At 46.3% G+C, this 60948-nt stretch overlaps 1 protein-coding gene, 3 long non-coding RNA genes and 1 pseudogene across 6 annotated transcripts; 3 read left to right on the top strand and 2 right to left on the bottom strand.

Annotated features, from left to right (window-relative positions):
• Positions 1 to 7123: 7123 nt before the first annotated feature.
• LOC117184468 (E3 ubiquitin-protein ligase RNF185-like) lies at positions 7124 to 8356 on the bottom strand (annotated as a pseudogene).
• Positions 8357 to 16383: 8027 nt separating this feature from the next.
• Positions 16384 to 28267, bottom strand: LOC6903619 (E3 ubiquitin-protein ligase RNF185-like). 3 transcript variants are annotated; one of them, XM_033382205.1, is made up of 5 exons: positions 28156 to 28267; positions 21458 to 21612; positions 17167 to 17759; positions 16926 to 17092; positions 16384 to 16845 (listed from the first exon to the last, which is right to left on the bottom strand). In XM_033382205.1, the coding sequence occupies exons 3-5, from the start codon at positions 17739 to 17741 to the stop codon at positions 16745 to 16747; spliced, it is 843 nt and encodes a 280-aa protein (XP_033238096.1). In that variant the 5' UTR covers positions 17742 to 17759; positions 21458 to 21612; positions 28156 to 28267; the 3' UTR covers positions 16384 to 16744. The 3 variants fall into 3 exon arrangements, with proteins under 3 accessions (XP_033238096.1, XP_033238098.1, XP_033238097.1); XM_033382207.1 differs by having other exon boundaries at positions 21507 to 21612; XM_033382206.1 differs by lacking the exon at positions 21458 to 21612 and having other exon boundaries at positions 28156 to 28262.
• Positions 28268 to 28317: 50 nt separating this feature from the next.
• On the top strand, positions 28318 to 29465 carry LOC117184469 (uncharacterized). Its single transcript, XR_004469835.1, has 3 exons — positions 28318 to 28571; positions 28635 to 29003; positions 29082 to 29465. It is a non-coding gene; the product is annotated as an uncharacterized lncRNA (long non-coding RNA).
• A 9213-nt stretch (positions 29466 to 38678) lies between these two features.
• Positions 38679 to 40597, top strand: LOC117184638 (uncharacterized). Its single transcript, XR_004470048.1, has 3 exons — positions 38679 to 39858; positions 39913 to 40360; positions 40441 to 40597. It is a non-coding gene; the product is annotated as an uncharacterized lncRNA (long non-coding RNA).
• An 8219-nt stretch (positions 40598 to 48816) lies between these two features.
• LOC117184605 (uncharacterized) lies at positions 48817 to 52724 on the top strand. The gene is made up of 3 exons (XR_004470016.1): positions 48817 to 49276; positions 49348 to 49476; positions 52341 to 52724. It is a non-coding gene; the product is annotated as an uncharacterized lncRNA (long non-coding RNA).
• Positions 52725 to 60948: the final 8224 nt, after the last annotated feature.

Genomic DNA, 60948 nt, shown 5'->3' with positions numbered 1-60948 from the left:
CGACCGTGTGGGTGCTTCAAGATGAGCCAAATCCAACAGAAGTTGTTTGAGCACGAAGCACTTTGAAGCAAATGGTTGCCTGTTTCTTCGGGAGAATGGGTCATGTGGCCATTGTTCTGCTAGAGCAACGTAGGACTGTCAATTCTGAGTGGTAAACGACCATTTTTTTGCCGGAGGTCTTTGGAGAAATTTGCCAAGCCAACTGCCAAACACGAATCGTTCTCCATCAATATCAAGGCGAGCTCTCGACAAATCTCGACAAGCAGGTCAATTTTCCTACAGTCAAAACATCGAATTGATGACTCATCCGCCCTTCAGTCCTGACTTGGAACCCAATGACTTCTTTTTATTTCTTAAAAAACTGCGTGGTCAACGATTTACGAGCGCCGAAGAAGCAGATGAAGAGTTCAAAAACCATGTTTTGGAGGTGTCTCAAAAGGGATTGAAAAATTGATATGAGCATGGTTCTAACGAATGCAAAAGTGTATTGAGTGAGTGGATTGATAAGAGGGAATGTATTAAAAAACGAGGGGGAACGTTGTGAGTTGCTGCGGACACCGCAACTCTACATTTATACCCGATACTAAGTCAGTATGGCTCTCCTCCGGCAGACGCCGCTAATATTAAACGACACGACAAAGAGTGCGTGCGAGAGAGACAGAAAATCAGTCTGAGCGTGACGTCGGGCGCTGCGTAGCCACTGCAAATTGATTTGTTCCTTTTGGCTATAAAAAAGATCTGATCTGATCCAGATTCAGCAACCGGATAGATACGGTCATTCTCTATGATTGTGCGTTTTTAGTTTTCCCGAATCTGCAATATTGTGGATGCAACAGATTTTCGTCCTTTGTGGGGTCGGAAAGGGATGGGGCGAAGTTTTGAAATATTTTTGTAGCAGTGACGTATCACAGAAGTCTGGATCCAAAACATCGTTGCTCTAGCTCTTATAGTCTTTGAGCACTAGGCGCTGAAGGGGACGGACTGACGGACGAACAGACGGACAGACAGACAGGGCTCAATCGACTTGGATATTGATGCTGATCAAGAATATATATACTTTATGCGGTCGGAAACGATTCCTTCTGGACGTTACACACATCCACTTTTACCACAAATCTAATATACCCCAATACTCATTTTGAGTATCGGGTATAAAAATAAAATCATTTTCATTTAAAAGCTTTGGTTCATATTTGCTATTCCCGAAATATAAAAAGCAGCCCTCGTATAAATGTCGCTCGTTATGCAGCAGAGCCCTGCGGTCGGTTCTTCCTGGGATCCGAGCGTAACAAACTTTGTCTTGGTAGAGCTTAGTGCACGTGATGGAATTGGAATAACTTCAATTCAATTTCCTTGTTAGTAGTATTAAAGAAAATTCTATTTGTAAATTAAGAATGATGATCAAAAGTATAATTTGTTACTTAGTTCTGGAGATAAAAGAACATATTGAAATGAAACTATTGAACTAACGTCAGTTGAGAAATTTCGTCATTTGGTTATGTATGTATTTCCGTTTATAATTTACAACTAATTTATAATTATCAATATATAAAGGCGATCCAGAGCATACAGAAATAATTGGTGATTTTTTTTTTTTTTGTAAAAATTAATAATATTGTGGTCGTCGGGTGCTACAGGGGGATAAACGGATGTCGGGTCGGCTCGTCACAACTGTAGATTCGGAACGGGGCACAGACGCCTCGGGTTCATGGCTTGCCCTGGATCCAAGGTGACTGTGCTCCGCGTCATAGGATACAGGTGGGCACGAGCGAGCCGGCACCCGCCGTAACTGTACACACCGGCGGAAGTGCGACTATACTCTCCCCGTGAGGGCGGCTGGAAACAGGTCCTGGTACGGTCATGTCTCTGCCAGGATGCTGGCTAATTGTAGTCGGGCGGAGAGAAGAAAACTCTCAGTGAAATAACCCCAATCCAAGGTGACACTGTCATATGACGAGGGATGTAAATATGCCAAATTTAAATATTACAACAAAAAACACCGCAAAGGAGCACGGCACTCCTCCTAAAGTGCCGGAGGGAAAAGACCATCCCTCTACAAACGCATCTGGGAAACCAGTGCCCAAAAAGACGGGGAAGGAGACTAAGTCGGTCCACCGTCTCGAGGCAGCAGGCGCTGTGAGGAGAGGACCGAAAAGCCAATCGGGCCAATCCACGTCGGGGGGCCCCAAGGGCTACCCGGTTACCGGGGGGACGACCATGCAGAGCGATATCGCGGCTGGCGGAACCCTTGGGACCGGGAACCCCTTGACAACCCCGGCAGGCGGCGCCTCTGCCTCGAAAGATAGGCCCAAGTTCCAGGACAAAAGACGTGCGGCCTTCATCCTGGGCAACGACGACCCGGTGTTCCTGGCGTCTGCCCAGGGAATCGAATCGCGGCGATGGGCCAAGACAGTCCTGCCCGACTACCAGCCAGCCAAAGCTGGCAAGGCCACAGCCAAGGCCCCAAGCAAGCGGCAACGCTCGGCGGAGGACACCGCCACACAAGTCCAACAGGCCAAGAGGACGAAGACACTGAGCAACCGCTCGTTTGCCGAGGTGGCGAGGGGAAAAACCCTGATTGGAGTCCTAGACAGGGGCTCTAAAGACGGGCAGATCCCTAGGGACAAGTAGCACCTCGAGGAAAACGAGCTCCAAGACCGTTTCCTCCAGGAGTTGGAGGAGAATGGAGGACCACCGCCCAAGTGTGAGGACGCCGGGTGGCACCAAGGCAGGGTGAAAGCCATCGCCTGCCAAGATGCTCGCTCGGCGGCCCTCTACGCGAAGGCGGTAGCGTCGCTCAAGGAGGTCTACCCAGGAGCCCAGCTGGTGGTCGTGAAGTGGGAGGACATCCCCAGCAAGCCGAGGGCCAGAGCGTGGGTCTCGGCGAAGCCTGCAGAGCCGGATAAGATTCTCCGGATTCTGCAGCTCTGCAACCCCCCCTTCCCACAGCCGATTGGAAGGTGGCCAAGGTAGAGGAGAGCAACGGCCAGAGGCGCCAAGTCATCCTCGTCCTGAACGAGGAGTCGGTCAGACTTCTCCACGACACGGAGGGCGCTGTGGACTACGGCTACAAGAAGGTAGTCGTAGTACCGTACAAGTCCGACTCCAAAGGCATGGAACCGACGGTCGAGCCGGACCTGGAGCCCCCGGAGATCCCTAGTATGGAGATCAAGCCTGCGGTGTCAGCCGTGGCATCAGTGGTGTCGGATGACATCCTAGATGGTTACGTGTCAAACGTGAGCGATCTCACTAGGGATCTCAAGCACATCGGGGTCGCGGAGGAGTTGGACTCTTCGGACAGCGACCACGACAGGACAATGGTGGAGGTGAACCTCATGAATGTCACTGATACTCCTGCAGATAAACCTCCACCATTGTAAGGCAGCATGCGCTGCTCTCCTGCTCCACCTAGCCAAGGGTGGAGCCGACATAGTCCTCATTCAGGAGCCCTGGATCCTCGGAAACAGGGTCTCTGGTCTGAGGACTCCTGACTATAAGCTATACGTAGCTGACTCCGCTGGTAAAACTCGCACCTGCCTCCTTGCAAAAAGAGATTTGCACTTATTTTTGCTCCCAAATAGCAGCAATGAAGACCAAACAGCAGTGAGCCTCGAAGGCCAGGGGTGCTCACTGAGAATCTGCTCCACGTACATGGGTCACGACCAACCAGACCCCCCTCCACAGGCGCTCAGGGCGCTAATCACAGACTGCGAGGCCAAGGACATCGGCCTAATCGTAGGGTGCGACGCCAACGCACACCACTGCCAGTGGGGAAGCACTGACACCAACGAAAGGGGTGAGTACCTCTTCAACTATTTACTGACCACTCAGATGGTCCTTTTAAATAGGGGGAGTGATCCCACCTTCATTATTAAAAACCGCAAGGAGTTCCTGGACCTCACACTTGCCTCTCACGAGTTACACGGGAACATCGTATCCTGGAGGGTCCTGGAAGAGCACTCCTTCTCGGACCACAGGTACGTGGAAACCGTATTCTCTTTTTCACTACCGAGACCAGCTCAATTTCGTAACCTTAGGCGGACAAACTGGGCTCGGTACTCAGACCATCTCTGTCGTGTTCTCCCTGAGACTCCACCTGAGGAAGAGATCTCCAGGGAAGCCACGAGTCATCTTGTTAAACTATTTACCGACGCCTGCAATGAGGCGCTCGATAAATCCTGCCCCTCTAGCAAGAGCAGAGGCCGGAAGAAACCTGAATGGTGGAATCCGAAACTGAGGGAACTCCGGAAAGCCTCCCGAAGACTCTTCAATAAAGCTAAGGCCGAAAACGCTGAGCAGAACTGGGCCGATTACAAGGCCAGTCTGTCAGTTTACAATAAAGAACTGAGGAAAGCCAAACGCGCCTCATGGCGTAAGTTCTGTAGCGACATTGAGAATAACTCGGAAGCCTCGCGCTTGCGCAAAGTTCTCTCGAAGACTACACCCACTCTGGGCTACCTGAAGAACGCCGACCAATCATGGACAACGTCCAGTAATGAGTCGCTAAATCTTCTCCTTAGCACCCACTTTCCCGGCTGCGATGAAAACAGACCACACTACATCGCGGCTCCCTCCGTTGCCTCAAGTGGTATCATGAACCTGCTAAGCCAGGAGAACATTTCGTGGGCAATAAAAAGCTTCAAACCATACAAATCCGCGGGACCAGATGGCATCATCCCTGCCCAACTGATTCACGCTGGACAAAAAGGCACTAGTTGGCTCAAAAGGATATATGAGGGAATCTTCTCCCATGGATATATCCCGGAAACCTGGCTTCATACCAAAGTCGTCTTCATCCCCAAGGCAGGCAAGCCCTCGCACACTGCCCCCAAAGATTTCAGACCCATAAGTCTATCGTCCTTCCTTCTGAAGACGATGGAACGGCTTTTGGGGATGCATCTCACGGTAAATATTCCGCCTAGTCTATTCTCAGACTCCCAGCATGCCTATCGGAAAGGAAGATCCACCGAAACGGCCCTACACACGATCACATCAATCATAGAAGCGTCCATCAACTGTAAGGAATACACCCTGGTAGCCTTCCTGGACATAGAAGGCGCCTTTAATAACATCCTACCGACCGCCATCACGGGTGCACTGACGGAACTGGGGGTTGACTCCCGGACGGTGAGCCTGATCGATCAGATGCTACAATGCAGGACGGTTGAGGCATCACTGGGGACGTCAACGTCCACCAGATTTGTCAGTAGAGGCACCCCGCAGGGCGGAGTCCTCTCGCCCCTCCTATGGAACGTGGCAGTGAGCGAACTGCTGCGGGAGATAGAGGGGGGTGGCTGCCGCGTGGTGGCGTATGCGGACGATGTTGCTATAGCATTCTCGGGTAAATTCCCGCAGACGCTGTGTGAGTGCCTGACAAACACTCTCATGAAGATGTCAAAATGGGCAGACAACCCGTCTCAAACGGAACTGGTGCTCTTCACTAGGAAGTACAAAGTTCCGGCACTGATTCCCTCAAGACTATGTGGGGAAGCGCTAATCTTCAGCAACAACGCCAAGTATCTTAGTCTAATCTTCGATAGAAAGCTCGATTGGAAATTGAGCATAGAGGATAGAGTAAAGAAGGCCACAGTAGCCCTCTATACTTGCAGGAAAGCCATCGGACTAAGATGGGGAATGACCCCCCATATAGTTCGGTGGCTTTACACCACCATCATACGACCGATCATGCTCTATGGAGCGGTAGTATGGTGGCCAGCCTTAGACAAAAGGAAATGCCTCAATAAACTCAGCAGAGTTCAACGCATGGCAGAGCTATGCATAACTGGCGGGCTACGCACTACTCCAGGGGAAGCCCTGGATACTGTGCTGGGCCTCCTCCCCATAGATCTCATGGGAAAGAAAGTGGCAACACTTTCCGCACTCAGAATGAGAGAAGCCAGACTGTGGAAAGCGTCCGCGGTTGGGCACTCGGGAATCCTGACGAGACACCCGCAATTACCAGAGAGGACAGATTATTGTGTCCCTAGTGATCACCTCTCGACGCCTTTCCAGGTATCAATCCCACTTAGGGAGGACTGGGAGATGGGCGAACCAGGACCCGCAAATGCGGTTCACTTCTACACTGATGGCTCAAAGTTAGACGGCCGCGTGGGAGGCGGAGTCTACTGCAGCGAGCATTGCATCAGTCATTGCTTCAGGCTCCCGGACCACTGCAGTGTGTTCCAAGCGGAGGTTGTAGCCATCACGGAGGCCATTTCCATCGTCTCCAAACTACTTCTAGATACGCACTTAGTGTGCGTCTTCTCGGACAGCCAAGCAGCTATCAAAGCTCTAGGCTCAATATCGTCGAACTCAGCGACTGTCAATGACTGCCGCAGGTCTCTGCACGAGATCGCAGATCAGTTAGACCTCTTCCTTATATGGGTCCCAGGCCACAGGGACATCGAGGGGAACGACGCCGCCGACGAGCTAGCAAGGCAGGGTACTACAATTCCTCTCCTTATGGAGAGGGAGCAGGTAGCGATGCCTCTGGCTACGTGCAGGCTCCTCACGCACGAATTGTTCGAGCAAAATGCCAATAGGAGATGGCAGCAAACATGTTCCTGTGACATCTCAAGATTGATATGGCCATATCGATCGAAGAAGCGCTCAGCCGAGCTGTATAGGCTCAGCAGAGCACAGTGCTCTGCAGTTACTCGAGCCATTACGGGACACTGGCAGATTGGCACTCATGCCTCTAGACTGTCAATCCCTCATAACGACTTCTGCAGGAGTTTTCGCGACGAGGAAGAGGAGGAATCGGTCCCCCACTTCTTCTGCCACTGCCCGGCCCTTGGAAATCGTCGTCTTCGTTTTCTCGGGGCTGCTTTCCTCACAGACATTTCGGACCTAGCCGAAATCAAACCGGGGACCTTGTCCAGATTCATCCAAGCCTCCGGATGGGACTGCCCTTAATTTGCAACAGCCTGTTTCTCCACGGTTTTTGGGCACTGGGAAGGGGCAAACGCCCATGCGGCACCACAACGGACCTTCTACAGGTCCAAGTGAGCTTGGGAGGGTTTCATCACTCCCCCAGGCTACCGCCTGAACCTAACCTAACTAATAATATTGTGGGGCCACACCCACAACTAAACCCTTTTTGTGGTTTTTTCATTCAGGACGCTGAATATTTTTTGTGAATTGATCGCATTATAACCAGTAAACTCGGATTTCAATGCACTGGTGTGTGATAGTTTCGTAATTGCTGAAATTCCGCTGCTGGAACTGCTTTTTGATGTTTTGCGATTTTCCTTAACGGTTTAATGTCAATGGTGTTGTTATCATTTTCATATACGGCTGTGTGATTTTTATGCAAAGAGTAACCATCCGATGCACAGAAAAGCCAAATAAAGAAACAGCTTGGAAAGTGTCTGTTCGTCTTCGTGTTGCGTGGTGCCGCGATTGGCAGCTAAAAGTTAGAGAGAAGTAGGCAAATAAAGAGACTGGCCATACGACATAGGAAAAGAACAATAAAGCAAACGAACTCACCAGGCGGACGCGGTTCACCAAAATTAAGTGAAGATGTAATAAAAGAATTGGAAAAAGATTGGAAAAGCGCCAATGCCAAACGACATATGAAACCCATCACCAAATCCAAAGCCAGGGAAACCAGGCACCGGTTCTGGCTCGGTGCGGTGGCCAGCGGGTCGTGGGGGAACTTTATTGCTGTATAAATAAAGAAGCAAATATCATTGTTAAATTTTAAATTTTTGTTTGTTTATTTCTTAAGTTGTATTCACCGAGGATCCTCTTGCCGCGTGCTATTTCGACCATAAAGTGGTATGACTTTGTCTTTGTCAACTGCAGCCTTGCATACGGGGCAGAGTTTACGACTGGGACGCGTCAATAGCCACTGGTGTAAGCAGGGCCAGCAGAACAAATGTCCGCACATGCTAACCACGGCATCTTTTGCTGTGTCCAAGCATATGTTACACTCATAAAGTGATTCATCACTATGTTCCTTATCGTTAGAACTGTTGCCAGTTGTGTCCTTTTTATCAGCACTTAAGCCTGGCTCAGAGTCAGTCGGTACTGACTGTGCAGTCCCAGAATCGTCAGATTTATTTAAATCAGCAATGTTTCCACCAGCAAGAGAACTCCCCGTAAATGAGTACGATGTACTGGAAGCAGCCCCTTCTTCCTCCGAAACTGCCAACGTGGGCCTTCCAAACTGTCGCAATTGAGTTGTAATATGTTCATTATGTTTTTCATTGTTCAGGTGCTCTGTGACTGTGTCAGTACTGTTGACGTTGCTGCTTCCACTATATGTTGAGTTGGGCTGCTCCAGTATTGCAGCCAGTTGCGGCATTTCCATGGTTGATCCAGGCTTTCACTTTATAAGCAGGGACCATAATCATTATAAATTATATTTAAAAAATCACAAAATTAAAATGTAAATTAAGTTTAAAGAACATTCTTCGGTGACATTATTTTTATAAATTATACTAGGCAACAAAATTTAACATTTTACTTACTCTTCTAAGCAAACCAACGTTTTCTGATAGATTTGGCGCTAACATTTTATACCCGATACTCAAAATGAGTATTGGGGTATATTAGATTTGTGGTAAAAGTGGATGTGTGTAACGTCCAGAAGGAATCGTTTCCGACCCCATAAAGTATATATATTCTTGATCAGCATCAATAGCCGAGTCGATTGAGCCATGGCTATCTGTCCACAAACGACGAAAATCTGTGGCATCCACAATTTTAAAAATACGAAAAAGCCAAAAACGCAATCGTACAGAATGACCATATCTTCTAGACTGCAGAACCTGAATTGGATCGTATCATTCTTATTGGACGTTGACATGCAATGACTGCATCTATCAAGGGGCGATGCAATTACTGCACCGTCAAGTGGCCCGTGTGACACCAGCAGAAGGCTGTTACGCGCGGATCCCAGGCAAAACGCAGCCCTCCTCCCGCCCAACCGACCGAGGGGCGCTGCCGCATTACGCGCGGTGCGTAGCCGAACCAAACGCGAGCATGCAAGAAAGATAGATATTAGACTAACATTCGAGGAAAATTAGCACTAAACTTATTAAGAAATTAAGCATGCAATAAAATACAAGATACAAATACCACTACAATTACTAATTACTAGAAAGGTGTGTAAGGATTAGTAATTTAATAAGAGGAAGAGAATTAGTGGAGAATATAATATGGTAGAGGGAATTATAATCCGAGCATAAGACCCTAAACGGTTCATGCAAGGAATAATTCGATCTACAAAGTGTAAGGAACAACGGTATAAAGTTTCTAGTCAGTCTAATAGGAATCGTGAAGTTTATGCGGCTCAACAGATCAGGGCTGTCTATGTCACCCCTGATCAAGTTGTGCATAAATATCACACCAAGCATTTTTCTACGGTTAACTAAGGATGGGAGGTTTACTAATAATAGTCTACTAGAGTAAGATGGGAGTCTTACACCCGCATCCCAGTTAGGGCCCCGCAGAGCAAAGAGTAAAAAGTTTTTCTGTACTGATTCTATACGCCACCATACACAGGAGCCGTATTCTAAGATCGGACGAACAAGCGAGGTATAGAGAGTCTTTGTTATATAGGGGTCGTCAAATTCCTTTGACCACCTCTTTATAAACACAAGCACGCCCATGGCCTTATTTACCATGGTAGAAATGTGTTCGGAAAGCTTTAACTTGGAGTCTAACATAACACCCAGATCATCCACCAGGGTAATTCTCTCAAGAGAACCCCCAAATAGGGTGTAGGGAGCCAACAAAGGGCTAGAACGATGAAATGTCATAACTTTGCATTTCGAGGCATTAAGGTGTAACAACACCATGACTGAAAGCTATTGAGATCGGATTGCAAGCGAGAATGAAATGAAATGTCCTTGTACTGGACACAGAGTTTAACATCATCCGCATACATAAGTACTCGAGAGTATGTTAATACTGAAGGCAAGTCATTAATAAAGAGTGTGAAGAGTAAGGGGCCTAGATGGCTGCCCTGTGGTACTCCCGAAGAAACCTTTACTGGTAACGAGAGGGAGTTTTTGAAGAGGACTCTTTGAGACCTAGAACAAAGATAGCTAGAAATCCATCTCAGGATGTTGGCCGGAAACCCTAAAAGGTCAAGTTTATGTGCTAAAAGGGAATGGTTTACAGAGTCGAATACTTTACTAAAGTCGGTGTAAATAACATCCGTCTGTAAGTTACCTTGAAAGCCTTTAATAATGAAAGAGGTAAACTCTAACAAGTTCGTGGTGGTTGATCGCCGCCTTATAAATCCATGCTGAGTTGGAGATATAAGTGACTTGCAGAGATGTTGCAAGTGCGGAGTTAAAACCTTCTCAAACAATTTGGGAATAGCGGATGACTTTGCTATACCTCTATAATTTTTTGCATCAGACTTGCTACCTTTTTTATGGAGAGGAATTATAAACGATTCCTTCCAGATTGGGGGGAAGCAAGAGGAATCAATGGACAGGGTGAATAGTTTAAGCAATGGTCCACACAGAGCCTCGGCGCAGTACCTGAGTACACAACCTGGAACCCCGTCTGGACCCGGTGAAAACACCGGCTTAACTAGTCGAAGATCTTGAAGTAGGGAATATTCATTTAACAAGGGACTGAAAATGCCGTTCGACCTCGGTAAACCGTATGGGTACGGATGACTAGAGTAGCTTTCCTCAGAAGAGATGGTTTGGAAAAACTGGGAAAAAAGATCGGCAATTGCCTGATCATTATTTGCCGACGTATTACAAAATGAATGCGAGGATGGGTGTGCGGACGTTCTACGCTTACTGTTTACGAAGCAGTAAAACTGTTTAGGGTCCTGAGAAAAACGTATCCTGCATCGAGATAGGTAGTTCATATAGCATTGAGCATTAAGAACTGAAAAGTTTGACCGAGCTATTACATAACGAGAGTGAGAAGTAGGAGAACCCACTTCTTGAAATTTTTTATAAAGTCTTGATTTTAAGTTTTTTAGACTGGATAACTCTTTGGTAAACCAAGGGGGTTTTCCGGATCTAATCGGACAAGAAAGCGGGACACAAGAATCAAAAAATGTGCCAAGAGCATTGTAAAAAATGTTTGTGCCTTTTGTGACATCAGTGCACAAGTACAAAGCGGACCAATCAAAATCCCTAATTAGGTTATTAAGCTTCGCAAACTCGGCTTTACGAAAGCAGCGGACACGTTCAGGTAGTCTGCTCGACCGATCCAATACAGTTGGTCCTATGTCTAGCGACACCTCGAAAGTAGGGTGGTAGGCGTCTTCAGGTATAGTGAGCGGAAGGGCTCGGGTTAACAACACTATGATCAGATCCGATACAAAGCATAGATCAAGCAATCGACCCAAGGAATTTTTCACATGATTGACTTGAGACAGGGACAGGTCAAGCAAGCCGTCAACAAAGTCATGTCGTGACATGGGCACTAGGATACTAGACTCGTTTACCGAAGACCAAACAGTTCCTGGCAAGTTGAAGTCACCAAGAACTATCATACGATCTTTATCAGATAGCGAGGAAGCAACAGCGGTTAAAGCGGACAAGTGCTGCTCATAAATTGAAATATCCGAAGAAGGTGGGATATACGAGCAAGTAATGAATATAGCGAAAGCGGGAAGAATCAGTTTTACACACAGGAATTCCAGTTCCTGTTGAACTTGGACTGTGAAGTGTTCTGACGTGAAGTAAGAGTCCACTGCAATTAGAACCCCTCCTGTACGTCGAGACGAACGGTCCTTTCTAAAAGTTGTGTACCGACCTGACAAAACCTCGGAAATAAGAATGTCCGGCTTTAACCAGGTTTCAGTAAACACAATAACGTGGGAAGCAAATGCAACACTATCCCGGAAAAGAATGCTGAGCTTACTCCGCAAGCCTCTTACATTCTGATAGGTTACTAAAAAAGAAGTTAGTTTTTTGGAAAGGTTGGAGCAAGACGGGAAGTTGAGGAAGAGGAAGTTGAGGTTGAGGGTGGCACGCTGGAAAGATTTGGAAGCGATATGGGGGGCCTATTCTTCTTCTTAGCCTTAAACTCCTTCACCACCAAATGCTCCGGCCAAAATTTGGTGGAGCAAATGGTGTCAAATTGAGTTGGGGAGATGCTTATCTTAAACGACGCTATCTCCCTGGCATAAGAGAAGTTAAATTACGCCACCTTTAAACCCACGGCATTTATTTTGCTTTGAATAAAAGCAGTTACATCATTAGATGTGAGGTCAGGGGCCAGCCGTGAAACAAAAACTTGTCGTTTTGGTGGGACTCCCACCAGTGGTTTAGTCACCACAGGTCTAGTACCTGTGGTGGCAATATCCGGAGGTCCGGAACGTCTATTTACTGGTGGGATCGGGATAGACGGGACAACTAGTGAACTTGCGGACACCACGGACACGGACGCTGCAGACGTACTTGGCTGCACATTCTCCGAGGCGATGAATTCGGCTACCGAATCTGCATCGCCAGCAGCTGTCGTTGCCTTTGGAGTGGCAAACGAGATCAACTGCTGCACACTTGGAGTGGTCGGAGTCAGTTTTTCGGCGGCGCACGGCTGAGTGACGGTTGGCACTTGCAGGTCCCGCGGAGTGACCTTTTTGCGCCTCGGAGACTCATTCAGCAGTTTTAAACCGCTAAACTGAGCCTCCATGGCTAGGAGCCGATCGTATTGGTTTTTGAAACCAACGGTCAGCTCCTTAAAGCCACTCCGCGTCTGCCTCATGAAAGATACCATTTCCTTCTCCACCTGCTTCCTGCAGGTTTTTTTGGCGCAGACCACAGCGAATTCCATTTTTATTATTTAAATATTTTCTTAAGAAAATTTACGAAGAAAAATTAAAATTTCCAAAACAAATTGGTATCAGACAACGCTCAAAGCGGAATTGGTAAGAAAAAAATTATTTTTTCAATTTTTTGTTTTGAAGTAAAAAGACGGCAAAAAGTGCGCAAGTTAAGAAGATCAAGATATCTTAGATGCATGTCTTACAAACTGTAAGTAACAGCATGCATATTGAAAGTTAAATCAAAAAATGAATTTGTTGTACCTACATTTTGAATTCAATTTGGCGGGAAACCGCTCTTAGCTTACCCAGGTTTCTGGTACTTTCGTGTTACAAGCATAGTCTGTGATGTTACATGCAGTGTGTGCTGTTACATGCACATTTGTGCTGTTACAAGCACAAGAAGGAAGCGTTTCCGGCCCCATAAAGTATATATATTCTTGATTAGCATGAATAACCGAGTCAATATAGCGACGTCTGTCTATCCATCTGTTTGACGCCTAGTTCTTAAAGACTATAAGAGCAAGAGCAACCACATTTTTTATCCGGACTCCTGTAATGTCACACTGTCTCAAGAGTATTTCAAAATTTCTCTCCGCCTCCACAAAGGACGAAAATGTGTGGCATCCAAAACTTTAAAGATACGAGAAAACTATAAAGTAGATTCGGAGGCTGAATCCAAATCAGCAGCCCGTTTTTTTAAATTGGTTCTAGTTTTCGAAATAGGGTCCAACAGTAGTCGCTTATCATGCCTTCGTCCCAAATCCTTGGTATCGCCTTTCGATTTTCGCTATATCTTGATGTAGCCGCTCTCCTTACTCGTCGCTCGTACTGCCAAAGTTTTGTGGGAAAGATGTGAATGCAGAAAAAATTGTCGATTACTTGTTTGTAATCCGGTGATTTGTAGTTACCGATTTTCCCACGTTTTCGGAGCATATAACAGCCTCTGTACAACGTTTACAAGTTTAGCACAATTACAGTACAAAAACAAATTCCGAACGATGTTCGATGCAACGTAGTCAGTTGACAGCTGTTATAAGAGCGCAGTACCGCCACCATCCGCGAACTCGATAACTAAAACCATTCTTGACAAACGGTTTGAAGATCTGAGTTTAGGGAACCAAATAACGGTAAAAATCGTTATCTTCTGCTCGGGTCAAAAAATTGACCCTAATTTGTGAACTTGTGTTATTATAGCCAGAATGAACAAATCAATTTGCAGTGGCTAGTTCAATAGTTCAGTGTAAAGTTTAACACAACCAGATGTAAGATGCTAAAGTTAGAGGAAAAAAGAAGCACTAGCTCCAAAAAAAAACATTAATAAAATACCAGTTTTTTTCAATTTAAAAAAAACCATACAACAGAAAAATATGAGCGGGAACGCTGTGAGTTGCAGCTGCGACCGCAACACTACATTTATACCCGATACATAGTCAGTATGGCTACATTAAACGAGAGAGACAGAAAATCAGTCAGAACGTGTCGACGGACGCTGCGTAGCCACTGAAAATTGATTTGTTACTTTTGGCTATAATAATAATCCGATCTGATCCATATTCAGCAATCTCATAGATACGGTCATTCTCTTTGATTGTGCGTATCTTCGTATCGTCAATATTGTGGATGCCACAGATTTTCGTCCTTTGTGGAGGCGGAGAGAAATTTTGAAATACACTTGTGACAGTGTGACATTACAGGAGTCCGGATAAAAAATGTGGTTGCTCTTGCTCTTATAGTCTTTAAGAACTAGGCGTCAAACAGATGGATAGACAGACGTCGCTATATTGACTCGGTTATTCATGCTAATCAAGAATATATATACTTAATGGGGCCGGAAACGCTTCCTTCTTGTGCTTGTAACAGCACAAATGTGCATGTAACAGCACAAATGTGCATGTAACAGCACACACTGCATGTAACAGCACACACTGCATGTAACATCACAGACTATGCTTGTAACACGAAAGTACCAGAAACCTGGGTAAGCTAAGAGCGGTTTCCCGCCACATTCAATTCAAAATGTATGTACAACAAATTCATTTTTTGATTTAACTTTCAATATGCATGCTGTTACTTACAGTTTGTAAGACATGCATCTAAGATATCTTGATCTTCTTAACTTGCGCACTTTTTGCCGTCTTTATACTTCAAAACAAAAAATTGAAAAAATAAAAGCATATTTATCACGCTGTATACGTTCAAAGCAACCAGGTCAGCTGTTTTTGTTTGCCAGATCCGATGAGAAATTGAAATATATCGATACCAAAAATTTGTAAAACCGGGAGCCCCTAAACCGAAATCTAAACGTATTGGCTGAAAACATAAAGTACATCTAATTCTGTTTTTACACGGTAGATTGGTTCCTGATAAAACCATGTAAAAAAGATATTGATCGTATACAAAAATTGGTTATTGGTTCCTTATCTCTAAAACCTATTAAAATTAGGAAACATTGGAAAATTAAGTTTGCGTATAAAAAATGTCTACCAAACTCGTCTGATTGCATTGATAGTTCACAAACACATTTCAACACATTTCTATTGCAAAAATTGAATCCCCTTAAATTTCCACAAAATAGGAATTCCGCTAAATGTTTGATATCTACAATTGCTCGGACCAGTAAATTTGCTTGTATGTACATATGTATGTATATATGTATGTACATATACACAAAAAAAAAAAACGAGGGGGAACGTTGTGAGTTGCTGCGGACACCGCAACTCTACATTTATACCCGATACTAAGTCAGTATGGCTCTCCTCCGGCAGACGCCGCTAATATTAAACGACACGACAAAGAGTGCGTGCGAGAGAGACAGAAAATCAGTCTGAGCGTGACGTCGGGCGCTGCGTAGCCACTGCAAATTGATTTGTTCCTTTTGGCTATAAAAATGATCTGATCTGATCCAGATTCAGCAACCGGATAGATACGATCATTCTCTATGATTGTGCGTTTTTAGTTTTCCCGAATCTGCAATATTGTGGATGCAACAGATTTTCGTCCTTTGTGGGGTCGGAAAGGGATGGGGCGAAGTTTTGAAATATTTTTGTAGCAGTGACATATCACAGAAGTCTGGATCCAAAACATCGTTGCTCTAGCTCTTATAGTCTTTGAGCACTAGGCGCTGAAGGGGACGGACTGACGGACGGACAGACGGACAGACAGACAGGGCTCAATCGACTCGGATATTGATGCTGATCAAGAATATATATACTTTATGCGGTCGGAAACGATTCCTTCTGGACGTTACACACATCCACTTTTACCACAAATCTAATATACCCCAATACTCATTTTGAGTATCGGGTATAAAAATAAAATCATTTTCATTTAAAAGCTTTGGTTCATATTTGCTATTCCCGAAATATAAAAAGCAGCCCTCGGATAAATGTCGCTCGTTATGCAGCAGAGCATTGCGGTCGGTTCTTTCTGGGATCCGAGCGTAACAAACTTTGTCTTGGTAGAGCTTAGTGCACGTGATGGAATTGGAATAACACCAATTCAATTTCCTTGTTAGTAGTATTAAAGAAAATTCTATTTGTAAATTAAGAATGATGATCAAAAGTATAATTTGTTACTTAGTTCTGGAGATAAAAGAACATATTGAAATGAAACTATTGAACTAACGTCAGTTGAGAAATTTCGTCATTTGGTTATGTATGTATTTCCGTTTATAATTTACAACTAATTTATAATTATCAATATATAAAGGCGATCCAGAGCATACAGAAATAATTGGTTTTTTATTAATAATATTGTGGGACCACACCCACAACTAAACCCATTTTGTGGTTTTTCATTCAGGACGCTGAATATTTTTTGTGAATTGATCGCATTATAACCAGTAAACTCGGATTTCAATGCACTGGTGTGTGATAGTTTCGTAATTGCTGAAATTCCGCTGCTGGAACTGCTTTTTGATGTTTTGCGGTTTTCCTTAACGGTTTAATGTCAATGGTGTTGTTGTCATTTTCATATACGGCTGTGTGATTTTTATGCAAAGAGTAACCATCCGATGCACAGAAAAGCCAAATAAAGAAACAGCTTGGAAAGTGTCTGTTCGTCTTCGTATTGCGTGGTGCCGCGATTGGCAGCTAAAAGTTAGAGAGAAGTAGGCAAATAAAGAGACTGGCCATACGACATAGGAAAAGAACAATAAAGCAAACGAACTCACCAGGCGGACGCGGTTCACCAAAATTAAGTGAAGATGTAATAAAACCAAAAGGAAAAGCGCCAATGCCAAACGACATATGAAACCCATCACCAAATCCAAAGCCAGGGAAACCAGGCACCGGTTCTGGCTCGGTGCGGTGGCCAGCGGGTCGTGGGGGAACTTTATTGCTGTATAAATAAAGAAGCAAATATCATTGTTAAATTTTAAATTTTTGTTTGTTTATTTCTTAAGTTGTATTCACCGAGGATCCTCTTGCCGCGTGCTATTTCGACCATAAAGTGGTATGACTTTGTCTTTGTCAACTGCAGCCTTGCATACGGGGCAGAGTTTACGACTGGGACGCGTCAATAGCCACTGGTGTAAGCAGGGCCAGCAGAACAAATGTCCGCACATGCTAACCACGGCATCTTTTGCTGTGTCCAAGCATATGTTACACTCATAAAGTGATTCATCACTATGTTCCTTATCGTTAGAACTGTTGCCAGTTGTGTCCTTTTTATCAGCACTTAAGCCTGGCTCAGAGTCAGTCGGTACTGACTGTGCAGTCCCAGAATCGTCAGATTTATTTAAATCAGCAATGTTTCCACCAGCAAGAGAACTCCCCGTAAATGAGTACGATGTACTGGAAGCAGCCCCTTCTTCCTCCGAAACTGCCAACGTGGGCCTTCCAAACTGTCGCAATTGAGTTGTAATATGTTCATTATGTTTTTCATTGTTCAGGTGCTCTGTGACTGTGTCAGTACTGTTGACGTTGCTGCTTCCACTATATGTTGAGTTGGGCTGCTCCAGTATTGCAGCCAGTTGCGGCATTTCCATGGTTGATCCAGGCTTTCACTTTATAAGCAGGGACCATAATCATTATAAATTATATTTAAAAAATCACAAAATTAAAATGTAAATTAAGTTTAAAGAACATTCTTCGGTGACATTATTTTTATAAATTATACTAGGCAACAAAATTTAACATTTTACTTACTCTTCTAAGCAAACCAACGTTTTCTGATAGATTTGGCGCTAACATTTTATACCCGATACTCAAAATGAGTATTGGGGTATATTAGATTTGTGGTAAAAGTGGATGTGTGTAACGTCCAGAAGGAATCGTTTCCGACCGCATAAAGTATATATATTCTTGATCAGCATCAATAGCCGAGTCGATTGAGCCATGGCTATCTGTCCACAAACGACGAAAATCTGTGGCATCCAAAACTTTAAAGATACGAGAAAACTATAAGTAGATTCGGAGGCTGAATCCAAATCAGCAGCCCGTTTTTTTAAATTGGTTCTAGTTTTCGAAATAGGGTCCAACAGTAGTCGCTCATCATGCCTTCGTCCCAAATCCTTGGTATCGCCTTTCGATTTTCCGTCCTTTTTTGAAATACTCTTGTGACAGTGTGACATTACAGGAGTCCGGGTAAAAAATGTGGTTGCTCTTGCTCTTATAGTCTTTAAGAACTAGGCGTCAAACAGATGGATAGACAGACGTCGCTATATTGACTCGGTTATTCATGCTAATCAAGAATATATATACTTTATGGGGCCGGAAACGCTTCCTTCTTGTGCTTGTAACAGCACAAATGTGCATGTAACAGCATGGGTCCTGGGTAAGCTAAGAGCGGTTTCCCGCCACATTCAATTCAAAATGTAGATACAACAAATTCATTTTTTGATTTAACATTCAATATGCATGCTGTTACTTACAGTTTGTAAGACATGCATCTAAGATATCTTGATCTTCTTAACTTGCGCACTTTTTGCCGTCTTTTTACTTCAAAACAAAAAATTGAAAAAATAAAAGCATTTTTATCACGCTGTATACGTTCAAAGCAACCAGGTCAGCTGTTTTTGTTTGCCAGATCCGATGAGAAAATAAAACATATCGATACCAAAAATTTGTAAAACCGGGAGCCCCTAAACCGAAATCTAAACGTATTGGCTGAAAACATAAAGTACATCTAATTCTGTTTTTACACGGTAGATTGGTTCCTGATAAAACCATGTAAAAAAGATATTGATCGTATACAAAAATTGGTTATTGGTTCCTTATCTCTAAAACCTATTAAAATTAGGAAACATTGGAAAATTAAGTTTGCGTATAAAAAATGTCTACCAAACTCGTCTGATTGCATTGATAGTTCACAAACACATTTCAACACATTTCTATTGCAAAAATTGAATCCCCTTAAATTTCCACAAAATAGGAATTCCCCTAAATGTTTGATATCTACAATTGCTCTGACCAGTAAATATACACAAAAAAAAACGAAGGGGAACGTTGTGAGTTGCTGCGGACACCGCAACTCTACATTTATACCCGATACTAAGTCAGTATGGCTCTCCTCCGGCAGACGCCGCTAATATTAAACGACACGACAAAGAGTGCGTGCGAGAGAGACAGAAAATCAGTCTGAGCGTGACGTCGGGCGCTGCGTAGCCAGTGCAAATTGATTTGTTCCTTTTGGCTATAAAAAAGATCTGATCTGATCCAGATTCAGCAATCGGATAGATATGGTCGTTATCTATGATTCTGCGTTTTTAGTTTTCTCGAATCTGCAATATTGTGGGTGCAACAGATTTTCGTCTTTTGTGGAGGCGGATGGGGGTGGGGCGAAATTCTGAGATATACGTTTTATAGTGAGATCTAACAGAAGTGCGGATACCAAATTTGGTTACTCTAGCCTTAATAGTCTCTGAGATTTGTGGTTGCCTCAGATTTTCGTCCTTTGCGAGGGCGGAAGGGGGTGTGTCGAAATTTTGACACAAAACGGTCAAGGTCCGATATCACAGGAGTGTGGATACCAAATTTGGTTGTTCTAGCTCTTATGGGTTCTGAGATCCTTGAACTCATATTTTGCAATTGGCAAAACCGAGCATGAAACCTGTGTGTTAGAGAGAGACAGAGCGAGAAAGAATGAAATTGTTCTCTTGATTCTGGCTATAATAATTATACGATCTGGTTGAGATTTTACACTCTAGAACATATAGTCATCCTCTACGATTCTGCGTTATTGGTTTTAGCTAGAGCTCTTATAGTCTTTGAGCACTAGGCGGTGAAGGGGACGGACAGACGGACGGACGGACAGACGGACAGACAGACAGGGCTCAATCGACTCGGCTATTGATGCTGATCAAGAATATATATACTTTATGGGGTCGGAAACGATTCCTTCTGGACGTTACACACGTCCACTTTTACCACAAATCTAATATACCCCAATACTCATTTTAAGTATCGGGTATAAATATAAAATTGCCATCCTCGTCTACCCCAACAAATGCATTCGGAATGGGAATGAAATTGGGAGTAGTTGATCAAATTAAAAAGGCCTGTTTTGAGACAACTGTGTCCGGTTCTGGACAATTTAACGGCGCTACATTGCCCCTAAAGAAACTATTAGACAAAAGACTCTTATACCTTCCATGCAGACATCACACCAGTGAAATACATTTGCGTGCAGCATTTGAGTCATGTGCCGAAGCTACATCAGGTAAAAACGTTGCACTCTTTGCCAGATTTAAAGATTCCTGGAAGACTATTGAACAAATCAAGTTTAAGTTTGGTCTGAATCATGAGTACGTTGCAACGCATTTACATTAACTTCTGCTAAGTTGAATTGAGAAAACTCACACGCGTACTGATTACGTAGAATTGTTAGAGTTAACTCAAATTTTTTTTAGGATTGGTGTTACGAAAGGTCATTTTTCCGACTCCCTGAACCAATGCACCATCCTCGCTGAATGTATAAGGCGAGTTGACAACTCGAAAAGAAAAATATTTGCGCGACGTTTCTATTTTTATAGTGCGTTCTTACATAAATTATTGGTTTCGGTCAACATTAGCTGTTGAAGCTCCAAATCTGCACTTTCAATTTATATGCGAAATGTACAACTATAAAGAATTTGATCCGAAAATTGAAAACGTCGTTTTAAAAAGGACTTGCAGCCATTTGCGATATTTATCTGACGCAAAAAAGTATAGAGGTATATCAAAGTTATCCGCTCTTCCTAAAATTTTTGAGACGGTTTTAACTCCGCACTTGAAACATCACTGCAAGGCACTTATATCTCCAACTCAGCATGGATTTATAAGGCGGCGATCAACAACCACGAACTTCTTAGAATTTACCTCTTTCATTATTAAGTTTTCTATTTTTTTGATTAAGTTTTTTAAGTTTAAGTTGTCTGAACACATTTCTACCATGGTAAATAAAGCCATGGGTATGCTTGGGTTTATAAAGAGGTGATCAAAGGAATTTGAAGACCCTTTCACAAATCCGGCTCTTGACGGTGCAGTTATTGCATCGCCTCTTGTAAAATGCAGTCATTGCATGTCAACGTCCAATATAATACAGCCGAACGTGCTGTTAAACTTATGCGAGACTATAAGCAAACACTTACAAAAAAATTTATGACTTTCAAAAGTTGCTAATCGTCGTAAAAGAATATGCTAATATTCTAATAATATAATAACAAAGCTGACGGTTTATGTACATATGTACTTATATAGCTACTATAGTAACGAAATAATTTACCTTTTATTGTAAATATATGTATAAGCTTCAATACGCCGAAGATAGCTACCTTATTTGTTTCTACTTTAATATATTCCTAACAGTACACACGGCAACCGAGAGTTCCGAGAAGCGCGCCATAAATGTGCGACTTATCCGTGACATGCAGGTGAGTTCTAAGCAGGGATTACGAAAAAGAGCTGAGTTTTAAAAATCAAAGTCGAATAAAGTGTCTTAAGTGTATGAAAAAAAGGAAATAAAAATTATAAGTAAAAATCATTTTGCAAAAATTAAAAATTATTTTAAATTTGTATTATACAAATTTAAATTTAAAATTTAATTAAATTATATTCTGAACTGTTTCTACAAAAGCAGCTATACATGTATTTCGGAGTTTTTTTTAAGGATTCAATAAAAAAGGCAATTACATCTGATTCAGTTTTTACACGGTAGATTGGTTCCTGAAAAAACCCGTGTAAAAAAACTATGTTAACAAACTGTTTAAAAAAGACATTGATCGTATGAAAAAATAAGTGATTGGTTCTTGTCTCTGCAACCTATTAAAATTAGGGAAAAAATTATGAAACGTTGAAAAAACCAATTTGCGTATAAAAACATGTCTTTACCAAACACGTCTGATTGCATTGATAGTTCACAAAATACTAACAAATTTCTATTGCAAAAATGTAATCCCCTTAAATTCACAAATAGGGAATTCACCTAAATTTTCGCTATCTACAATTGCTCTGACCAGTAAATTTGCTCGCTTTTATATATACAGAGTTCTGAGTCTGTTGGTCTATTCTAATCCACAAAAAATACAAAGACAATTAATTACATTAACAAATAAAATAATAGAAAATTTGCACTGGGCGTTATCGTTGATAGGTTATTATTTTATAGTTATGGAAATTTTTACGGGCTGTACAATTTCTGCATGCAAGTTCAGAATAAATTTACCAACGAGGGGGAACGTTGTGAGTTGCTGCGGACACCGCAACTCTACATTTATACCCGATACTAAGTCAGTATGGCTCTCCTCCGGCAGACGCCGCTAATATTAAACGACACGACAAAGAGTGCGTGCGAGAGAGACAGAAAATCAGTCTGAGCGTGACGTCAGGCGCTGCGTAGCCAGTGCAAATTGATTTGTTCCTTTTGGCTATAAAAATGATCTGATCTGATTCAGATTCAACAATCTGATAGATATGGTCGTTATCTATGATTCTGCGTTTTTAGTTTTCTCAATTCTGCAAAATTGTGGATGCAACAGATTTTCGTCCTTTGTGTGGGCGGAAGGGGGTGGGGCGAAATTTTGAGATAAACGTTTTATAGTGCGATCTAACAGAAGTGCGGATACCAAATTTGGTTACTCTAGCTTTAATAGTCTCTGAGATTTGTGGATGCCCCAGATTTGCATCCTTTGCGGGGGCGGAAAGGGGTGTGGCAAAATTTTGACACAAAACAGTCAAGGTCTGATATCACAGGAGTGTGGATACCAAATTTGGTTGCTGTAGCGTTAATAGTCTCTGAGATTTGTGGATGCCATAATATTATCTGGCCATAATATTTAAACGATCTGGTTCAGATTTTGCACTCTCGAAGATATAGCCATCCTCCACGATTCGGCGTGTTCTGTTTTCTCGTATCTTTAAAATTGTGGATGCCACAGATCTTCGCTCTTTGTGGGGGCGGAAGTGGGCGGGGTAAAGTTTTGAAATATTTTTGTAGCAGTGACATATCACAGAAGTCTGGATCCAAAACACCGTTGCTCTACGGTCGGACGGACAGACAGACATGGCTCAATCGACTCGGCTATTGATGCTGATCAAGAATACATATATATACTTTATGCGGTCGGAAACGATTCCTTTTGGACGTTACACACATCCACCTTCACCACAAATCTAGCATTTTTGATCAAGAACCATCTTTCTTAAATGAGAAAATAATAAAGGGAAACATGACTATAAAATTACGAAAAAGTTAACTTTTGCTTATTTGAATAGGCTTTCAGATCAAAGGTTATGAATCGATATGTCAATTGGGTAAATTAGTTAACGTTCAATAAATTTAGAAAATAATATCGAGATAAAACTATATGGAAATCAGTTTTTTATTGGCTTGGTAGATATTTTGGCGGAAATTCCCATACATATGTATGTGTATAGCTACTAGAGCCCTGCACGAGTGCACACTAATTCGTGTTAACATTGTGCACAGTATCAAAACATGATTCATGTCTCTTTTCCACACTATCTTTCAATTCATTGTTTTGCTTCATATGCTGACTCACTGACTCAGGGCATAATTGTCGAGTGACTCCTGCCATTTCGCATGACTCGCACTCACACTGTTACGAAAAACGTTCTGACAGAGAGAAAATGTATGTGGTGTCCCTCTAGCTCAATTTGTTGTGTATTGTTTTGCTCACTGCAGTGTGGAATGTGTGAGTCAAACGAATCGAAAGAAAAGCTAACGAGATAGACATTTTCATTTAATTTTCAGTCGCTGCTTGTAATGTTTGCTAATTTTTGAAAATGGAACATTCGATTGTTGGTTGTATTGATTATATAAGTTTAGTAGAAATGTACATATGCGTGTGTTTCTATTCGAATATTATATGCACATTTGATTCACAGTCCTTGTCACCATCTGGTGTCGAATTACCACACATGAAAAGATATGAGAATATACGTCAGTTAAAGCTGATGCGCACTTTTCCAAAGATGGAGATGGTAATCAAGATATGTACAGTCAGCACAACATTTATTCGGACTCTCGTCTATTTCAACTTTTTTTTATAAATAGCTTGAAAAGCACTTAACATTAACAAAAAAATGTGTTTTTCATTATGAAGATCAAGTTTATTAATACTAATTTTAACCATAAAAACAACGAGGGGGAACGTTGTGAGTTGCTGCGGACACCGCAACTCTACAGTTATACCCGATACTAAGTCAGTATGGCTCTCCTCCGGCAGACGCCGCTAATATTAAACGACACGACAAAGAGTGCGTGCGAGAGAGACAGAAAATCAGTCTGAGCGTGACGTCGGGCGCTGCGTAGCCACTGCAAATTGATTTGTTCCTTTTGGCTATAAAAATGATCTGATCTGATCCAGATTCAGCAACCGGATAGATACGATCATTCTCTATGATTGTGCGTTTTTAGTTTTCCCGAATCTGCAATATTGTGGATGCAACAGATTTTCGTCCTTTGTGGGGTCGGAAAGGGATGGGGCGAAATTTTGAGATATACCTTTTATAGTGAGATCTAACAGAAGTACAGACACCAAATTTATTTACTCTAGCCTTAATAGTCTCTGAGATTTATGAATATCCCCAGATTTTCATCCTTTGCGGAGGCGGAAGGGGGTGTGGCGAAATTTTGAAACAAACTCGTCTCGGTCCGATATATTAGGAGTGTGGATACCAAATTTGGTTGCTCTAGCTTTTATAGTCTCTGAGATCTAGGCGCTAATGTTTTACTCTAAGCAAAGCCGCCTATGCTACGTGTGTGTTAGAGAGAGACGGCGAGAAAAAAATGAAATTGTTTTCTTGATGCTGGCTATAATAGTAATACGATCCAATTCAGATTCTGCAGTCTAAAAGATATGGTCATTCTCTACGATTCTGCGTTTTTGGTTTTCTTGTATCTTTAAAATTGTGGATGCCACAGATTTCCGCCCTTTGTGGGGGCGGAGGTGGGCGGGGCAAAGTTTTGAAATATTTTTGTAGCAGTGACATATCACAGAAGTCTGGATCCAAAACATCGTTGCTCTAGCTCTTATAGTCTTTGAGCATTAGGCGCTGAAGGGGACGGACAGACGGACAGACAGACATGGCTCAATCGACTCGGCTATTGATGCTGATCAAGAATATATATACTTTATGGGGTCGGAAACGATTCCTTCTGGACGTTACACACATCCACTTTTACCACAAATCTAATATACCCCAATACTCATTTTGAGTATCGGGTATAAAAAAAACTTTCTTTGGCATATGAAAAAAAACTTAAAAGTATAAAAAAGGCACTTTTTTAAGCACAATTATTCGGACACAATTTAGATTTTACGAAAAAAACTTATTTAACCTGAATTTTTCAGCTTTCAATATTTGGTGGGGCCGCCCTTAGCTCCAATAACAGCTAGACGTCTAGGCATACTTTTTACCAAATTATTGTTTTGATTGGGATTAATTTTCTCCCCTTCCTTCATCAGAGCCGTTTTTATGGTTTCCTTGGAGAAAATTTTATGTTTTCTAATTTTTTTTCCAGCAAATCCCCATAGAGTGGATCAGATCTGATGACTGCGGCGGCGTTTTTAACTGCTTGCAGTGATACAACAGCCATTTTTGAACCAAATACGAGGTCTGTTTGGGGTCGAGTATTGTTGAATTAAGAAATTCTTCGCATCAAGACCCAATTTTTTGACGCTCGGCATTTAATTTAATTGTCACTCAAAATATTCCTGTAGCTGTGTTTGCCCATCTTAGCCTCAATTAACACCATTTACCCAGGTCCAACTGCTGCTATACACCCCCAAACCATTACATTTCCACCGCCATGCTCTTTCATGGCTTCATTCTCCTTTCTCCATACTTTGGATGGTCCACCATGTCACAAAAAGAATCTGGCCTATTTAAATGAAGTTTGGCGAACTCCAAATTTTTTTTTTTTGTTCACATCTGAAATGAATGGTTTTCGGCGAGCAACTCTACCATGTAATGCAGCACCTTGTAGGCAGTTACGAACAATTTGGGCAGAAACACTTGCTTGGTTGCTTTCTTGAATGAATTGGCAAAGTGTTGTTGACGAAATTTTGGGGGGTTTTTTTTTAACGGTCGACAGTACTTTTCGCTCTTCCCGAGCAAAACTAACATCAAAGCAGAGAAAAAAGCAGATCACAAGGAAAGAGAAGCATTATGCAAGAGAAGTACGCAAAAAGAATCACCGATTACCGTTGCAATTTCTAAGAAAGAAGAATAACCGAAAATGTATCCGAATAATGTGTTCATAATGAAATAAAAATTTTTTGTTAAAGTTAAATACTTTTCAAGTTATTTATAAAGAAAATTGAAATGTACGGGTGTCCGAATAAATTTTGTGCTGACTGTATGTATATGACATATATGTGCCATGCAAGGTATATGTATATTCACCATGAATAAGTGAATTTCATAACATAAACGTTAATCTGCTAAGCCAAACCAAAATACCCACATATATATACAGTAAAGGAAAAAAGTCAACATACAGCACCAACTTTTCAATATTTCGGGCTTTCGCAATGATAATTAAAAAAGTTGGTAGGCCATTATTTAGGACACTTACAATTACATTATTTCAAAAAAAAAAAAATTATGTATACGGAAAGAAGTCTTCATACAATCTCTATGCTTTTGTATTATAGTTTCAAAGTTATCTTAATATTAATACTTATTATACTTGTGTTATTTGGTTGGTCCACGATTGGCATCTATTACAGCTTGTAGTCCTCGGGGCACCAATGGCAACAAATTTTTAGTTGTTGTCGGCGTAACTTCCGCCCAAGCTCGAATAAGGGCGGTTTTGAGGCTTTTCCGATTTCTGATATCATACTTCCGTACCAATCTTTCTAAAATGTCCCACAGATGTTCGATGGGGTTAAGGTCTGGCGATTGGGGTGGTGAATCAAGCTGTCTTGGGGCATATTACAGCAACCAATCTCGCACATGTATGATGTGCTTTGGATCATTGTCCTGTTGGTAGATCCAACTGTTTCCCATGCTTAATGTATCCGCCGATGCTTTTAAATTTTCTTCAAATTTATTCCAACTGGAAGCGATCTATATTCCCTTTCACAAACACCAAATCACCGACTCCAGACGACGCCGTAGCGCTCCAAACCGTTACACTACCGCTTCCAGCTTGACGGTGGGTATCATCTTTATAGGGTCAAAATCTTTGTCATTCTCCAAAATTTGGAGTTATCAGGTTTATCAGTAAATAAAACACTTTTCCAAAAGTCTTGATCCTTATTTAAGTGTACTTTTTCGAATTCCAGGCGAAACATCCGATTCTTTTCAGAAATCAAAGGTTTCTTTCGTGGAACTCGGGTCTGGAATCATCACCATCCATGTGCAAAAAATTGGCAATTGCTTTTGAGTGAATTTTTTACATCGTTTAAAAAAATTGTTTTTTCTCAAATATAAATAATACAAAGTGTCCTAAATAATGGCATACCAACTTTCTTAATTCTCATTGCGAAAACCAGAAATATTGAAAAATTGGTGCTGTATGTTGACTTCTTTCCTTTACTGTATACATATGTTTATGGGAGAGTGATTGGCACGCAAACATTCATATGTACATATGTTTTGCAGTGTGTTTGTGAGCGTAGACAGCAGGCAAAACGGAACATTAGTGATGCCAACCAATGTTATACACGTGTGAATGAGCTGCAGCACACTTTCCATTGCACATAAAATAGGACCTTGCCGAACAACTATAATATACATATATTGGCATATTTAAGTTATCTGTATGCTTCCACGATGCTACTAAAGCAAGGTCTATTTTGGCCTTTTTCACTTTTGGTTTATTTGCAAATTTATAGTAATTTGAAAATCTATATACATGTGTACATTTCTATGTACTCGAACGGTTAGCCCGAATAAACACATAAACCAAGGATATTTGCAGTATTTCAATATAACGTTACGTTGTTTACGTACACGGACTGGTTAAAAGAAACAGCGTTTTTTATTATTAAATTTTTCAATTGACGTATCAAAACTTGGTCTAGGTTACGCTAGAGGTGGAGAATTATCGATGGCACTATCGATGGTTTGGCACTATCGAGACACCATCGATAGTGGCTCGTCACTATCGATGGCACTCGAAATTTTTTAGTTAATGCTTTTAACTGTGAAAAAAGTGTGTGTGTAATGGCGACTGAAGCGACCTGAAACGCTAATTTTGCCTCATTCGGTGGTACGTTCTGTTGGGATCTGTTGGATTTTGTATTTTTTTCAAAGAAAAGGCAATGGAAAACAAAAATACCGCCCGTAATGGTGCCATTATAATAACAAGTCAGTATATGGAGAGCTCATTTGCCACGGAGGAAACTGATCCACTGCTTTGGAAAAAAGTATATATGAATTTATTTAAATAATATTTTACAAAAAAAACTTATTACCTTCCTATTTTTTAGGTCAACGAAAATTAATTCGATTTAGTCAAAAACTGTATGTTCAAATATTAATGCGTATCTGTTACACTTGGCTTGTTTCCCAGAGGGCAACGCCGGCTAGCTGTAGACCCCAAGGCTGGGTAGTTCCCCTCGCCCGCCAAATGTAGACAAAGATGGAGACATACTACTCCTCGGGACATCAAAACTAACAACAACCAAAATACAAAGAAAATCATAAACAGACGGTTATCAAGTTGGTGAAGCTTGGGTGTTATCACTTCGCGCGCCCGCCCTACCTGTGATCAACCACAACATTCATTTGGCCACCCTCTGCTGGAACGGCTGCGGCTGGTCCAATCCATGGCTTACGCCACGCGTCCTCCCTCTATTGTAATTTACTCCATCATGTTTCAATATATATCCAAGCTTTAATAATTTGACAATTTCATCATTCTCATAAATAAATAGAAACACCAAAACGTTCGACACAAAGGCAAACAAGGAAATAACAGCTGAAATTTCGTTCAACCATACGTAATGGAACATGTGTAGATGACTGGATCCAGTTTTACGGGAGTTAATTAAACTCGGGCCCATACGGAGACTAACCTACCAAAAGCTCTTGTTAAGGGTCCCCGGGACATAAACAATAAGGAGATTTCCACAAATCGCTCGACCATATACGGTGGACCGACGGGACCCCCGCGTCACCCACTAAGGGTTAATCTGCTGGAACTGAACAGCTGATTGCAGATTTCGGTTCGTGAAAGGTGTTGGTGTTTTTACATGTTTAGTTCAATGGCCAAGATTTTATGTTAAACTGTTTAAGCTAATAATAAATACTAAATACTATATAATGGACAACACAAGGAACAAAACAACATTTAATGTGGAAGGTGTTTGGCGTGTAGATGATGTATTTTTTAAGTTCAAATGACGTGGGCGATCGTGGCCGTGGCCGGTCAGCCATAAAGTTATGTAGGTTCATGTATACGTGTGCGCGCGTGTGTTTTTTTTGTATTCAATTACTTTTATTAGGCTTTAATACTAGTACTTATATAAGGTTAGCAACTAGTTGTGCGGGTCTGGGACTGTGGTTTGTTGGTGGGGTAATGGGGCGTAGCTATGCGGTACGACCGCAAAGCATTGCTTCGCAAAGCCGTACCTCCTTACTCCTCCGACACTATCCTTTCCCTCTCCGCTCTCCGTAGTTCCCGCATTATAGTGGCGGCGAACCTAGTGGTGGCATCCCACGCCTTGGGATTCGCTACCATGAGCGGCACGATCCCTCCGACGCTAATGCTGGTGGCTAGCTCATCCTCTAGCTGCTGCCTCTCGTACTCGAAACGGTGGCATTCAAAGAAGACGTGGTGAGCGTCCTCCACGATACCTCGACCACATGATGGGCATCAGTCCTCCGTTTCGTGTCCAAACCGCTTCAGGTACGATCTGAAGCATCCGTGACCGCTCAGCATCTGAGTGTGGTGGAAGTCCACCTGTCCGTGCTTCCTCTCCAACCACAGCTTGATATCCGGAATAAGCCGGTGGGTCCAGCGTCCTTTAGTCGAGGAATCCCACTTCAACTGCCACCTCCTGACGGTCTCGTGCCTGGGTGATTCTCTCTCGACTCCGGTGGGAGGATTGTGGGTGTCCCTGCGAGATAGCTCGTACACCTCGGCCCTTTCCCTCGCTTGCTCTGCTATTGGGACTAGTCCCGCGATGACCAGTGCTGCGTCGTCAGATATGGTTCTAAACGCGCAGGCGATCCTGATGGCATATAAGCGGTGCGTTGCTTCGACTCCTCGCATATAGCTCGGCACCTTCGTCGCTTTGGACCACACTGCGGCAGCATACAGGAGCTGAGAGGAGACGACGCTGGTGATCAGCTTCCTCATTGCTTGCTTTGGCCCCCTGGTGTTGAGCAGGATTCGCGAGAGTGCTCGGCAAGTCTGTGCGGCCTTTGTGTTGGCGTACTCCAAGTGCTCTCTAAATGAAAGCCTAGTGTCCAGCATTACTCCTAGGTATTTAAAAGCCCTTTGCGAAGTAATGTCGAGACTCGGGCCGTCTCCACCTTCTTCCTGCTGCTAATCAGAACAGCCTCGGTCTTGTGGGCCGCCAGCTGTAATCCCGCTATGGCGAGCCACGTCTCCACGGCATGGATTGCCCCGTTTGCAGCTGCTTCAACTGCTGCAAGGTCCTTGGCTACCACTACGATGGCGACGTCATCGGCAAACCCGACGACCGTCGTGCCCTCGGGAAGGTTCAGTCGCAGAACTCCATTATACATCGTATTCCACAGGAGCGGCCCCAGCACCGACCCCTGCGGGACTCCAGCAGTCACTCTATATAATCTTATCCCTTCGCTCGTCTCGTACAGCAGCACCCTCTCACTGAGGTAGCTGTCCACTATTCTCAGGAGGTATTCCGGGATCCGTAGCCTCCGTAGGGCTTCCATCGTTTTACCCCAGTCCGCAGAGTTGAAAGCGTTTTTTATATCCAGGGTAACCAGCAGGCAGTACTGCTTTTGGCCCGTACTTTTGGCTTTTGGCTTCCCACTTATTGCATTCTCCGCTTCTGTTGGTGACTAATGGCATCCAGGGTTGATCTGCCTTTCCGGAAGCCATACTGGTTGGGCGACAAGCCGCTGGCATCTTCAATGGCACGGCTGAGCCTACGTGCAATGAGCTTTTCGAATACCTTCCCCGCGTTGTCCAGGAGACAAATTGGTCTGTACGAGGAAGGCTCGCCGGGTGGTTTCCCTGGCTTGTTGAGCAGCAGTAGCTTTTAAATCTTCCACCTATCGGGGAAGGTACCTTCTAGCAGACACTTATTGAAGACCTCGGCAAAGGCGGATGTCTGTAGTGCCAATGCCAGTTTTAAAGCCCTATTTGGGATTGCATCCGGGCCTGGGCAGGCTCCTAGCGGCTTCCAGGATCTCCGCTTCCGTGATCATTTCGATGCCCGTGATCGGTGCGTCGCTTTCTAAGGGGCCTGGACGCCTGTTGCTCGCTGGGGAACAGGGTATGCACTATGTCCTCGAGGGTGCTGGGGTCCGTTGGCGCCTTGCTCCCGGCACGTAGGCGCTTCATAACGATGTTGTAAGCCCTGGCCCAGGGGTCTTGTTCCGTTCTGTCGCAGAGCTGGAGAAAGCATTCCCGCTTGCTGCTCCGAATTGCATGCTTCAGTGCCTTCCTGGCGGTCCTATATTCCTCATGCGCCATGTCGAATCGAGTCGTGCGTCTCGCTCTCTGCATAGCTCGTCTGGCCCTTAGGCACTCTGTCCGAAGTATATCGATCTCGGCGTTCCACCAGACGATTGGCTCGTGGTGCCGCATGAATGGCTTTCATTGTCTCATGCTCGTGGCACAGGCCTCCTCCATTCGCGAGGCGAGCTGGTTAGCAGACTCGTTGGCGCTTGTGTCGCCGAATTCCTCCCACGTCCCGAGGCTTCTGACGAGTGCACTGATGTTGAGCGTGTCCTCGATGTAGGCTTTGCCCCTCGTGTTTGCCCTGCTTGGTCTGGGGCGTTCGCCAATAGTGCACACTATGGCTTCGTGATCGCTTCCGGTGTACACGTCTCCTATTCGCCACCTTGTGTTGCGCAGTTGCGAAGGGCTGGCGAACGTAAGGTCAATGATCGACCCAGCGCCACCCCTGCAAAAAGTTTTCTGGGAGCCCTCGTTCAGCAGGGCTAGGTCCAGCGATGCAAATATTTAGAGAAAAATTCGGCCTCTTGCGTTGGTGACTTGGCAGCCCCACTCGTGTGCCCACGCGTTGAAGTCCCCGGCGATTAGGACTGTCCCGCGGTTCCTTGCGTCTTCTGCTATATCTTCTATGATCCTGGTGTAGGACTCGAGCGCTAGGTAGCAGCTGTATACCCATAGGTAACCAGCTCTCGCGCGCACAAATCCGCTACCTGCCAGCACGTTGCAGAGTTTGGAGGGATCGTCTCCACATGCCCACAGGGATGCCTTTCCCGTTTTGTCGGTCGCCCAGAACTCGTTATCGTCAGTTTTGTACTGCTCGCTGAGGATAGCCAGATCCGATTTGAGCTCTTTTACCGTCTGCAGGAGCAGGTCCTTTGCGGCCCGACAGTGATTAAGATTGAGCTGAATCACTTCCATCCTCTTTTACCAGCTACCTCTCCTAGCTTCAAGAAGGGGCACTGTCGGCTTCCCGATTGATGGCCTCTGTCCTCTCGGCCTTTCCCAGCGCAGACGAACAGTTCGAACAGTCTGCTATTTTGTGCCCATTGGCGCCACAGCGAATGCAGCACCCGGTTCGGTCCACAGTACTATGGCAGTTGGGCGCAATGTGCCCAATCTCCAGGCACTTTTAGCATCTGGGCTGCGAGTCCTTCTCCTTGATTTTGCACACTGTCCATCCCACCTTAATCTTGCCCTTGCCGAGGACCACGTCAGCATCCTTGCTCGGCAGTCCAATTATGGCAACCTTGGCAAGGTCCTCCGAGGTTATTAGCGGGTCCAGGTTGCTGATCGCTAGCACCCTCGTCTTGGAGTCTTCCGAGGGGCTCGAACCTCCGCTACTCCATCGAGTACTGGATGCTCTCCTTCATTTTTGCCGCGCTTTCTTTGTCGCCTCTGGTGAGCTCGAGAAGCAGATTACCGTTTGCAGTACGGCGAACCTTGTTAACACTTCTGCTCAGATCTTGCAGCTGGCCGTCATCTCTCCACGTAATCAGTGCGAGCACCTCGCTGTAGGTTTTTCTTTTCGCCTCGCTGCGCATTGCCAATTCATCATTCACCGCGACGGAGTTTTCTTTTGCGGCCTCCTGGTTGCGTTTGCGCTTTTCTCTCCAGGAAACCTTTTGGTCCGGTTCAGGTGGCTATATACCGTGCCGGCTATGAGTAAAATTTCCTGCATTAACATCTATTTGTTCACCCGCCTTTCTTCTGTACTCACTTCAAACTTTATATTTTACGCACAAAACTTCAACGGTGCTGAGTCAACGTTTCTCTTCCGTCCACACTCTACGAATTTCATAATCCACTCCACGTTTTCTACTTCTTTTCACTCCTATTTTTCCCCTTTCATCCTTAATCCTTTAAACCTATTTTCTTTCTTACATCCCTAGTACCGGCTTTAGCTCCCCCGATGTCCCCATACACCATCGAGCCTGCCTGGACTTCCGCTAGATGGCGCGTCGCCATGGACCATGGTGGACTGGAACACCACCACGAGTATTTCGTCAGTCCTTGGAGGGACAACATTCGCGTGGGCATGACCACCGGATTCAGGAACACTCTAGAGCACATGCCACGCCCAACGTAGGCCACACCCACACCTCACTACAGTTTCAGGTCTTTGGCGTGGTATACTCCTATGGGACGGCCGTTAAGGTCCTCCAGAGCATACGTGTGCTATCCTACTGGCTTCACTACCCGGCATCGGATAAACTTGCGCGCAAACATGGCATTAAAGCCTTTGCCAAAGTCAGTAAGGACAAAATTTCGGCGGAATACCTCTTGTCCCGGCCTTGCGTAGAACACCCGAGCTCGCTGGTTATACCGTACCCTACTACGCTCATATGCCTTATGTATGTATGTATGTATGTATCGCGAATCCTCTCTTGGATGAGTTGTCGCTTCTCCTGACTCTCCAGCAGCGATATGTCCTGCTCGCCGATTGACCGCAGTCGCTTTGCCAGCTTGTAGCATAACCCATGCAAGTACATTTACTGCCCGAAGACTGCGAAGAATGGCGTTACGACCGTCGCCTCGTGAACCGAGTTCCTGATGGCCAGCTCTATCTCCGGCATCCCAGTCCCGGTGGTCGTCATTCAGATACCTCATATGAGTGACCCCGAATGCTTCTATCATCTCCCTAAAACTTTTCGAGACGAACTGAGCCCCATTGTCCGAGTGAATAATTCCCGGCACTCCAAACTTGTAAAATACCTCGTGGACGAGGAATCTCACAACTTCCTTTCCTGACCAACATGGTTTTCAGGAACGTGAACTTCGATACTATAAAAATCCACGCCTGCCCGTTCTTTGATCTCGGATATTTGCCCAAGATATCAGTGTACAGTTCTTGGAACGGGCGCTCGGTGACCACCTCTTGCCCCATTCCGACCTGCATCCGCTAGTTCTGCGCCTTCGACTCCTTGTACACGGTGCACCGTCGGATATAATCCCGCACCTGTACGGGATGTATCTGCCACTACATTGTCAACTCCTTTCCGGTGTTCTATGCCGAAATCGAAGGCTTGCAGTCGAGTGGACCACCGAGCTAGGCGACCATCCCGGTTTTTCATGGTCATGAGCCATTTGAGACTGGCGGGGTCAGTAATGACTGTAAATGGCGTAAGATCCACGTACGGACGGAACTTTAGGATTGCCACTCCTTCTCTGTCACCCAGTAGTTCTTCTGATGGCAATTTAGTTTGGTGGAGAAAAACGCTATGGGCCTCTCGTTCTGCTCGTCATCCCGTTGGAAGAGTACGGCTCCTACCCCATAATGTGAGGCGTCGCACTGTATATAGAAGTGCCGCTTGAAATCTGCGTGTACCAGGACTGATGCCGAGGTGAGTGCAGTATTTACCTCCCCCATGGCTCGTTTTGCCTCTTCCGTTAATCTAAATTTCCCTTTTCCCGACTTTTTCAGGGCATCTGTAAGCCGAGCGGCCATCTTAGCATCATTTTCTTTCTTACATCGCCAGTACCGGCTTTAGCTCCCCCCGATGTCCCCATACACCATCGAGCCTGCCTGGACTTCCGCTAGATGGCACGTCGCCCTCGGCCCTGGTCACCTATCGTTCAGGTGGGACGTCGCTATAGGCGCTACATGTTCAGTTCTTAAATCAGAAACTTTGAAGTGAGTACAGGATAAAGGGGTCGAGCAAATATATTGTAATGCAGGAAATTTTACTCACAGCCGGCAAGGGATACTGGAGTTCGAGAAAGTCGACTGCGGAGAAGAAGACCATCCGACATGAACCTGAGTGAGTTCGTTGCAGTTGCGCGTGTGTGAGCCAAGAAGCGCGGGACGTGTGAAGGGGGAGATGAAAGAGGACGATTTAGCTGCCAGGGCGATCCTAGCCACAACGCACGTTCGTTGCATCGCCTTCCAGTGCGTGCCACACGTTTGGTCTCATGCACCACGTAAAGACCCCGTAACCCTATTCACACACATACACACACACACACACACACACACACACCCGTGTGGTGAGCGGGCAGTAGAATACCACCACAGCATGTCATAGCTTGTCGTATGAGGCGACTAAGAAGACACGGGGATGTTCTGCTCCCTCTAAAGAGCACTAAAGCAACTCGTAACTGCCGGCACATGCCAGGTATCCCCCGGATAGGTCTAACACACCTGTGAAACACCTAGCTAATACGAGAAGGCGACTAAGACGGAGACCAGTAAAGTCTTAGGATAGGAACTGGACCCCCCTTTTTTGGATTGATGACCCCAGGGCTGACGGAAGCCAGCATTCTAGCACTTTAGTACGCGGAATGAAACCCCGCCGAAATGGCTGCTAGGTTAATGCTGCTTCTGCCCCCGTCCCGTGAAAAATTGGCAAATCTCTAAGCACGCTCCTTGTTCCGTAGCCATTAAATTGGACGTACAGGCTCAGTTGAGTCACTCCCGACCCCATAAGGGCGGGAGTCAACCCTAGCATGGCCTCCCTGCTTGCATAGACAACCATGGGATCATAACGCGACTGTACAACAGACAAGGACAACGGCTTACGAGTTGGGACCCAACAAAATGAGCACAAATATCACACTCATAATGACGAACGACACAGAAGGCTTCAGTAAAAGCAAAAAAATGGCGAGAACGCCAACTGGCGAGCGGACCGACGCCCCGCTGCCGTGTTCTGCTCCTGCCCGGCTCTCAGCAGAAGAAGGCTACAGCACCTGTGCTCAGCCTTTCTACACGACATCTCAGAGATGTCCAAACTATGTCCCAGAAGGATAGCGAACTTTGTGAGAGCATCTGGATGGGATAATTGCTGACAGGAAGTCTCACAACGCAGGAAGGAAATGATCCTATGCGGTATCACAACGGGCCGAAACCGGCCTAAGTGTGACGGGCTCCGAGCGAGCCCGGCAGCCGCCTCAACCTAACCTAACCTAACCTATCGACGCATCGCTTGCTATGGGGACTGCACGTCTTTGTGGCCTGCTTGGGAACAGGGTGCTCACTATGTCCTCGAGCGTGCTGGGTTCCGTAGGCGCTTTGCTTCCGGCACTGAGCTGCTTCATGACAATTTTGTAGGCTCTGCCCCAGGGGTCTTGTTCCGCTGTCGCAGAGCTGGAGGAAACATTTCCGTTTGCTACTCAATGCTTCAATGCCTTCCTGGCGGTTCTATACTCCTCATGCGCCATGTCGAACCGAGTCGTGCGTCTCGCTCTCTGCATAGCTCGTCTGGCCCTTAGGCACTTTGTCCGAAGTATATCGATCTCGGCGTTCCACCAGACGATTGGCTCGTGGTGCCGCATGAATGGCTTTCATTGTCTCATGCTCGTGGCACAGGCCTCCTCCATTCGCGAGGCGAGCTGGTTAGCAGACTCGTTGGCGCTTGTGTCGCCGAATTCCTCCCACGTCCCGAGGCTTCTGACGAGTGCACTGATGTTGAGCGTGTCCTCGATGTAGGCTTTGCCAATAGTGCACACTATGGCTTCGTGATCGCTTCCGGTGTACACGTCTCCTATTCGCCACCTTGTGTTGCGCAGTTGCGAAGGGCTGGCGAACGTAAGGTCAATGATCGACCCAGCGCCACCCCTGCAAAAAGTTTTCTGGGAGCCCTCGTTCAGCAGGGCTAGGTCCAGCGATGCAAATATTTAGAGAAAAATTCGGCCTCTTGCGTTGGTGACTTGGCAGCCCCACTCGTGTGCCCACGCGTTGAAGTCCCCGGCGATTAGGACTGTCCCGCGGTTCCTTGCGTCTTCTGCTATATCTTCTATGATCCTGGTGTAGGACTCGAGCGCTAGGTAGCAGCTGTATACCCATAGGTAACCAGCTCTCGCGCGCACAAATCCGCTACCTGCCAGCACGTTGCAGAGTTTGGAGGGATCGTCTCCACATGCCCACAGGGATGCCTTTCCCGTTTTGTCGGTCGCCCAGAACTCGTTATCGTCAGTTTTGTACTGCTCGCTGAGGATAGCCAGATCCGATTTGAGCTCTTTTACCGTCTGCAGGAGCAGGTCCTTTGCGGCCCGACAGTGATTAAGATTGAGCTGAATCACTTCCATCCTCTTTTACCAGCTACCTCTCCTAGCTTCAAGAAGGGGCACTGTCGGCTTCCCGATTGATGGCCCCTGTCCTCTCGGCCTCTCCCGGCGCAGACGAAGCAGGTTGCCTTGTTTGGACAGTCTGCTATCTTGTGCCCATTGACGCCGCAGCGAATGCAGCACCCAGTTCGGACCACCGCACTATGGCAGTTTAGCGCAATGTGCCCAATCTCCAAGCACTTGTAGCACCTAGGCTGCGAGTCCTTCTCCTTGATCTTACATACTGCGCGTGTGTGTGTGTGTGTGAATAGGGTTTCGTGGTCTTTACGTGGTGCATGAGCCCAAACGTGTGGCACGCACTGGAAGGCGATGCAACAAATGTGCGTTGTGGCTAGGATCGCCCGGGCAGCTAAATCGTCCTCTTTCACCCCCTTTACACGTCCCGCGCTTCTTAGCTCACACACGCGCAACTGCAGCGAACTCACTCAGGTTCACGTTGGACGGTCTTCTTCTCTGCAGTCGACTTTCTCGAGCACCAGTGCTCCTCTCCAGGAAACCTTCTGGCCCGGTTCTGGTGGCTAAATCCCTTGCCGGCTGTGAGTAAAATTTCCTGCATTACAATTTATTTGCTCGTCCGCCTTTTTCCTGTACTCACTTTAAAGTTTCTGATTTAAGCACAAAATTTCAGCGGTGCTGAGTCGACGTTACTCTTCCTTCCACGCTCTACGATTTCCATAATCCACTCCATGTTTTCTAATATTTTCATTCCTATTTATCCCCTTTTCCTTTACATATACATGTAACTAATTCTGTTCTTTCTATCCCCAGTAACGGCTCCAGCTCCCCCCCCGCTGTCCCAATACACCATCGAGCCTCTCTGGACTTCCGCTAGATGGCGCGTCGCCCTCAGCCCTGGTTACCTATCGTTCAGATGGGACTGGAACACCACCACGAGTATGTCGTTAGTCCTAGGAGGGGCAACATACGCGTGGGCATGCCCACCGGATTCAGGAACACTATTGAGCACACGCCGGCGTGCGTTGTATTCTTCTGCCGCGCCCAACGTAGGCCACACCCACATCTCACTACAGTTTCAGGTCTTTGGTGTGGTACACTCCTATGGGACGGTCGTTAAGGTCCTCCAGAGCATACGCGTTCTCTCCTACTGGCCTCACTACCCGGCATCGGATGAGCTTGCGTGTGAACTTGGCATTAAAGCCTTTTCCAAAGTCACCAAGGAAAAAATTTCGGCGGAATACCTCTTTTCCCGGCCTCGCGTAGAACACCCGAGCTCGCTGGTAGTACCCTACCCTACTACGTTCGTATGCCTTATGTATGTATGTATGTATGTATCGCGAATCCTCTCTTGGATGAGTTGTCGCTTGTCCTGACCCTCCAGCAGCGATATGTCATTATCGCTCATTGACCGCAGTCGCTTTGCCAGCTTGTAGCATGACCCATGCATATACATTTACTGCCCGAAGACTGCAAAGAATGGTGTTACGCCTGTCGCCACGTGAACCGAGTTCCTAATAGCCAGTTCGATCTCCGGCAGATGCGCATCCCAGTGTCGGTGGTCGTCTTCCAGATACGCCCGGATCGCGCTGTGTACTGTGCGATTCACGCGTTCGTCAACTACTGGTCAACTACAATAAATATGCACGCCTGCCCGTTCTTTGACCGCGGACATTTGCCCAAAAAATCAATATACAGTTTTTGGAACGGGCGCTCGGTGACCTCCTCTTGCCCCATCCCGACCTGCAACCGACCTGTGCAATCCTTGCACACGGTGCACCGTCGGATATAATCCCGCACCTCTATTACCATGTTCGGCCAGTAAAATTGCCTACGCAATAAGTGCAAGGTTTTCGCGAGTCCTCTGTGCGCTGTCTTCTCTTCCGAATGGGTTTTGTCTATCAACGCGGCCGTCAACGAACTCGGAACCCATAATTTCCAGACGGAGCCCTCGAGTTGATCGTCAAATCGTTCACAGCGCATGTGCTGAAATTTCATGCCATCAACAATCTGGAGATCAGGTAAGCGGTCTTGGTCCTCTGTGATTTCCTTCCTTAACTCCTGATACTCCCTAGATTCAAACTCCACCGTTTCGAAACCCAGGATTCTACTCGGATCCACTTCCAGCTCTTCAATGCTGCGCGACAATGTATCTGCCACTACATTGTCCACTTCTTTCCGGTGTTCTATGCCGAAATCGAAGGCTTGCAGTTGAGTGGACCACCGAGCTAGGCGACCATCGAAGTTTTTCATGGTCATGAGCCATTTGAGACTGGCGGGGTCAGTAATGACTGTAAATGGCATTAGATCCACGTACGAACGGAACTTTAGGATTGCCACTCCTTCTCTGTCACCCAGTAGTTCTTCTGATGGCAATTTAGTTTGGTGGAGAAAAACGCTATGGGCCTCTCGTTCTGCTCGTCATCCCGTTGGAAGAGTACGGCTCCTACCCCATAATGTGAGGCGTCGCACTGTATATAGAAGTGCCGCTTGAAATCTGCGTGTACCAGGACTGGTGCCGAGGTGAGTGCAGTATTTACCTCCCCCATGGCTCGTTTTGCCTTTTCCGTTAATCTAAATTTCCCTTTTCCCGACTTTTTCAGGGCATCTGTAAGCCGAGCGGCCATCTTAGCATAATTTTCTTTCTTACATCGCCAGTACCGGCTTTAGCTCCCCCCGATGTCCCCATACACCATCGAGCCTGCCTGGACTTCCGCTAGATGGCACGTCGCCCTCGGCCCTGGTCACCTATCGTTCAGGTGGGACGTCGCTATAGGCGCTACATGTTCAGTTCTTAAATCAGAAACTTTGAAGTGAGTACAGGATAAAGGGGTCGAGCAAATATATTGTAATGCAGGAAATTTTACTCACAGCCGGCAAGGGATACTGGAGTTCGAGAAAGTCGACTGCGGAGAAGAAGACCATCCGACATGAACCTGAGTGAGTTCGTTGCAGTTGCGCGTGTGTGAGCCAAGAAGCGCGGGACGTGTGAAGGGGGAGATGAAAGAGGACGATTTAGCTGCCAGGGCGATCCTAGCCACAACGCACGTTCGTTGCATCGCCTTCCAGTGCGTGCCACACGTTTGGTCTCATGCACCACGTAAAGACCCCGTAACCCTATTCACACACATACACACACACACACACACACACACACCCGTGTGGTGAGCGGGCAGTAGAATACCACCACAGCATGTCATAGCTTGTCGTATGAGGCGACTAAGAAGACACGGGGATGTTCTGCTCCCTCTAAAGAGCACTAAAGCAACTCGTAACCGCCGGCACATGCCGGGTATCCCCCGGATAGGTCTAACACACCTGTGAAACACCTAGCTAATACGAGAAGGCGACTAAGACGGAGACCAGTAAAGTCTTAGGATAGGAACTGGACCCCCCTTTTTTGGATTGATGACCCCAGGGCTGACGGAAGCCAGCATTCTAGCACTTTAGTACGCGGAATGAAACCCCGCCGAAATGGCTGCTAGGTTAATGCTGCTTCTGCCCCCGTCCCGTGAAAAATTGGCAAATCTCTAAGCACGCTCCTTGTTCCGTAGCCATTAAATTGGACGTACAGGCTCAGTTGAGTCACTCCTGACTAGCGCGGATCCGGCTCTGAACTCCCGACCCCATAAGGGCGGGAGTCAACCCTAGCATGGCCTCCCTGCTTGCATAGACAACCATGGGATCATAACGCGACTGTACAACAGACAAGGACAACGGCTTACGAGTTGGGACCCAACAAAATGAGCACAAATATCACACCCATAATGACGAACGACACAGAAGGCTTCAGTAAAAGCAAAAAAATGGCGAGAACGCCAACTGGCGAGCGGACCGACGCCCCGCTGCCGTGTTCTGCTCCTGCCCGGCTCTCAGCAGAAGAAGGCTACAGCACCTGTGCTCAGCCTTTCTACACGACATCTCAGAGATGTCCAAACTATGTCCCAGAAGGATAGCGAACTTTGTGAGAGCATCTGGATGGGATAATTGCTGACAGGAAGTCTCACAACGCAGGAAGGAAATGATCCTATGCGGTATCACAACGGGCCGAAACCGGCCTAAGTGTGACGGGCTCCGAGCGAGCCCGGCAGCCGCCTCAACCTAACCTAACCTAACCTATCGACGCATCGCTTGCTATGGGGACTGCACGTCTTTGTGGCCTGCTTGGGAACAGGGTGCTCACTATGTCCTCGAGCGTGCTGGGTTCCGTAGGCGCTTTGCTTCCGGCACTGAGCTGCTTCATGACAATTTTGTAGGCTCTGCCCCAGGGGTCTTGTTCCGCTGTCGCAGAGCTGGAGGAAACATACTCAATGCTTCAATGCCTTCCTGGCGGTTCTATACTCCTCATGCGCCATGTCGAACCGAGTCGTGCGTCTCGTTCTCTGCATAGCTCGTCTGGCCCTTAGGCACTTTGTCCGAAGTATATCGATCTCGGCGTTCCACCAGACGATTGGCTCGTGGTGCCGCATGAATGGCTTTCATTGTCTCATGCTCGTGGCACAGGCCTCCTCCATTCGCGAGGCGAGCTGGTTAGCAGACTCGTTGGCGCTTGTGTCGCCGAATTCCTCCCACGTCCCGAGGCTTCTGACGAGTGCACTGATGTTGAGCGTGTCCTCGATGTAGGCTTTGCCAATAGTGCACACTATGGCTTCGTGATCGCTTCCGGTGTACACGTCTCCTATTCGCCACCTTGTGTTGCGCAGTTGCGAAGGGCTGGCGAACGTTAGGTCAATGATCGACCCAGCGCCACCCCTGCAAAAAGTTTTCTGGGAGCCCTCGTTCAGCAGGGCTAGGTCCAGCGATGCAAATATTTAGAGAAAAATTCGGCCTCTTGCGTTGGTGACTTGGCAGCCCCACTCGTGTGCCCACGCGTTGAAGTCCCCGGCGATTAGGACTGTCCCGCGGTTCCTTGCGTCTTCTGCTATATCTTCTATGATCCTGGTGTAGGACTCGAGCGCTAGGTAGCAGCTGTATACCCATAGGTAACCAGCTCTCGCGCGCACAAATCCGCTACCTGCCAGCACGTTGCAGAGTTTGGAGGGATCGTCTCCACATGCCCACAGGGATGCCTTTCCCGTTTTGTCGGTCGCCCAGAACTCGTTATCGTCAGTTTTGTACTGTTCGCTGAGGATAGCCAGATCCGATTTGAGCTCTTTTACCGTCTGCAGGAGCAGGTCCTTTGCGGCCCGACAGTGATTAAGATTGAGCTGAATCACTTCCATCCTCTTTTACCAGCTACCTCTCCTAGCTTCAAGAAGGGGCACTGTCGGCTTCCCGATTGATGGCCTCTGTCCTCTCGGCCTTTCCCAGCGCAGACGAACAGTTCGAACAGTCTGCTATTTTGTGCCCATTGGCGCCACAGCGAATGCAGCACCCGGTTCGGTCCACAGTACTATGGCAGTTGGGCGCAATGTGCCCAATCTCCAGGCACTTTTAGCATCTGGGCTGCGAGTCCTTCTCCTTGATTTTGCACACTGTCCATCCCACCTTAATCTTGCCCTTGCCGAGGACCACGTCAGCATCCTTGCTCGGCAGTCCAATTATGGCAACCTTGGCAAGGTCCTCCGAGGTTATTAGCGGGTCCAGTTTGCTGATCGCTGGCACCCTCGTCTTGGAGTCTTCCGAGGGGCTCGAACCTCCGCTACTCCATCGAGTACTGGATGCTCTCCTTCATTTTTGCCGCGCTTTCTTTGTCGCCTCTGGTTATCTCGAGAAGCAGATTACCGTTTGCAGTACGGCGAACCTTGTTAACACTTCTGCTCAGATCTTGCAGCTGGCCGTCGTCTCTCCACGTAATCAGTGCGAGCACCTCGCTGTAGGTTTTTCCTTTCGCCTCGCTGCGCATTGCCAATTCTTCATTCACCGCGACGGAGTTTTCTTTTGCGGCCTCCTGGTTGCGTTTGCGCTTTTCTATCCAGGAAACCTTTTGGTCCGGTTCAGGTGGCTATATACCGTGCCGGCTATGAGTAAAATTTCCTGCATTAACATCTATTTGTTCACCCGCCTTTCTTCTGTACTCACTTCAAACTTTATATTTTACGCACAAAATTTCAACGGTGCTGAGTCAACGTTTCTCTTCCGTCCACACTCTACGAATTTCATAATCCACTCCACGTTTTCTACTTCTTTTCACTCCTATTTTTCCCCTTTCATCCTTAATCCTTTAATACTATTTTCTTTCTTACATCCCTAGTACCGGCTTTAGCTCCCCCGATGTCCCCATACACCATCGAGCCTGCCTGGACTTCCGCTAGATGGCGCGTCGCCATGGACCATGGTGGACTGGAACACCACCACGAGTATTTCGTCAGTCCTTGGAGGGACAACATTCGCGTGGGCATGACCACCGGATTCAGGAACACTCTAGAGCACATGCCACGCCCAACGTAGGCCACACCCACACCTCACTACAGCTTCAGGTCTTTGGCGTGGTATACTCCTATGGGACGGCCGTTAAGGTCCTCCAGAGCATACGCGTGCTATCCTACTGGCTTCACTACCCGGCATCGGATAAACTTGCGCGCGAACATGGCATTAAAGCCTTTGCCAAAGTCAGTAAGGACAAAATTTCGGCGGAATACCTCTTGTCCCGGCCTTGCGTAGAACACCCGAGCTCGCTGGTTATACCGTACCCTACTACGCTCATATGCCTTATGTATGTATGTATGTATGTATGTATCGCGAATCCTCTCTTGGATGAGTTGTCGCTTCTCCTGACTCTCCAGCAGCGATATGTCCTGCTCGCCGATTGACCGCAGTCGCTTTGCCAGCTTGTAGCATAACCCATGCAAGCCCGAAGACTGCGAAGAATGGCGTTACGACCGGCGCCTCGTGAACCGAGTTCCTGATGGCCAGCTCTATCTCCGGCATCCCAGTCCCGGTGGTCGTCATTCAGATACCTCATATGAGTGACCCCGAATGCTTCTATCATCTCCCTAAAACTCTTCGAGACGAACTGAGCCCCATTGTCCGAGTGAATAATTCCCGGCACTCCAAACTTGTAAAATACCTCGTGGACGAGGAATCTCACAACTTCCTTTCCTGACCAACATGGTTTTCAGGAACGTGAACTTCGATACTATAAAAATCCACGCCTGCCCGTTCTTTGATCTCGGATATTTGCCCAAGATATCAGTGTACAGTTCTTGGAACGGGCGCTCGGTGACCACCTCTTGCCCCATTCCGACCTGCATCCGCTAGTTCTGCGCCTTCGACTCCTTGTACACGGTGCACCGTCGGATATAATCCCGCACCTGTACGGGATGTATCTGCCACTACATTGTCCACTCCTTTCCGGTGTTCTATGCCGAAATCGAAGGCTTGCAGTCGAGTGGACCACCGAGCTAGGCGACCATCCCGGTTTTTCATGGTCATGAGCCATTTGAGACTGGCGGGGTCAGTAATGACTGTAAATGGCGTAAGATCCACGTACGGACGGAACTTTAGGATTGCCACTCCTTCTCTGTCACTCAATAGTTCTTCTGATGGCAATTTAGTTTGGTGGAGAAAAACGCTATGGGCCTCTCGTTCTGCTCGTCATCCCGTTGAAAGAGCACGGCTCCTACCCCATAATGTGAGGCGTCGCACTGTATATAGAAGTGCCGCTTGAAATCTGCGTGTACCAGGACTGGTGCCGAGGTGAGTGCAGCTTTTAACTCCCCCATGGCTCGTTTTGCCTCCTCCGTCAATCTAAACATTCCATTTCCCGATTTTTTCAGGGCGTCTGTGAGCGGAGCGGCCATCTCAGCATAGTTCTTCATAAAGCGCCGGTACCAGCCCGCAAATCCCAGGAATACGCAATTCTCGAACAGGTCGCGGCTCGGGAATGCGTAAAATGGCCGACACACGATCCGGATCTATCTTCAGCGCTCCTCCTCCCACTATAAATCCCAGGTATTTAATGTTTTTATAGCAACAATGAGATTTGTTCAGCCCTATCGTTAAATTTGCTTCTCTTAGACGCTCGGCAACCTGTCGCAGAATCTTCACGTGCGTTCCAGAGTCCTCAGCTATAATCAGCAAGTCGTCGCGATACGCATAAATGTTAGAGCGTATCTCAACCGGAATCACCTTATCGACCAGTCAACATAGGCGTTGTGCGGCGTTGCAGAGGCCAAAGGACATCATACGGAACTGGTACAGAGGCCGTCCCGGCACCGTGAACGCCGTATATGCTCGACTCTGCTCGTCCAGCTCGATTTGCCAAAAAACGAATTTTAAGTCGACGCTGGAGATGTATATCGTCTGATCGAGACGCGACCAAATCCCCTCGATGCTAGGAAGTGGGTAAGCTCCTTGATGGTTACTTTGTTGAGCTTTCGGGCATCGAGACAGAAGCGATTTTTGCCCGGCCCTCGCACCACGGTGGTACGGTTGCTCCACGGACTCCCCACACACCACTTCCCGCATCGCTGGCGACAGAGCGTAATGTCGATCTTTTACAGGCTCGGTCTTTTCCACCAACTGCATTTTGTGAGTCTCTCTCGACGTCCTCCCCAGGCCTACGGCTTCGAAAGTCAGAAACTCTGCCTTCACTTGATCCAAGACTGCCTTCTGCTTTTCTGACAACTCCCATTCTTCCTGCACTATCTCCTTCTCCAAGCCTTCCACATAGTGAGCGACTTGATCAGCCAGCACTTCTTCCACTAATCTGTGAGATGCCTCTACTGGACTTTCTCCCATCACCTCAGGAGCCCATGACAATACCCGCCAAAAGTCTACCTCCAAGTAAATTTCCTGTTCCACGAAAGGGCACACAAAAAACGTTAAGCTTTTAACCTCTCCCTTGTATTCCACCGGTAATTCCACTCGGCCAACGATTGCGCGATCTTCCCCATTCGCTACCTTCACTACAGAAGAATATCGACGAGCCTGCACGCCCAGCTTCTCCAGGAATTTCTGATCATTCCTCCCTAGCATGCTGTATGTAGCACCTGAATCCAACAGGCCTCGCACGGACACGCCCATTATAGAGATTTCTACGAAAACTCTCGGGACTTTCTTGCAACAACGCTTTACTGAAGCAATCAATCACCAGCCTCCTCATAGTTCGCCTTTGCTTAAACCGGGATCTCGCCTTTCTCACTCGCACCGACAGTGCTCGCATACCATCCACTCGTAGCTCAGAAAATATTATATTTCGGGTTTCTAAATAATTTCTTAAGCGCTCTTCATATGGTAAGTTCCTTAACCTAGCATGCAAACTACGTCTATCTAATTCATTTTTATTCTCTTCTACTTTCTCTGCGCAGGCCCCTTCTTTGAGCGTGATTCGCCTGCTTGGATCGCACCCCTTCTTCACGTTTCCCGCGCAATTCGGACAGGTTGGACAATATGCATCGGGCTTTCCACACCGGTAGCAGAAAATTCGCCTCTCCGATGCCATACAATCTCTAAAGCCATGATCTGTCTGCGCGCAGTTCCAGCAAATCAACTTCTGTGGAACATGCTGTGTCACTTGCGCTTGCTCAATGAGCTCTGCCTCTTCATCGCTAATCGACCGATCCTGCGCGACCTCGCTGACGTTCGCATTCGCCCCGCGGCCATAGTTTGTGGCTTTGGATGCTCCTCGCCACGAAGACCGAGCCTTCCTCTTCAGATGTGCCTCTATTTCCACGCACTCATCCCGCAGTTGGTCTAAGAATAAACCCGTAGGCCGTAGACGAAACTTGCTATCACATCTGTGAGTCCCTTTTTGACAATTTTTACCATCTCCTTTTCAGGTGGTGGCATCTCCAACCTCGAAGTGAGCTTTCTCATGACATGGAAAAGTCTTCCACACTCTCGTTTGACCGCTGCATTCTTTCCCGCAGTTCTCCATGCGGTCGAACACGGACGCCGTGCCTCGGAAACTTGCAATTAAGTCGTCCCTTAGTTCCTGCTAAACACCACCGCCATGATCGCGGATGTACTGCCAGTACCATTCCCGCTAGAACTTCGTCCCACGGACAGCGGCATTGGGCTTGTAGGAATTCAATTCGGAACACAATATCCTCGACCGTCATTTTGTTGCTGTCTTCGACGAACGTCACGTCCGATTTTTCGACTTGGCCCCACCGTGGCCAAAGTCTATAGCCCGGGGGATTTTGATGCGGATCTTCTCGAGGAACCCCACCAGCTCTCCAACTCTCGCCACGACCCTGTCCCGAGTGTCTGAGTGCTATCGGGTTTCGCCAATTTCGCGCTTGATGCCCACCCCGTTGATGCTGCTCACTGGATGTGGTCGGTCCCACTCCAGAAGACGGTTCCCGACCAATCCCACCTCGCCCCGAGCGAGCCAAAAATGGTTTTGGTGGCGGCATCGGCGCATCAGTCGTGCTAAACGGCTTCCTTGGGATTGCTCCTCGATACTCCTGCTCGTGGTGAACCATCTTCCGATGCGGTTCATTCTGCTGCTGCAGCTGTCTAACCGGCTGGAGTACCTCGTTGAGTTGGTGCATCATCTTGATAAACCCCTTACGCAACTCCTCTTGCAACACCCGACTAATCGAGTCCGTGTTCGCTGCCTTGTGTGTCGCATGAGCCTGAGCCAGTGATACGTTGACTGCTGATGCCAGTTCGGATGCAAGCGTGGGTGTCGGGTCGGCCATTGGTCATTCTTCCGACCTGGCCTGGACCGGTGTTCTCGGCAAACCCACCCACAGCTCCAAGTTTCTCCCGATCTTGATCCAACGTCGCCAATGACACTTCTCCTATCTGGTCCACTGTTTTGTTTACGCGTGATCGCGTATGATACGGTCGACTACCCCCTTCTTGTGGCATTTACACCGAGCAACACCAATACTACAAAAAAAAGAACCCCCTAAAAATCACTCCTAAGCTAAGATAATATAGGTAATATAGGAGCATAAATAAATAAATAAATACCCAAAAATATAACCAGCAAAAATAAATAACACCACGCTTCGAACCAATAAATGCTCCGATAAATAAATAAATAAATACCGATATAAATATTGCGCCGACTAGCACCGCTAACGAGATATATGCAATTAAATATTTGAATATATAAATAAATAATAACATAAATGTATATTCGGTCGACACCTAAGACGTTCAAACTTCAAACACATTCAACACAACACAAAACCTAACAACAAAAATTCCTAACAATTCTTCTTACAAGATTCATTAAGAGGGGGACACGGTATTAGCCGGACCAGCAACCGCTCCAGTTTCTGCGCTCTACTTGACAGTCGCCCTATGGATATCTTACAATTACGAACACCACTACTCTAGTCATCGCTCTAAGCGATGGCCGATAAACGAGAAGCCTCACGGTGCATGAGCTCACTTTGCTTGTGATTTGTTCCTGTCGTCCATCATACCGATCTGCCAGATGCATCGCGGGTTGTCTTTACGACTCCCGGGCCACCACATCTCGGCAGACAGACAACAGGTTCAAAAACACGAATGCGGCTTTTTTTTTTAGCCAAACAGGTGAGAAACTACGATGAACATTTACCTACATGACTTACTCTAACTTATTCCAATATCACATTCCATCACAGATTTATTCGATGTCACAGTCCACCAGGCAATGTGTCCGTCGCAAACTTCCTGTTCATTTTTGTTTTGAACGGCAGTGACTTACATTCACTTGCGACATCGAATAGTGACAAAATGCTCAACTGTAATTTGTAAGTCCCTATCACATATTTTATATTTCCGTTAACTACCACCGTCTATCCTTCCCGCGCCATTAAGGACCACAAAATGTATTTATTTTTTTCATTCCATGCATCTGCCTCTACCAGCCTGAGTGACATTTGTTGTAATACCACTCGAACCTGCGTTAGTCCAGATGCATGCGAATTCAAAATAAATTGGGCGCCATTAGTTACACTTCTGATGAACCTGTCTGATAGTCTTGTCTGATGAGCTCGTGAGGTGGCTCAAAGGGGGCCTAGCTGAGGCCACCGGACGGGTCGCATGTTGCGGATAGCGAACGACCTACCTATACACAGGTCATATAGGTAGGTCAGCTGCGAATAAGCGGACATCCCTAGGGAGAGTACCGAAAATAAGCAGCCCCGAACAGCCAGCGGGTGTTCGCGAAGTAGCAACACTGACGATGCGCTTGTGGTGCCGCTTCGTATAAGTAGCTCACACACTCCCCTATCCCTACACACTACCTACCCACATCCAAACCCCCACCATTCAGCTCACACCGGGCCGGACTAAGAGTGTTATTCGACCCGTGCCGAGAGTCAGCCTGGCTGGGTGCCCGGTATATAAAACTAGCCCAGTCGTTAACGGAGAGCTCAGGGACTTGGCAGCCCCCTGTTCTAAGTATGCCTTATCCGGGCAACGTAAATCTCTGCCCGGACGGACCGTACCCCTTCTCTGCAGCTCGTGGGAAAAGAATGGAAGATTTGAAAACAAACAAAATGAGTCTGGCACTCCCCAAATGCCAACAGGGAGCAATCCCAAACAGGGGAAGGCAGCGGCCCAAAGGCCTGGCCCGAACCGCAAATCAGCAGTGAAAACCTGCGCGGGAAGATGCTAGGGAGAGCCCAAAGGGGTCCCATCCCGGTGTCCATCGGGGTGGGTGGTGTCGGGGTATGTGACCTAGAAGGGGGGGGGGGGGGGGGCTGTAAAGTCATGGCCTATGCGGACGACGTTGCGATTATCTTCTCGGGGAAATACCCCCAAACACTGTGCGACTTAATGACCACAAAGCTAGCGCAACTGTCGGATTGGACAGAATCGTGCGGTCTGGGAGTAAATCCCTCAAAAACGGAACTCGTATTATTCACAAATAAATACAAGGTCCCGCCCCTGAACCCTCCAATACTACAAGGATGGTTGAGGCTCTCCTTTAGCGACAGTGCCAGTTACTTAGGGTTGGTAATTGACAAGAAGCTTAGCTGGAACCTGAATGTCAAAGACAGAGTGAAGAAGGCAATGACTGCACTCTACACATTCAAAAAAGCTATAAGATGGGGTATGATCCCAAGCATATATCCATCCAATGGATATATCAAGCTATAGTTAGGCAGAAGCAGCAGCAATACGTCTGAGAGACTCAGATCAATGGGTAACACAGTGCATAGTTCACTCAGCCATATTAAATAATAGCAATACCGTCCCCTCAAAAACAGTCTACCAAGTTCCAAGAGAGTACACAGTCACTCCCTTCGACACAATCATCCCTCACAGAGACGAATGGCTCGAGGGACTCCCAGGCCCAGATGGGGCCATAAACATCTTCACAGATGGATCAAAGCTGGACGACAGAGTCGGAGGGGGAATCTACTCTGAACAGCTAAACATAAGGCATTCCTTCAGGCTCCCAGATTATTGCAGTGTCTTTCAAGCGGAAGTCATAGCAATCAGGGAGGCTCTAGACTATCTACAAGCGGTTGCCGTTACGGCAACCGAGCTAAACATTAATAGCGATAGCCAGGCTGCGATCAAATCGCTAAGTGCGATTTCCTCGAACTTGGCCACCATGGCAGACTGCCGCAAATCTCTGCACGAGATGGCTCAGCAATTGGCTATTAGCCTGATTTGGGTCCCGGGCCACCGGGACATCGAGGGCAACTGTATAGCGGACGAGCTGGCCAGATCTGGCACTACAATCCCCCTTCTCCAAGACAAGGAGGATATCTGTATGCTAATGGGCACCTGTAAGCTCATTATAAAAGAGCAATACAAGCGACTAACAAACGATATGTGGCAAATAGGGCCACGATGTTGCACAACTCGGCAAACTTGGCCGACCATGGACATGAAGCGCACCTCCGAGCTCTGCAAGCTAAGCAGGAAAAGGTGCAGCGTAGTCATACGTTCCCTCACGGGACACTGGCTAATATGCACCCACGCTAACAGGCTGGGGGCCCCACATAACGATTTTTGTCGCAGCTGTAGAGACAGTGGAACATCTGTTCTGCTCCTGCCCAGCTCTCAGCAGAAGAAGGCTACAGCACCGGGGCTCAGCCTTTCTACACGACATCTCAGAGATATCCAAACTATTTCCCAGGAAGATAGCGAACTTTGTGAGAGCATCTGGATGGGATAATTGCTGACAGGAAGTCTCACAACGCAGGAAGGAATGATCCTGACGGGTTCCGAGCGAGCCCGGCAGCCGCCTTAACCTAACCTAACCTAACCTAGTTACACTTGGCTTGTTTCCCAGAGGGCAACGCCGGCTAGCTGTCGACCCCAAGACTGGGTAGTTCCCTTGCCCGCCAAATGTAGACAAAGATGGAGACATACTACTCCTCGGGACATTAAAACTAACAACAACCAAAATACAAAGAAAATCATAAACAGACGGCTATCAAGTGGGTGAAGCTTGGGTGTTATCACTTCGTGCGCCCGCCCTACCTGTGACCAACCACAACATTCATTTGGCCACCGTCTGCTGGAACGGCTGCGGCTGGCCCAATCCATGGCTTACGCCACGCGTCCTCCCTCTATTGTAATTTACTTCATAATGTTTCAATATATATCCAAGCTTTAATAATTTGACAATTTCATCTTTCTCATAAATAAATAGGAACACCAAAACGTTCGACACAAAGGCAAACAAGGAAATAACAGCTGAAATTTCGTTCAACCATACGTAATGGAACATGTGTAGATGACTGGATCCAGTTTTACGGGAGTTAATTAAACTCGGGCCCATACGGAGACTAACCTACCAAGAGCTCTTGTTAAGGGTCCCCGGGACATAAACAATAAGGAGATTTCCACAAATCGCTCGACCAAATACGGTGGACTGACGGGACCCCCGCGTCACCCACTAAGGGTTAATCTGCTGGAACTGAACAGCTGATTGCAGATTTCGGTTCGTGAAAGGTGTTGGTGTTTTTACATGTTTAGTTCAATGGCCAAGATTTTATGTTAAACTGTTTAAGCTAATAATAAATACTAAATACTATATAATGGACAACACAAGGAACAAAACAACATTTAATGTGGAAGGTGTTTGGCGTGCAGATTATGTATTTTTTAAGTTCAAATGACGTGGGCGATCGCTGGCCGTGGCCGGTCAGCCATAAAGTTATGTAGGTTCATGTATACGTGCTTTTTTTTTTTTTTGTGTTGTGTTTTCAAACATAAACATATTATCGTCAATACAATGCCATTTTCGGCCCCTTGCAGAATGTTTAAACATAAATAGAATATTGTAGCGCCATTTGAATTATAATAATTGTTATTAGGATAGTATTTCATGAAGTCTAGTGTAAGTTAGGCTAGGGCAAAGCGGGAGCGCAATAAAAGCTCGTTCTCTCGCTCTTCGCTTTCGTCGTATTAAAATAAAAAATTGCAGTCACCCAAAATTTCGGTATTGTTATTTAGAAAAACTATTCTAAAATTTCATGGCGCCCCCGGGTGGACTCGCAATTTAAACGTACATATTAATTCAAGCGGAAAGGCAAAAAGTGACAGTGACACAGTGAAGAAAAGATAAATAGCCAAAATCTATTATACATACATACATACATGTACATGCATAGGTGCGGCAGCCAATTGCCAAATTGACCGCGACGTGTGTGCAAATAATCAAACAAACCAAACTAAAAATCACCGCGTCGGTCGTGCAATACCCTGTCTGCAGCTACATATACAAGAGGAGAGTACAGCACCTGGAATTTCCTATCTTCCCAAGAGGTATTTGTGCAAAAAATTGAAAGCTCGAGTGAAGACGAAAAGATTAAAAAACTCGCAATTATTGTCTTGTGCTGAAACAATTGCACCTCGCTTTCAATTCTTGGCACATACGTATGACATAGTAGAGCTAGATTGCATGCTGTAGTTAGAGTTGAGCATATACATATATATTAATATATACCATCTAACATCTAACCCTCTTGGACGCAATAACTACACATATAACTCATTTTAACTGCCATCGCTGTCACCCATTTCTCGTTTTTAATGTGTCAAATATATAGTTGGGTCGTTGGCCAAGCACGCATACCAATACGCAGCTGCAGCGGTGAATTTTTTCGTCTCGCTTTCGCTCTTCACCGTTGCTTATCGTTGTTCTTTTGCTTGGCGCGCTTGATCCAAACCAAACACCAAGTGACGCGCTACCCTGTTTTCGTCGGGTATATTCGTTTGGTGTCAGTAGGATCCAACTATCAATTAAGACAAAGTCGTGCCTCGCAAATCAATTTAGCGTCGATCGTTGTCGGTGCATACGTATACACAACATTAATTCTTCAGAACTGCAGCGGTGAAATTTTTCGTTTTCGCTTGTCACCAGTGCAGTTCGTTGGTATCCTTGTGTGGTTTTCGTGTACGCGCCAGCCAAGCGACGCTCTACCCTAAATTTTTCGGGTATATTGGTTTTTCACCTCGTTTGGGTACAATTACCCATTATTTCATTGAGTGCCTCGGCATTAAATATTATTATTAGAAACGATCTTTCGCCTTCAGTTGCTTGTATTGAGAATCAATACCGGACCGTTTAGAAGCGGGGGATATTCCGCTGGTATTGACGGAGCTCGAGTGCAGACTCGAAACGCTGATGCGTAGCATTGACACGGCACGCGAACTTCAAGAGAAGATTGAAGATATAGACATTGACATTGACGATGAATTTGGAGTCGAGTTGGAAGAACTCTCAATTGTCACAAAGGCAAAATTAATGTCTCTCATTTGCGCATTAAAGACAGCTGATGAGACAATACCGGCAGTACCAGCTTATGGTGGCCCAACTCGTGCTCGCCTTCCGAAGTTAGCTCTGCCGCAGTTCAGCGGCAACTTTTCGGACTTTAAAAACTTCATAGGTTTATTTGAAACTCTAGTTCATAATGACCAAAGCATTCCAATTATCGAAAAGTTCAACCATTTGCTTTCGTGTCTCTCCGGTGAAGCGTTGGGAACAGTTAGGGCTTTCCAAGTAACCGAGACCAACTACGAGGAAGCAATGGCTAGCTTAAAACGGGTCTACGATAATGATTGTCTGATCTTTAAAAATCACATTGATGCCCTATTTAATCTTCCCAAAATGACCCAGCAATCAGCATCGTCCTTAAGGAACCTTATCGATACCGCCTCATCCATATATGGTTCGTTGTTGTCGATAGGCGATGATAAAAAGATCTCGAATGCGATGATTATTCATCTCGTCTTGAGCAGAGTCGATCCGGTGACCAAAGAGAAATGGGAAGAACAGCTCGATTATGACAAACTGCCACTTTGGACGGACTGTGAAAAGTTGCTTGATCGCAGACATCAGCATCTTTCGGCCGAAAATTCGGACAAACCAAAGCAGGAGCAGAAAGCTGTGCCAAGCAAGCCGCATAATCGGAGCGCATTCGCGTGTTCCACCGCGAATACTAAAAATCAACAATGCAGCTACTGCAATGCGAAAGGCCATTTGTTGACAGATTGCAGTCCATTTGGTCGGCTAGCAGTAATGCAAAGGTTCGAGTTCGCAAAAACTGCATCCTTTTGCATCAATTGTCTGCAGCCAGGCCACTCTGTAGTACGATGCAAAGCTAAGAAGTGTCGAGTGTGTGGCTGCTCACACCATACCTTATTGCATAGGTACACAGTGGCGAATAAAAGTCTAGCGTTACCATCACCCCCAGAGAATTCTTCTCCTCCTCCCAATCAGAATCAACCTTCCACTTCGCATGCTCTTCATGCGACAGCTATGGATAGAGTTATTCTGGCTACGTCGATCGTAAGCGTCCGAACAAATAATGGTGAACATGTTTTGGCCCGAGCTCTGCTTGACTCGGGGTCTCAAACCAATTTTATAACTGAGGACTTAGCACAGCGCTTACAGATCCGTAGGGAGGAGTCGTGTATCAACTTGCTTGGTATTGGTGAACCCAATTCACAAGTCAAGAAAAAGATACACATGGTGGTGAAGTCGCGAATTACTGGTAGGGAGTTTTCGGTTGATTTCTGGATTTTAAGGTCCACTTCGGGGTATCAACCTGATCAAACACTTAACGTGAGTGACTGGAAAATCCCGACGAACTTACCACTTGCAGACCCATATTTCTTCAAGCCACATAAGATAGATATGTTGATAGGTGCAGAAACATTTTTCGAACTTTTATCTGTTGGTCAGATTCGACAAAGATTCCAACTCTGCAGAAAACGCTTCTCGGCTGGATTGTGTCGGGCAGATACACTCCAAAGGTGACTGCCACCCAAGAAGCTAGGAATTGTTTGAGTTGTCGAGAAGAGTCAGTGATCCACATCGACAATACATTACAAAAGTTTTGGTCACTGGAAGAATTGCCGTCTTCTAAAAAGTCTTTATCTCCTGAACACAAGTTATGTGAAAAGCATTATAGAAGGACTACTCAGGTCGTGCCTTCAGGTCGGTTTGAAGTAAGACTGCCGTTCAAATCAGATCCCAGTATCTTAGGCAAGTCCTTTGAAGTGGCTAAACGGCGGTTTTTATCGCTTGAAAAAAGATTGTCTCGTGACCCCGAGTTGCAGAAAATGTACTTGGAGTTCATGGAAGAGTACCTCTCCTTGGGTCACATGTCTACCACAGACAACACAATCCCCAAAACTCCACATTATTTCATTCCACATCAGTGTGTGTTGAGGCCTCAAAGCACGTCGACCAAGCTCCGCGTCGTTTTCGATGCGTCTTGTAAAACGTCCTCTCAGGTGGCCTTGAACGACATATTGATGGTCGGTCCTACGATACAGGATGAGCTGTATTCGACACTGCTCCGATTCAGAGTACACAGGTACGCCTTGACAGCCGATGTTAAGAAGATGTATCGCCAAGTCTGGGTCGCTGATGCGGATAGACAATTCCAGCTCATAGTGTGGAGAAGAGACCCGTCTGAGTCCTTGAGAATATACCAGCTCAACACCGTAACATATAGGACTGGACCAGCCCCATTTTTGGCAATTCGGTGTTTGAAGAGGTTGAGTGAGTCTGCAAAACTCTCATTCCCTAAAGCTGCTGAAGTTATTGACTCCGACTTCTATGTCGATGACATGTTGACTGGTGCTGGTTGCGTAGAGGAGTTAAAGACAATTAAGTCTGATGTGGCTCAGGTTCTTCAAACCGCTGGGTTTGAATTGACTAAATGGTTTTCGAACTCACCTGAGGTCACCGCATCCGAGAGCACAGTTAAACCTATAATGATCTCGGACTCAGAGTCAACTAAGGCGTTAGGAATATCGTGGCTGCCACACGAAGACGTCTTTAAGTTCCAAATTGACACGTCAGTTATGGGTCTCCGAGCGACAAAACGGAACATCTTATCGGTGACATCAAAGCTGTTTGACCCCCTTGGCTTGTTAAGTCCTTTAGTAATTAAGGGAAAGATCCTACTGCAGGAGCTTTGGCTCAACAAGCTAGATTGGGATGAGTCAATTCCAATGAACTTGGAAACAGCATGGAACTTATTAAAAGAATCCTTGGGTCAGTTGGAGAAGATTACCATACCTCGATTTGTGCATACTGATCCCATGTCACCGATTCAAGTACATGCCTTTGCCGACGCATCCATGAGAGCTTATGGAGCCTGCGTCTATATCCGTAGAAAGACCGCAGAAGGTTTCAAGGTCTCCTTGTTGACTGCAAAGTCGAAAGTAGCGCCACTCAAGACGAAAACGCTCCCAAGGCTTGAGTTATGTGCCGCTCACCTTCTCGCAGACCTTTGTCACCGAATCAAATCACTGCTCAAGGTCAGATTCAGAAGTTACTCTTCATTGGATCAGATCCCACCCTTCGTCGTTGTCAAAATTCGTTGCGAACCGAGTAGCGGAGATTCAAGAGTGGTCAAGTGAAGCTACGTGGCGGCATGTGCCAACAGAACAGAACCCAGCAGACATAGTTTCGAGAGGTTGTGACGTAGAGGAAATCGTGCAGTCGATCTGGTTTGGTGGACCAGAGTTCTTAAAGTTTGAAGAAGAGATCTGGCCCAGAAATCCACACTTCGAGCTTTCCGAAGAAGAGATACAGATGGAAAATCGGAAGAAATCGGTCGGACTGACCGTCGCGGCCAAGCCAAATTACTTAGTGGATGTAATCGAGGGATACTCGTCACACCTCAAACTGCTAAGAGTGTTCGTTTTCGTGTTCCGCTTCATCCGAAAATGCAAAGACAAAAGTCTCAACTTTGGAAAAATTCCGTCATCCGTAGAATACGACGAGGCGTTTCTAAAAATAGTCGAAATAGCACAGAAAAATGAGTCTCAAGAAGATATTGAACGGGTTCGTAAAGGCACCAAGTTAGGCCCCAGTCTTCAGCGCTTGAATCTCTTCATCCATGAAGAGGCTGGGACATGGTGCTCTTTTTCGTTGTTGCGAGTTGGGGGGCGACTAGTTAACGCTCCTATGTCATATAATGCCAAGTTTCCTTTGTTATTGACAAAACGCTCGCAGTTTGTGCAGACATACGTTCGCTATCTGCATCAAACGAATTTTCATGCCGGCCCACGAGCACTCGTGAGTATCCTTAGACAGCGCATTTGGATAGTGAATGCTCAGGCGGTCTGCAGGGCGACAGTTAGGTCGTGTATTCGTTGCTTTAAATGCAAGCCGCTACTCCAGACCCAAATGATGGGCAACTTACCCGCAGACCGGCTCCGTGCTCTCCGCCCATTTTCAGTATGTGGCGTTGATTTTTGTGGCCCAGTCTATACGACTCTGAAAATTCGTGGAAGGCCCCCTTATAAGTCCTACATAGCGTTATTTGTCTGTTTTGCGTCCAAGGCGGTTCATTTAGAAATTGTCTCCGATTTGACGACTAATTCCTTCTTGTTGGCATTCCAAAGGTTCGTCGGTCGTCGAGGATGTCCGCAACGCGTGAACTGCGACAACGCGACAAATTTCGTCGGAGCAAGTCGCCACTTCAGCGAACTGCGGAGGAAGATGGAGGCGGAAGCGGACGCGATACGCGAATTTGCGTCAAGAAGCGGGTGCGAGTTTGCCTTCATACCGCCTCGAGCACCGCACATGGGAGGACTTTGGGAGGCCGGTGTGAAGTCTGCCAAGGGCCTACTCCTACGCGCCATCGGAAGCGCTCTCCTCACCGCAGAGGAGCTGGAGACCGTGCTGGTCGGGATCGGGTCGGTACTCAACTCGCGCCCGCTAGGACCCCTAAGCCCAGACCCAAGCGACGGAGACGCGCTGACTCCCGGGCACCTGCTGACAGGCGGGCCGCTCATCGCACCCCCAGCACCCAGGACCCCGGACCAGGAGGGTCTGAGCTGCTTAAAGCGATGGCCGCTTGTCTCGTCAGCCAGGCAAATGTTCTGGCAGCGATGGTCCCGGGAGTATGTGCTGGGATTACAAATCAGATGCAAGTGGCACCAGGAGGAGCCAAACATAAAGGAAGGCGACCTAGTAATCGTCGCCGAGGACAACCTGCCCCCTCAACAGTGGCTCCTCGGAAGGGTGGTCGGAACAACCGCCGGGCAGGACGGAAGGGTCAGAGTGGTCGAGCTAAGGACGAGCAGCGGAGCCACGTTCAGGAGGCCGATACACAAATTGGCGCTTCTGCCAATGGTTTGAAGCCTTCCAGGCCTTCAACGGGGCCGGTGTAGCGCCATTTGAATTATAATAATTGTTATTAGGATAGTATTTCATGAAGTCTAGTGTAAGTTAGGCTAGGGCAAAGCAGGAGCGCAATAAAAGCTCGTTCTCTCGCTCTTGGCGAATTCGCCCCGCTTTGCCACCGTAGGTAAGGTAGGCTTAGAAGAAATTGTTTTAATATATGAAAAGAAGTCGAGAAAAATCCATGAAATCGAACGCACGCACCCCTTTTCTTTCGTCGTATTAAAATAAAAAATTGCAGTCACCCAAAATTTCGGTATTGTTATTTAGAAAAACTATTCTAAAATTTCAAATATTATTGTACACATTCACTCATATAACAACACCGATCTCTAAAGAAATCACATAAAGTAGACAAGTTATGACTGCACGGGTGTAAACAGAGATCTGTAACCCATTAAGTTAGGTTAGGTTAACCCGGACGGCCTCAGCATACTACCGAGTGTAGTGCCGTCTCCACTGATTTCCCCCTTGGTGTAGGCGTGTTGGTTTGTTGACATCAGTCCCCCTACCTAATTCCTGATTTGTAAATCCAACAGCTTTTCTAGTGTTAAGGCTTATCGGTCTGTAATCCTTGGGACTCACGTGGCTGCACTTTCCTGCCTTAGGGAGGAAGACAACTCTCGAGGTTCTCCATCGGATGGGGATATAGCCCGTACTTAGGCATGCTGAGTATATTGCGAGGAGCCATGGGGTAATAACCTCTTTGGTCAACTGCATCATGGCTGAGAATATCCCGTCCAGTCCTGGTGCTTTTATGGCCGCGAAGGAGTCTACGGCCCAGTGTATTCTCTTAGTGGTTAACAGACCTATTGGGGGGTGCTGTTCCTCAGTTGCTAGGTCCTGATGCTCCTTGGCGTCAGTGACCTCGGTGCATCCAGGGAAGTGCGCCTCCATTAGTGCTGTTAGGGCTTCGTCACTGCCCTCTGTCCACTGTCCGTTGTCTAGTTTTAGTTGGCTCTGTACTGTGGGCTGCTTTGAGAGCAGCTTCCGGAGCCTAGCGGTTTCGGGCACTTTCTCAATGTTGGAGCAGAAGTTTCTCCACGAGTTCCTTTGTGCCTTTTTATATTCCTCATTGACAATCTCTTCGTTCGCTTGTTTGGCGATCTTGAAGAATTCCTTGAGGTTGTTCCTTTGGAGAGAGAGATCTCGGTTCCACCAGAGTGGCTTGGACCTCCTCTTCGTTCTCGAGGGTTTGCACGATGCATGGTAGGCGTTCAGTAACTCGTTGGATAGGGTCTTTACGGACTTCTCTATATCCTCCGCGGATTTCACTGAGCCCGGATTTCCTGTTCTGGTCGTGTGCCATGTAACAGGAAGCTGCCATTAGGCACTTTTCCTCGCTCTCCAGCATCACCACCGTCAGGTCATCCGTGCTGTAATGAGACATAAGATGAGCATGGATTCCCTTCCGTACGAGTACGGCGGTTCTGTTCCTGCTTACCGATGTTGAGTAGAGAAGGCTGTAATTTGAGGAGTAATTTGAGGCCACAGAGTTGCCTGACGTAATCCACGGCTCCTGGACTAAAGCTATGTCGGCGGGCCCTTGCTCCATGGCAATGAGGAGCTCCGCCGACGCTACCTTGCTTTTATGGAGATTAATTTG

Source organism: Drosophila pseudoobscura, chromosome X (genome assembly GCF_009870125.1).
Source record: "Drosophila pseudoobscura strain MV-25-SWS-2005 chromosome X, UCI_Dpse_MV25, whole genome shotgun sequence".
Lineage (NCBI taxonomy): Eukaryota > Metazoa > Arthropoda > Insecta > Diptera > Drosophilidae > Drosophila > Drosophila pseudoobscura.
The sequence above is the reverse complement of the archived record's forward strand: the minus strand, read 5'-3'. Positions and strand labels throughout refer to the sequence as shown.

Bases quoted from the DNA above. Each gene is read 5' to 3' on its own strand.
- LOC6903619 (XM_033382205.1), bottom strand. From the start codon at position 17,741: ATGGAAATGCCGCAACTGGCTGCAATACTGGAGCAGCCCAACTCAACA. The intron at 17,093-17,166 runs GTGAATACAACT...TTATTTATACAG, and splicing joins ACGCGGCAAGAGGATCCTCG to CAATAAAGTTCCCCCACGAC. The intron at 16,846-16,925 runs GTGAGTTCGTTT...TCTAACTTTTAG, and splicing joins TGGTGAACCGCGTCCGCCTG to CTGCCAATCGCGGCACCACG.